We start from the raw sequence: 72089 nt of genomic DNA on the forward strand, positions 1-72089 counted from the left end.
TTTAATTTAGTGTTCTGAATTAATATCTATTCCATTTCTAACCTTTAATCCTATCATTACTATTTCATTTTCCTACTAATTGAATCTGGCAATATATTAGCTTTCATTTTTGAAGAAATTTTGGACCACAGAATGGTTGAACTATGGCAAGAGAGGAACCCTGGTGGGGGATGCTATTGATGGTGGACACATGGTTGGGATGGAGTTCTCCAGGACATGTATATAGGGTATATAAAAATGTTCTGATATTTATTGGTAATTTTCATAGTAGAGTTTACAAATACAACTGAAGAAGTGCTGAGTTTCTAGCTAGGGGAGCTCTGTCACATTCCCCAAAGAAACAGGAACAATGCCCCAAGTGCAAGGGCAAAGACCAGTGAGGGAGGATGGTCCAGTGATGAGCCCTTGATGCTGATGACTGTGCATATGAGCCTGTGTGTCTATAATTCCAACTAGGCCTAGTGGGGCAGTGCACCTATAATTACCTCCTCAGAGCCTCATGTTGCTCAAATATGGCCACTCTCTAAGCAAATTCAGCATGAAATCCATTACCTTCCCCGTAGTGTGAGACATGACTCCCGCAAATCAACCTCCCTGGTGCCGAGGGATTACTACGAATCCCCAGCCAGTGATGCAACTAGAAAAAGATCTTGCATAAAAGGGGAAAATGGTAAAGACAAATGAATTTATATTGTTAAGATACTTCAAAAAGAGTCAGAAGGTCAGCAGAGGAGTCGCACTTATGCATGTCTCAGCAGGATCCCAGAAACAGACAAAGTAGATGCAACACCAGGTACTGGTGCTCCTGAGGGCTACAGAGACACATGGGTTCTACAGTGATGGCAGATGAATCTGGAGTTCAGTGCCTTGTTGGTGGGCTGTACTTTGGAATTTGTGCTCCTGAGTGTGATAAAGTTGGACTCAGATGTGACCTTTCTACACATGTCTCTTCTGTCACTTTTACTGAACTTGTGGTTAGCTCTGGTTTGGTGTATACACAAGAGATTTGAATCTCTGGACTGGCATGTGCCAGCTCTACCCTGAGCCTCAGTGTAGTTGCGACACCTACTCTTGATTTTCTTGGACTTACCCAGACCAGCTAACAGGGAGGTGAAGATGGTTAACCACCACAGCAGGGAACCAAGAGTGCCTACAACTGCAAACAAGAGAATCACATCCATCAGCCTTGTGGGATCTAAGTCCCTCTTGATTTAGAGGTGCAGTGGACATAAACATCCGAGGGTCCACAGGATGGAAGAATAAAATATGGATTAGATTGGACTTACTTGTATTCTACTACAGTACTATTGTTAATGGCAGAAATTGTATCATTGACACGGAAACAGTGGCCACTGTAGTTGCTGAGCACAAGAAGAGGGAAGAAGAGTTGTGAAGTGGGGGCATTTTCTATACTTGACGTTTCGTAAATGAAATTGCATGGTCAGATGCAGGACATTAGACATCCTACCATAATCCACTGACTGAACTAGGGGAGAGCGTATTCTACAGGTAAACTATAATCCAAGTGGTGCAGCAGTGCTCCAAAATGTATTTTCCAAATGCAATGAATGTGCCACAATGATGAAAGAGGTAGTTGATGTGGGGGGAGTGGGCGGTTGAATATATGGGAACCTCATATTTTTTAATTTAAACATTTTTTGTGATCTATAAATTTTTTAAAAATACAATTAAAAATAACTTTTTAAAAAAGCGTCCCATCACAGAAGGAAATGTGACTCAAGTGATTGAGCTCCTGCCTACCTCATGGGAGGTCCTGGGTTCTCTGCCTCCTGCTGCCAAAAGAGAAATGAGTGCCAGAGAGAGCAGACAGAAAATGGGCACAGACAACAGACATCAAAGGTAAGCAGTGAGTGGGGAGAATAAATTAATAAAAGAAATCTTAAAAAAGAAAGCTTTTCATCACAAATGAGAGAACTTTCCCTGGTAGTACAGCCCTCCAAGGCTTCATCCTGTAGACCACAGTTTTGTCACATTCCAGCAGCTGCCTCTATTCTGAAGACACACTCACATGCAGAAATTTGTCACAAAGTCTGAGATACAGAGAGAAAGTTATGGAGACACTTAATGTGCAAATAAACACAGTCATTAATGAAAGATTTCATAGAAATAAAATGTAGATGGAGAGATTGACACAGAAAAGCACACATAGAAAGAGAGAACAACATAGGTACTAGAAAATACATTTTAAAGAGAACAGCTCAACGAGACCTATGTCATTGAGGACTTCTGGTACATTGTTATCCACTGATACAGATAAAAAATATGTTAAAAACAACTATCCCCTGGATTTGGGCCTAAGGGCAAACAGAAAATATAGAAATATCTACTTAAAAACTCTACTAAAATTCTGTAAGACATCTAGCGGTGTGCTTTGTCAAAAATTTTGATTTTAAAGAAACTTCAGATTACATAAATGTTACATAAGAAATATATTACATTCCCATATGCCCCAATTTGTCCCGCTCCCACACTTTACCACATTAACAACATCTTTCATTAGTGTGGTGCACTTGTTACAATTGATGAACACATTTTGAATCATTGCCACTAACCATAGATTAAAGTTAACATTGTAGTTGACACTCTGACCCACGCAATTTTGTAAGTTATGACAAAATACATAAGGGCCTGTATCCATCCTTACAACAGTATACAGGGCAATTCCAATGTCCCAAAAATGCCCCCATATTACACCTACTTTTCCCTTTCCCTCTCCTCAGAACCTCCAGGGGCCACTGCCTCCATATCAGTGACAAAAGCTCTTCCATTGCTAAAATAACAATAAGTTTAGAGTAGAATAATAGTAAGTATACTTTTGACCACTCTTCATTCCCTAATCTTGAGGATTTGGGGATGGTGATGCCCACTGTGCCTCCAGTTGAGAGGTTGTATAAATCCCATGAAACTTTGTTTGCAGTTGCAGCACACAATAACTGAAAGAATATCAAATTTTCATCCTGGGGAATTCTGTTACATTCGCTAATGGGTCTGCAAGAATGCCCCAAGTACAGATGTGGTGTGTAGTGAAGGATTATCTGTTGATAGACCCTTGATATTGTTTACTGTACTTATGAACCTTGTCTTTTGAATTTGAAACTTATGCTAGTATTATGTGTTGCCTAATATTTGCCTCCAGAGGCCCTCCTTTTTGCTCAAATCCGGTCTCTTTTTAAGCCAAACTCAACAGATAAAAACATTACTTTTCTCCAGCATGGGATACGACTTCCAGGTATGAGCCTCCCTCGTCAAAGGGATTATTATCAAGTGCCAACTAGAGAGGTGTTTTTCTTTCCCTTAAGATTTATTTATTATTTCTCTCGACTTCCCTTCCCCGTCCCCCCCAATGGTCTTCCGTCTGTGTCCATTCACTGTGTCTTCTTCTGTGTCTGCTTCTATTCTTGTTAGTGGCACTGGGAATCTGTGTCTCTTTTTATTGCATCATCTTGCTGCATCAGCTCTCTGTGTGTGCAGTACCACTCCTGGGCATTTAAACCAATACCAATACCACTTGTTATCCTTGATTCCTACCTTCCCAACCCAGGTCAGTGAGGCAGTCTCCACTCCAGATTGCAGCTTCCTGTCTGCCCATCTCAGCCAGTGGGCTTTCTTCCAAGAAGGAAAAAAGATTTGAGAATTCCTGATCTTGATCCACTACCACTGAGGCTAAATACTCTCAAATATTGGGGGCACCTTGTCCACCAGTCTCCTATTTGTGGAAAAGAGATTTTCCATTTTAAGTGGTGTGCTGAGATACCCATACCAGATAATTCTCCTAAGCAGAGGTTCTAAACCGAAAGAACTAAGGTGAGAGAACCTCACACTTTTGCCCCTAAGTGCAATTAGTGCTCACCTTGTATACTGCATCACTCAGGAAAAAAGCAGGTCATTGTCCCCATACCAAGCTAAAGGGCCCTGGCTCAGATTTAGCCCTGATTGGAGGGAGGAGGGAAAAAGGGCAGAGGTGAAGAAGCAGGAGAGTGGAAGAATTAAAACAAATAGGAGAAGTCCTACTATGTTACAGTAAATATCTAAACTGGATACCAGAAACTATTTCTTCAAAAGAGACAAATTTGATTGAACTTGCTGATAAGGCAATTTAGGCCTAGAACTTTGTTTAAAAATATTGAGCAAATAGAGTCAGCAGGTGGTAGAGTTTTACAGCTATGTTTGTCAGGGAAAGAGAGAAACAGTATACAAATAATGCAACTATCAACCCACTGTCTATAGTGGGCATGTATAAAGCTGAAGAGTAACATGAATGGGATACTCCTGGGTGGGTGTGATGGGGGACAGAGTTCATTAAATAATACAGCCAGTCAGTATAAATAGGAATATAATCACAATGAACCCCAAATGTAGCAGGGAGACCAGTAACCAGAGTTGTTACAGTTTTTTAATTGGCCAGTATCCAACAGAAATATTACCAGGCATGCAAAAGACAAAAAGCCTTACATATGCAATGGGAAACAATCTGAACCACAAACTCCTCTGATAGTTGTAAGATGTCAGATTTAATGGGAAAAAAATCTAGAAAATAGTCATTGTAAGTATTTTCCTGTTAAAAAGGAGAAGCATGATTAAAGAAATAAAGGGAGACACGATGACACTGTTGCATCAAGTAGAGTCTATTAATGTAGAGATAGATATAATTCTTTAACAAGACTGAATTTAGAAGTACAAAATAGTTAAAAATTCACTAGAGGAAATAAACAGTAGGTTTGAAGAGAAAGAGGAATTAGTGAACTTATAAACAGTTTGACATAGACTTTGCAGTCCAAATGATAAAGGGATGGAGAAAAACAAGAGAACCACAGAGATATGGAAGAATATCAAGCACATGCACACATGCATAATGAGGGGAGTGAGGTGAGAAGAGGCGAAAAAGGAGAAAAAGCATATTAGAAGAAGAAATAATGGCAGCACATTTGCAAATGTTTTGGAAAACAATAAAATAGACACCCAAGAACTCATCAAATTTGAAGCAGAATAAGTGCAAAGAGATACAAAAGAGAAATGTTATTTTAAAAAAAAGCTTCTGAAAGTAAAAGGCAAAAATATAGTTATGATTGCTCCAAGAGGAAAATGTCTCATCACTTACAAAGGAAACCCAATAAGATCAAGAGTTGACTTTTCAGCTTTCCTCTTAAACATATTCAGAGTGCTTTAAGAAAAAGTATCTCTCAACTAGAAATTCTGTATATAAATAAACTCTATCCAAAATGAAGTAAAATAAAGAAATTCCCAAGTAGCCAAATGTGGGAAATTGTTGCTCACAGAAATACATTACAAGAATTTCAGATGAAGTTTTTCAGGTTGAAAGCAAAAGACCCAGACACTAATTAGAATTAGAACACAAAAACAAAGAACACCTGTAAGACTTGTTGGAGTTAGTGCTACAACACCTTCATCTGAAAGGATTCAGACCTAAGAAGCAAAGTAGTAACGGACCTTAGACACTATCTTCAATCAATTACTCAATACACCTTGGCAAACATATTTACAATCCTAAGGATATGCCACTCTTTTTCATTTTATGTAACAAACTGTTCTTTAGATTATTTCATTCCAGATATGGTTTATTTTTTTGTATGGTAAAAACATAAATGAGTGTTCCATAGTAGTTCTGATTTTACTAAGTGTAAATGATTAATACTGTTGGAATTGCCTGAGCTCTGCAGAAGTTGTGGAATTAAGAGGTGGAAATACTAGGGGAAGTTTAAGAAAAGAATTACCCCTAGAGTTCACCTATGAAGTTCACATATCTAAGACCAAACAGAGATATGCAAGACTTTCTGAAAGGGAGGTAGCTAAGGCAAGAAACAGAGGGAAGATAGATTTGTCAGAACTTCCAAGTATTTTCCCCAGTACCATCCTTGAAAACAGTAGCACTTGGGAATCAATGTCCCAATAGGAAGTCCATTACCAGAGTAGAAGTTAGCAGAGGGAGTTATAAACCAAAGAGTTATGTACACTGATAATACACTAAAAATACCATTCTTAAGTGAGATGGCAACATCAGATTATATAGTCTGATTCTCTTAGAAATTAATTCACTGCCTTTCTCTTCACAACTGGAGTGGACCCTCTATGAGATATCCCAGTGTTGCAGTTAAGCACTCAGATTCTGTTTCATACCATCTGATCCAGCTCCTGGCTCTACCTCTCTTTAGGTTTGTGATATTACAATTTACCTAGCCTCTGAGATTCTCCACCTCTTAAGATTTAACTGCTCACCGTATCTAATGTGCTTATTTGAGGATTAAGTGATGTAATCCCTGTGAAATGCTTCATACTGTGCATATCAAAAATTTCTTTTTAGAGGACGCTGACCATTATGAAGAAAAGAGAGAGTGAGATTAATAGCAAGTTCTTGACAGGTGGGGGTGGGAAGGTTTGGGGTGACTCAGCCTGAATTCTTATTAAATGTTCAGGCTATATTTTCTGCATGGAGAGGACACTTAGACTAGGATGGGCAGGTAGTCAATGAAAACAAGGTTACAGAGATTGTGCAGTTGGGCACTCAGACAAATATCTAAACTTTAAGGCTGATGCGAAAGCACTAAATAAGTTGAACTGTAGATCAGTTAAATTTTTATACTCCAGGGAGGAAATAGCTGAGTTTTCTAGGTTGCACATCCTGATCAAATCTATGGCTAATGGCAAGACTGGGTAAAGTCAACAAGAGTACTTTAGAACTTTGTTTCCTGCTGCCATGGTAGTGTTTCCTGCACTTTATGCCAGGACAGACTGGACCAGAAATGAGCCATGGCAGCAAAGTGCTGGCAGAGAATGTTAAGTGATCAGAGGAGTTTGCCCCAACTTTTCCTCTATTCTTTAAATACTGATAAGGGAAGACCTTATCAAGAGAATTGATTAGTGGGAAAGGGCAATGTAATCTTCAGAAATAGCCCCATTTCATACTCATATTTCAAAGCCCAGATTGCTGTCCTATCCTCCACATGCAGAGTTAATGTAATATAGTTTTATTTTCCAATTTCTGGAAAGCAAGATGGCAGGAGGCACAAGAGTTCCTTGAAGTCTAAAAATCATGGATCTGGAAAAGTCCTTCAGTCCTGTGTTTGGTTGAGTGATGGGAATAGCATTTAGACCCTGTCAAGAATTCTCTGCTAGAGCTTCATCTGCCTGCCTCAAGAAAACGAACAGCTCTTCCCTGGAGTTTTAAACCCATGCAGAAAGTGGGCTACATTTGAAGGGGTGTGGGTGATTTGTTAAATTCATTTTTTAAAAAACATTACATTAAAAAAATATGAGGTTCCATTCACCCCACCGCCCCCACCCAACCACTCCTCCCACAGCAACACTCTTCCCCATCATCATGACACATCCATTGTATTTGGTGAGTACATCTCTGGGCATCGCTGCACCCCATGACCAATGGTCCGGTGTGGGTGATTTTGAACTGATGTTAAACTCTCAACCTTGATGATGCTACTGTAGCACAGAACATAGTTTGCCCCTAAAAATGGGAAGGTGGGTTCTATTTAGAGTCAGCAATGTCAGTGTAGGAAAGTCAGTGAGAGAGATGCTCATGTGGACTCCTTCATCTGGGAATGAAAAGGAAGTCCTGTGGTAAACAACCTCCCATTTCCATCTACAGCAGCACCAATTCTTCAGAGTAACCATGGGTTAGAGCTGTTTCTGGGAAGTGACCACATACTCATTATGGAGCAAGTAAGTAATTGTCCCTTCTTATTGAGACTTTCAAGGTGTGGGTCAGTCTGCCATAGTAAATTGTACTAATGAGGATAAGATGACCAAGAAAAGGAAAGAGTCACCAAATGGACATGTCCTGGACTTTGAAAGATGTTGGGTGGGAAACCATTCAGGAAATAGGAATCAACTACCTTCAGTATTTCATGAGGAAGAGATGTTCTTATGTTGAGTCTTAGTTATCCTACACTTTTGAGTGTATCACCTAATGGGAAGCTTGGACCAAAGTTTAATCCTATTCTGTAGGAGAGGGCTGATACAAAAGGTCTACATCTGGGGATGTTCTGTAAAGTGCACACTAGGGTAAATGTATTTGTGACTTTCCCAAATTTATCATCACACAGATCATTCTGCCTGAGTCTATTTTTGTCCCGAAATTAAGTCTGAGAGAAGTACGGGAACTCATCTGGCATACTATCACAAGGAAACTTCTGTAATGCAGTTCCCCATTTCACCTCGTTATTACAGCCAGAAATCCAGTAGTACATTTACCACCTTCTCATGGAAGTGTTCTTTTTTCCACATTCCCTGCCTACAACTTACAGCTATATGCTTGCAGTGCTGGTACTGACAGTGCAATTAGTAGCATGCCAAGAATTCTGCCTCAATATAGATTTGGAAAAATTTTGTTCAAAAGTAAATAAAGTGTTAACATTTTCTCCATCCCCTGTCATCAATCTGTATGAGAAATATCTATATCAGGTAAGCTCTATGCAAGCAACATGGCACAGATTCTAGGTCCTACAAGACTGTGATCCCCTTTCTCAATAAGCTTTTATTTTCACCTTCTCTCAATTTCCATGTGAAAATAATAAGCCCACAATTAATGGGCCTCTCTTTTCTATTCCCTTATTACCTAACATCTGACTTGGTAGGAAAAATTGTTTTTCCAACTGGAGTTCCAAGGTATGTTATATCCTTTCTCTCCACCTTTATAAGTGTGAAAATTCTTAGACTGTTAATTACTAGGTATGAAATAAAAATGCCCAAAGTGAGTAGTGTTTTCTTTTTGCATAGAAACCACCTCTCAAGAAGCACTAATATACATGACACACACTTTGACCTCTTGGTGTTTATTTTTATTCAGCATTATCATTCCACGTTTAAACAAACTCATTCTTTGCATTTTCAACCAACAGTTTCACTCTTGGTTTCTCAGTTTTCCAAGAGAATGGTGTTTAAGTGATCTTCTCCTACTGTGGTAAAATTTGATGGCTTATTGTCTCCAGATCGAAGAGAGGGGGACAATCCTTGGATAACACACACATGCACACACACATGCATAAAAGATATCTAAATCGCTATTTCTCAAAATCAAAATTAAGTAGTTATGTTGAAGTACTTGGCCTTCCTGGACTGTTCATATTTTACTGACTCTGATACCTTTAAATTTTCCTCCACAATCCATGCAATATTGCCTAAATTGTCTGTATGGTTGTGCAATATGAATAGATATGAGTATTTAAAGAACACCATGGCAATCAAAAAAGTAGGATAGTGCTTTGGAGTATCAACTCCTTAAAGACTTGTAAATTTTATAAAGGGGGCAATAAGAGAGCCCCAGAGTGAGCCAACCATATATAGAGGAGCAGAACGTGAGCCCATACCTGTGGAATAATGCTTCAGATAAGTGGCGATGATGATTCATATGTGCATCAAGTGTCCCTTCCAGTCATTCTCCTTTACCTTGTTTAGATTTCACTCCCATAAGCAGTTATGCACTATAATATCACTTATAGGGTAACTACTTATTGACCTGGGGTTACTCTATGACTTAATTTTACTGTCCATTCCTCTACCACAACTCCTTTCCTGTCTGCCTCTCTGTTCCCTCTTCTTGTCTCTTCCAACCTTGGGTAGAATTGCAGGGGATCCAGCCAGAGATCCTCACAGATGATCTGGTAATGGATAAGGACAAATAGGCCAGCATCCCCTAAGCATCCTACAAACCCACCAGGGCCATTTCTGATACTGCCCTTAGGGGATTCACCTCAGCAAGTCTATTAGATCCTGCAAAGTTATGGTCAGAAAACCATTTGAAAAAGTTAAGGCTGGTGTTGGAGTTATAGTAACTGTTGGTCTGGCACTCAGAATCACTCTGGCACTCAGAGCCATTGAATTGGAGTGGAATGAGATGCCTTACATCCTGTAGAAAGAAGAAGATATGGGACAGGGTCTTGGTTTCCCAAAGAAACCAAGTTTCCCAAACTACCCACAGAGTCACATCTTACCAGTGGTGGTAATGTCATCCTCCTCATTCTGGAAGTAAGGGTTTCTCCTAAAGGAAAATATGATCTTGCAACTATTCATGGGATGGATGAGCTCTTCTACCTGAACAGGGAAAGGTAGAGACAGGAGAAATCATTCTAGGCCTTGCCTGATTCTATGCTTAATAATTCCTCCCCTCACTTATTCCTACATTTTAAGCATCTCATCTCTGACCTTCAAACTGATCATATAATTGAGCATATCCTGATCCTGGTCACTGATCATTGCTGACATCAGAGGATGTTCAGGACCTGCACTGGGTTAAGGAGTTAAATACACTAGGATAGCAGGGGTAGAAATAGTCAACATATCTGGAAAGCAATCAGAACTAGGAAGAGTAATTTCCCAGAAAAGTGCTATTGCTAGTTTATCTCAATCAACCTCCATCCTTCTTCAAAAGCTTCCTCATATCCTATTTTCTGAGAGCTCCTGAACTCTCATTTTGAATGCACTCAGGTGTCGTGCCTGAAAATGGACCTTTAGAGGACAATCATTGATTAACCACTGAAAATGTGGGGATGTTTATTTGAGGCAGTGAATTATAGATAAGCATCTCTGGATTTGAAAGTGATACATGGGTATGATAGAGGTCTAAAAGGACTATCTGATGAATGGAAAGGCATCTATAAGTGAAGTATATTGCATGGTGTCAAAATGTGTCCATGAAGACACAATACTTAGTATGAAAAGGAATCTATGTGTTGAGGACCTGTTGTTTGCAAGCAGGTACTGGCAGTAATATGCTAAAACAAACAATAAAGATTGCCATACAGAACCAATCTTTATTTAGATATGATAATAAATCATGATCTTTAAATGTGAAATGTGTTATGGAATTTCTATGCTATTCTTAATTCTATTAAAATATACAAGGAAACATTTCTGTGCTCTGTTTCAAAGTTATGGATTGGAGAAATTGGCCATGGTAGCTGCTGAGGGTAGGGAAAGGGGAGAAGAGATATGATGTGGGGACATTTTCAGGACTTGGAGTTGTCCTGGGTGGTACTGCAGGGACAGATGCTGGACATTTTATGTTCTGCCATGGCCCACTGTGCAGCCAGGGGAGAGTGTAAACTACAGTGTAAACCATTATCCATGTGGAGCATCAGTGCTCCAAAATGTATTCGCCAAATGCAATGTACATCCCATGACGAGGAAAGAGGTTGTCGATGTGAGTGGAGTGGGGTGAGGTGGTTGGGGACTCTCTGGGGACCTCTTATATTTTTTTAATATAACACTGCAAAAGACAGGAATAGAAGGAAACTTCTTGAACATGATAAAGTGTATATATAAAAAACCCACAGCTAACATCATTTAAATGCTGAAATGCCAAAATTTTTCTAAGACCAGGAACAAGACAAGGATGCCACTTTCACTCCTATTTAACACCGTGTTAGAAGCACTTGTTCAAGCACTGAAGCAAAAACCATATATAAAAAGCATCCAAATTGGAAAGGAAGAAATCAGAATTTCACTATTTGCAGATGACATGATCCTATACATAGAAAGTCCTTAGAAGTCTACAACAAGCTTCTAGAACTTGTAAATTATTTCAGTAAAGTCACAGGTTATAAGATTAATGTGCAAAAATCAATAGCATTTATGTACAGCACTACTTAACTATCTGAGGAGGAAATCAAGAAACAAATACCATTTATCACAGTAAATAAAAAAACAAATATGCAGGAATAAATTTAACTAAAGATATAAAAGACATACACAGAAAACTACACAACACCGTTAAAGAAAATCAAAGAACACTTGAATAAATGGTAGAATATTCCCCATTCATGGATAAGAAGACTAAATATCATTAAGAGATCCATTCTACCCCAAATGGATCGACAGATGTAATGCAATCCTGAAAATAATCAACACAACATTTTTTAATGAACTAGATAAACTAACTATGAAGTTTATTAGGAAAGGAAAGAGGCTCCGAATAGACAAAACATATTGAAATGAAAAGTAAAATTGGAGGAATCACAGAACCTGAATTTAATATATATTACAAAGGTACAGAGGTCAAGATGGCAAGGTACTGGCACAAGGAAAGATATAGTGACAAATGGAACCTAATTGAGAGTTCTGACATAGATGCTCACATATAGAGTCACCTGATATTTGACAAGGTCACCAAGCCAATCCAATTGCAAGATAATGACCTCTTCAACAGATGGTGTTTGGAGAACTGGATATCCACATGCAAAAGAATAAAATAGGATTACCACCTCACACCTTATACAAAAACCAGCTCAAGATGGATCAACGATCTAAATGTAAGAGCCAAGACAATAAAGACCTTGTAAAACAATGTAGGGAAGCATGTACAGGACTTTGTAATAGGAAATGACTTCATGAATTTCATGCCCTAAACATGAGCAGCAACAGAAAAAATAGGTAAATGGAACTTCCTCAAAGTGAAAGCCTTTGCATCTCAAAGGAGTTTGTCAAGAAAGTGAAAAGACAGCCTATATAATGGGAGAAAATATTTGGACTCCATATATCTGATAGGAGACAAATATTCTGTATATATAAAGAAATTCTGTATCTTAAAAATAAAAAGACAAACAACCCATTTAAAAATTGAGCAAGAGATTTGAACAGATGCTTCTTGAAAGAAGAAATATAAATGGATAAAAAGGCACATGTAAAGATGCTCAAAATCACCACGTATTAGGGAAATGCAAGTCAAAACTACAATGAAATACCATCTTACTGCCATTAGACTGGTGGTTATTAAATAAAACAGAGTACTACAAGTGTTGGAGAGGATGTGGAGAAATAGGAACACTCATCCACTACTGGTGGGATTGCGGAAGGATCCAGCCATTCTGGAGGACAGTTTGGATTTTCCTCAAAAAAAAAAACAAAAAACAACAGCTATTTCTTCTTCCCTTTCCCTACCTTCAGCAACTACAGGGGCCAGATTCTCCACATCAATGCTAAAATTTCTTCTAATACTTATCACAATAGGCCACTGGGTGGGCTGAGGGAGAGTGTAAACTACAATGTAAATCATTTTCCATGTGGTGGAACAGTGCTCCAAAATGTATTCACCAAATGCAACAAATGTCCCATGATGATGTAAGAAGTTGTTGATTTAGGAGGAGTGGGTGAGGGTTGTGGGGGTATGTGGGGACCTCTTATATTTTTTAATATAACATTAAAAAAAATAAAGAGAGAGAGAGAAAAAAAAGACTCTATAGATTTGTCATATGACCCATCAATTCCACTGCTGGGTATATACCCAGAAGAACTTAAAACAAGGGCACAAACCGATATATGCACACCAATGTTCACAGTGGCAATATTCACTAGGCCAAAAGCTGCCATCAACACAAAAGCCCATCAACAGATGAATGAATAAACAAAATGTGGTATGTACATACAGTGGAATACTACTCAGCTGTAAGAAGGAATACAGTACTAACACATGGGATAACGTGGATGAATCTTGAGGACATTATGTTGAGTGAAGCAACCCAGGATTTGAAGAACGAATACTACATGACCTCTTTGCTATGAATTAGGCAAATCAACTGTTTCAGACAGCTAGAGACTGGATGATAGGCTTACAGGAAATTGAAGGGAGAGGAATGTTGCGAGCTGATACCTACATGGGTGAAATCTATGATAAAGTGGTGGTAAGTAGTTGTAAAGGAAAGGGATAAGAGGGGGCATAGAGGTACTACACAGAGGTACTACATAGAGCTTTGCAGGCTTGAGGGGCATAGGGTTGGGTGGATAAGTCAGATGGGCCAAGGAATTGGGGGAAGGGTTGAGGGAGCAGATGAACATGGGAGATTGTCAGGTATGTGGTTGAAATTATAATGTTGAGAAAACTCTTTAGAAATGTAATAAGGAAGGTTTACCTGTTTAAGGTGCATAATGGGGGCATCTGGCACAGGGGCAGGCTTCTAGGGAGTATGTGAGTACTTATTTATTACCAGTGTGTTATATCATTGTGTGGAGACTCATATGATGTGCAGGAAATTGTACATCCATCCTTGGGAGGTCAGATGTTCTCAAACAGATGGAATTATGTCTTTTGAGAGAATTGGTAGCTCTCAATGTGGAGTGTCAAGCCCTCAGCATTGTTTCAAGTATCTAGGAATCTTATCCTTCAAGCAGTGAAGCTTGGTTGTCATTGTGAACCCTGAGGGGAGGGGGTAAAAGGAATAGAATAGATGGAAGCAGGGTAACTGGCGGGCAATGGAAGTACTCCACATGATCGTGCAATGATGGATAACAGACAAGTTGAATTTCACCAAAAATATGTAACAGTGTACAGTCTAAAATATCAACCATAATGTAAAACAAAATTGAACCATTTTTGGTAGCTATGTTTCAATATCTGTACATCAGTTGCAGCAAATGTAACATGAATATGTAAAGAGATCATTGCTGGAGAAGAGGGAAAAGGGTTTGATGTTGGATATATGGGTTTCTCCGATATAGTATATGTGAATTTATTGTGACCTAAAACTTTTTTAAAGAAAAATTGAAAATAAAAAAGGATGTGGACAAAGGAAGGAATGAATGAATTTGCCTTGCCACTGTACAGGCAGGGCAACACCTATTACAATACTATAGGCAAAATGTCAAAAACAAAGTTTTATGATTTTTTCATTTTTTAATAACCCAATTTTTTTTTACATTTTTTAGTTTTCCTAAATTCATATGTATTCTATTTCTAATCTTTAAGTCTATCATTTCAATTTCATTTTCCTATGAACTGAATTAGGCAATATACTAGGCTTCATTTTTTAAGATGTTTTGGACCACAGAGGGGTTCAAGTATGGCAGGGGAGGAGCCCTGTTGTGGCGTGTTACTGATGGGAGACACATGGTTGGGAGGGAGTTCTCCAGGGTATGAATATAAGTATATAAAAATGTTCAGATATTTGTTGGGTACTTTCACAGTAGTCAGAGTTTCAAACAACAACTGAGGGAGTGCTGAGTTCCTAGCCAGAGGAGTACTGTCACATTCCCCAATGGAACAGCAACAATTCCCCAAATGCAGGGGGAAAGACCAATGAATAAGGATGGTCCAAAAATGAGACCTTGATACTGATGGCTATGCCTAGGAGCTTGTGTTCCTGAAATATCAACTAGACCTAGAGCTGCAAGGTGCCTAAGTGTTACCTCCTGAGAACATCCATGTTGCTCACATGTAGCCACACTCTAAGCCAAATTCAGCATGTAAATGCATTTTACATTTTCCCCAGGTCAGACATGACTCCTGGGGATGAACTTCCCTGGCACCAAGGGATTACTACCAAGCACCAGTTGGTGATGCAACTAGAAAAAGATCTTGACAAAAAGGGGGCAATGGCAAAGACAAATGAATTTTATGGCTAAAAGACTTCAAAATGAGTCAGGAGTTCATCTGAGGGGTCACACTGTGCACGTCTCTGCAGGATCCCACAGACAGCCAAAGTAGTACAACCCCAGGTCCTGTGCTCCTGAGGGCTACAGAGATACACAGGTTCTACTGTCATGGCAGGTAACTCTGAAGTTCAGTTCCTTGTCAGTGGACCCTACTTTGGAATTTGTGCTCCTGAGTGTGATGCAGTTGGACTCAGATGTGACCTTTCTAGAGATGTCTCTTTTGTTACCTTTACTGAATCTCTGGTGTGTGCTGGCATTGGTGTACACCCAGGAGACTTGAATCGCTGGACTGGCCATGTGCCAGCTGGCCCTGAGTCTCAACAGAGTTGCAACTCCTATGCTCTGGTTCATTGGACTTAGCCAGGTCAGCTAACAGGAAGGTAAAAACAGTCAACCACCACACCAAGTAACAGAGAGTTTACAACTGCAAGCAGGAGAATCACATCTATCAAAAGGCACTTCTTAGATCATAATGGAATGAAGCCAAATGTAACATTTAAAATAGTATCTAGAAGAAAAAGAAAAAAGGAATCAATAACAGGCTGAGAGCAGGAAAAAACACAAATATATGGAGATTAGACAATACACTCTTTCACAAACAGTGGGTCATAGAAGAAACTACTAGAGAAATCAGCAAATACATTAAAAAGAATGAAAATGAGACAAGAACATATAAAACTCTATGGAATGCAATGAAAGCAGTACTGAGAAGGAAGCTTAGAGATCTCAATGCTTACATTAAGAAAGAAGAAAGCTGTTATCACAGATCAGACTGCACACATTGGAGGAATGAGAAATAGCAAACAGATGGAAAGATCTAGTAAAGATTAGATCAGAAATAAATGGAATTGTGAACAAGAAAAGGTAATAGGGAGAATGAGGAAAATGAAAGTGTTTTTTTTTTCAAGAAGATCAACAAAATAAAAAAAACATAGAGAGATAAAGAAAAAAGTGAGAAGATTCAAATAAAGAACATCAGAAATAAGGAGGGGATGGGACATTACTACTGAAATAAGAAAGATCATAAGATGATTTGTGATTTCTTTGAATTTATCTCTTTCTTCTTTGTTTAATATAGGTGTTTAGTGCCATCAGTGCCCCTCTCAGTGCTGGCTTCACTGTATCCCATACATTCTGATAAGATGAGAACTCATTTTCATTTGTCTCAATATAGTTACTAATTTCACTTACAATTTCTTGTTTGACCCATTGATTGTTTAGGAATGTATTTTGCCTCCACACATTTGCGAATTTTCTTCTTTCCCATCTTTTTCAGTTTCATTCCATTATGATCTGAGAAGGCGCTTTGTATAATTTCAGTCTTTATATATTTAATGAGATCTGCATTGTGTCCTAACGTGGTCTCACCTGGAGAAAGATTCATTGGCATGTCAGAAGAAGTATAACCTGCTGTGTTTGGATGCAGTGTACTCGACATGTCTGTTAGGTCTAACTCATTTCTCACATTGTTCAAGTTCTCTGTTTCCTTATTGATCTTCTGTCTAGTTGCTCTATCTAATGATACGAATGGGGTGTTGAAGACTCCAGTGATTATTGTAGAGATATCTGTTTCTCTTTTCAGTTTTGCCATAATTTGTCTCACGTATTCTGGGACACCCTGGTTAGATGCGTAGATATTTATGATTGTTATATCTCTCCGGTGGATTTCCCTTTTACTAATATATAATGGCCTTTTGTACATCTTACAACGTTTTTTGCATTTAAAGCCTGTTTTCTCCAAAATTAGTATAGGTGTTATCTTGCTCTTTTTTTTTTTGTTACTTTTGCATGGGGTATCTTTTTCCAATATTTTCCTTTCAGTTTCTATCCCTGGGTCCAAGGCGAGTCTCCTCAAGCTGCACATGATGGCTCACAAGTATTTCTCCATTCTGTCCATCTATAACTTTTGATTGGGGACTTTAATCCATTCATATTCCATGATATTACTGTAAATGCATTATTTACTTCCACCATTTTAGTCTTTGGTTTTCTGCGGTCACCCCTCGGGCTGAAGTGTGGTTTGCTGGCCTGGCAGGGGAGCAGCCACGGCAGGCCAAGCCGCTGCCCCCATAATAGGATGGCTGGTCAGACTCACTGCCACCCCTGAAGGGAGCTCAGCATGGGCGCAGAGTGCCCTCGGGTCTCCCCTTCTCGGCAGCCATGCTTCCGTGGCTGCCCCTCCTCCCGGATGGCGCCACACGATGCCTGTGGGGCAGCACCCTTCTTCTTCTTTCTCCCCTGCGCAGGCTCAGGGCGGAAAATTCCAGTCTGCCCTTTTCCCCTCCCCCGACAGCAGCAACAGCCAGGCATGGGCGGAAAAATCCAGTCTGCCCTTTTCCCTCCCCCCGACAGCAGCAACAGCCAGGCGTGGGCGGGAAACTCCAGTCTGCCCTCTACCCCAGCAACAGCAGCCACCAATCCCTAAACCCTGCCCCTTCCCCCAGCAACAGCGACAGCCAATCCCTAACCACCACCCCTCCCCCATCCAGCACCTCCCACTGACCTTTCTCTGGCAACCAATCAGAGCAGGGCATGGCTTCGACCAATCAGCCTTCCCCAGCCCCTATAAAACTGTTGCCTCTCCCTCAATAAAGTTGGACTTGCATGTTTACCTTGTCTCCACGGTAGTTCTTCTGCTGTGCGCCCTCCAGTCCTGAGAGCCCCCAACAAGGGCCTGGCCTCCCTTGTCCCCAGTTCATCGCCTGCTTCTCCGGGTGACCCCTTCGTCGCCGGCTTCGCCGGGCGACCCCGTCAGCCGAACCGCACAACCCCTGTGAGACCGACCCCTCGTCTGCCGCCAGACCGACCCCTCGTCCCAAGTGGGACCAACCCCTCGTCCAAAGCTGGGCCGACCCCTCGTCCGCAGCCAGACCCCACCTCTACTGACCGTGCAGGCCGCCGCAGCTGGCGCCCAATGTGGGGCTCGAACCCATTACCCTGAGATTAAGAGTCTCATGCTCTACTGACTGAGCTAGCCCCAGATCCCACCTCTACCGACCGAGCAAGCCGCCGCAATTTTCATATGTCATATTATATTTTTGTCAGTCTTTTTACTCTTTTGGTTATCTTTTCTGTTATTCTTTCTTCTATACCCTCCTCCAGGCTCTCTCTCCTTCCTTTTTCTTTCAGGCTCTAATACTTCCTTTAATATTCCTGCTAAGGAAGATTATTTTTTATGAACTATCTTTTCTTTGTTTGTGAATATATTCTATACTCAACTTCATATCTGTAGGACAGTTTTACTGGATAAAAAATTCTTGGCTGACAGTTTTTCTCTTTCAGTATCCTAATTGTATCATACTACTGTCTTCTCATCTCCATGGGCTCTGAAGAGAAACCCATGATAATTCTCTATTGGGCATCACTTGTGATGGTTTCCTTCTTCTAACTAATATCAGGATTTTTTTTTTCTCTTTGACATTTGACATTCTGGGTATTATGTGTCTTGGAGTAGGTCTAATTGGATTTATTCTGATTGGGGTACAGTGTGTTTATTGGAAATGTGCTTTAAAATTTGGGAAATTTCCTGCTATTATTTCCTCAAATACTCCTTCTGCCCCTTTCCCTTCTGATTTCCTTCTGGATCTCTCATGTCATGTATGTTATTTTGTTTCATCTTGTCAACTTGCTGAGCCCCTGCTTAATTTTTTCCACTCTTTTCTCTTTCTGTTCTTTTCTCTCTTCACTTTCAGCTGTTCAGTCTTGGTTTCACATTTTCTTTCTTCTATCATTTCAAGCCTGCTGTTGTATGCCTCTAATGTGTTTTTTATTTCACCTATTGTGACTTCCATGTCCATGAATTCTGTTTATTTTCTCTTCAGGATTTCAAATTTTTTTGTACCACTCAATGGTTCCTTATTGTCACTTATCTCTTTAGTCATATTGTCTTTCAACTCATTACTTTGATTGGGGAAATTTGTGTGCAATTTGTCAATTAGTTTTCTCAAATCTTGCATCTCTTGGGAATTTGATATATTCCTTTTTTGGGGCCGTGTTCTTCCATTTTTTTAGTATGGCTCCTAATTTTTGCTAATGTCTAGCTATCTGATTAGGATGTAGTTTAATCAGATACTCACTTTTTTTCTCCTTTGTGGGCATTTAGTGGAGGAAGGCTGTGTGTTACCACTGCTCTTTGATTCTTGGTTCAGCTTGGATCATTAGAATTGTCCCTGTTAGTTGCTCAAAATTGGGTTCTGGACCCAGTAATTGGTTGCAGTCCTGCTCCTACAGCTTTGGAGAAGTAAGTTATAAAGGCCAGAAAAAGCCTTTCTTACTTATTTTTTATTTTCTTACATGCACTTCCTTGGTCTACCAGTAGATGGTGACCTTGAAACACAGACGGGATTAATGTGACTGAGGCTCCTGCCTGGAAGGTAAGAGCTTCATAATTCAAACTTTCTCAGAGACAGTTCTCCAGCCTTCTCTGCAGCCCCCTCACTTTTCCACGTAGAAAATAATTTCAATCCTCTCTGGGTCCTCAACAATCAGTCCTGGTTAGTAGAGGAGATTGGGAGGGTTGTATATATTTAGCCCCTTGCTGTCTCGCAAGGCAAACAATGGCATGATCTCACCCAGTCCAGAAGAGCTCATGGGAACACAGCAAACCAAATTTACAGGTTAAATGTTGTCAGCCTTTGTCTATGATCCTCTCTCTCCCCTTTTGTGAAGTGGCAGATCCCTGGAGCTCCCTTTGTCTGTAGCCAGAGACCCAATTATTCTAACGTATCTTTAATGTGGTGGGGAGGTGCCAGCAGTAACAGCTGATGTTTTCACCTCTCAGCTCTGCTTTCGTGATTCCCTCGTTTGTTCCTCTCTCCTGGGTGTCCAGCCTTCACTTGGTATCCTAAACTCTAGAAGATCTTTCTCCTGTCTGTTTCAGCCTGTGTCCTACCTATTTTTCTGGAGAAGTGAAGCGCATGTCTTTCTAGTCTGCTGTTTTCCTGGAAGTCCTCTTGTGGACCTTTTCAAACCCACTCCTCTAACACCCCTCCTGGAAAAGGGGAGGCAGATACCCTTGTCAAGAGTTGAAACCAGACCATTGAAACCTGAGAAGCAGCAGAGTAGCTCCACAGGAAAAGCAGGCATCATGGCTACGAGACCATGTGGCAGCAGTTCCAGCTGCCCGTTACTCGCCAGCAGCTCGTGGACATCACCCACGCATGCCTGTCATGCTCACTCCAATGACTGCATGGACTCCAGTAGCACCATGGCAAGTAGATTATATCAGTCCCCAGCCACACTCCAAAGGGGCTCTCACTACCACAGACACTCCCTCAGGCAGGACTCCTGTAACCAGCAAGCCTAGAAAAAAGTAATGCCCTATACAGGGTGCCAGCCCAAACTGACTGTAACCAAGAAACTCCATTTACTGGTCACCACACAGACTTAGGCGATACATCAGAACACTGTTCAAACTTCCCATCTGCCTTATAACCCCATTGGTGCAGGTCTTAGAGAAAGGATGAATAGCTTTTCGGTTTCTAGATGCAAACAAGATTACAGTGAAATGCCCTGATATCATAAAGAAATACAAATTTTTAACTTACCTGGAGTGTTGGACTACATATGGGGAAAAGAAAATGCAGTAGAGAGAATTTTATCAGGATGGTGAGAAGAGAAGATGAGGTAGGGATATTGCACAGGTCTCCTAATCATAAAACAAAGTCATTGATTAAACCATTCTTTTCCCCATCTCTTTCTAATAGGGAAATAAAATGTCAAGTCATTTGTGTTGTGTTACATGGGGCCAAATCCAAAGTATAAATGTGTCAGAGACTGGATGCTTGTCTTCTAGTACCCCAATTCCCCTTTCCTTGTCACCCATGGAATAGGTGTCCCAACCTTCTTACCTTTTTACAGGAATCTACCCGGCTAGTTGTCACCAGAGGTTAGTGGATAAGAATGAGGTTTACCATGTACAACTGGCCTCCTCTAACCTTCTGTCCAATTGCAAGCCCTGAAAGTCCTCTACCAGCTTTGTACCTGGTAATGGCCTTCTCAGTCTAGTACTTTGAAGAACTGATTGGGACAGATGCCTGCTCCTCCCCAGTGCTCAGGAAAACACACATTGCTATCAGAGTTGAGCAGAGAATGACCTTTGTTGGGGGAGACACAAATGAACTCTCCTGACCAATGCAATGATCACACCTGGACTCGTTTCTCAGCTCTCAGATGCTGGGTAAGTCACTGCCAAACTCAGTTGGCTCATTGTTTAGAAATAAGTTGAAGATACCTGTCCTCCCTTCTGTGGTGGAGGGAACCAGAGGCAATCTCTGAAAGTGATTTAAGGACAAACATTACAAAAACCATCAGTTTCTAGGAAATACTTGGTTCTGGTGTGGATATAATTGTTGCTTCCTCTGTAATGTGATCTCGGTTTTGGGGCATCCCTGTCAATGTCAAACTCTGTCTGGTAAATCAATTTTGTCAATGTTTATTTAAAACCCCTTTTTCAGCAGTTGACTATCTCTTGTATGCCTAGAAAGCGACAGTCATAAAATGGTTAAATTCATGTGTTAAGTGACTGTTTCCTCTAATGGAATCATTTTCAGTTATTGAAAATAACTCAAATGAGCTTGCTTATTTTGGTTGCATAAGATTGGTGTTGAATAAAAGCTCAGTTAGATAGATATAGATAGAGATGTTAAAGATATATACAGATAGATGATTGATAGAAACTAGATAGATATTAGAGATAGATGATTGATATGTGAGATAGACCGACAGAGAGATAGAGAGAGAGATAGACAGATAGATAGATAAATGTACAGCTAGCTAGCTAAGTATACAAAGATTACTTTTCTTCCTGTCTTTCCAAACACTTATTTGATTAAATGAAAATAACAACAAACTCACTACTCAACCTTACTTTTCTCTTATAAAATATAACATTTCAGATTATTAGTTCCTAAAGAAAGGTGTAAATTGTGAAATAATACCAACACCGTTTTTGTGCAGTGAAATAACCTTTCTCCATGTATTTGTGTTTTAAACACCACCAGAATGACTTATCATTCTCTTTTTAGCCTGGCAAGTCCACACAGAATTTAAGAGACACCTGCATGATTGGGTCAGCTAGACACAGAACCATGGGACATTATTGGTGTGGCAACTTGTAGCACAACTTTCTTCAAATAAGTTACCTTCTTTTGAGTCTACATCTCTTGCCCCCAGTTGCTATGATTTAAAGTAAACTGAAAGAAGAAACATCAACATGTGAAAGTTCTTATTCTACAGGGATTAAAAAACAAACAAACAAACAAACACAAGCATCATGTGAAGTGAGAATTGAAAATAAGAGATGGCAGGATTAGCTGTGTCAGTTTTCTTACCCTAAGACCTTGACATCTCATGATTGGCAGGCATTGCGGAAACAACTATATCATTTAGTACTGAAGATGATGAAAGTGGAGAGCTGAGTTATGATGTAAAATTGATGCATTAATATGTCTCCCAGCATCACTTGGTTAAGCACTAAGAGCATTTGGGTACAATAATGCCCCAAGAGACTACCCACAACCTAATGGCCTAGAATCTGTGATGATATTTGTCAAATAGCAAAATAAAATTTGCAGATGGGGATAAATGAAGGCTCTTGATATGGTGAGATTATCCTGGAAATACACATTTGCAACCAGTTTTGTCACACGTGTCCTTATAAGACAGAAAAGGCAGCAAGGAACAGAAAGAGATTTAATGAATGGATGTAGAGGAGGGAATGAGGTACTTTGAAGATGGAGGAAGGGACTGTGGGCCAAAGCATGTGAGCAGCTTGTAGAATCTGAAAAGGGCAAGGAAATGGATTCTCCCTCAAAATGCTAGAAGGGATGCAGCCCTGCCAACTCACCTTGTACAGATCATTTCCAGATCAATTAGATAATAAATGTGTTGTCTCAAGCCACCAAATGGTATTAATTTGTTACAGCAGCAATCAGAAACTTGTACAGCACCTCAACAGCTCCTAGGTAGACCTGTTTCTATTCATCCACCTCTTCCTCTCTTCGCCACCTTGTGCAATGCTCCTTATGGGAAAAAGGGCTTAAAACTTGAGTCCATCCTTTTTTACACACTAGCATTCTGTAAGAAAAAATGAAAATTTTGAAGACACATGGCCCAATTAAAAGGGTAAAGAGGATGGTGATAATGTTACCAGATTTTATCTAGGTACTTGGCTATGTTGCAGAAATGAATTTCAAGAGCATACCAGGCATATTAGGTCAGGTAGGGAGGAAAGAGAAATGGGAGAAAATAACAGAACAGGAGACCCTGGTAGAGAGAAAGGGGTTAAAAGGGATAAAGAGTATTGATTTAAAAACTACATTTCCCCGTTATAGATTATAAATCCCCAGGTTTACTTGTGTGGCCACATGGTAGAGGAAAAATGGCTAGGGTGGCGCACAGAGGACAAGAATGGGTCCAGAGGAAAGAGAGCAGGGTGAGAGCACTCAGGACTTGTGGTTTGTTTTATAAACTATTAATTATTCCACCCCTTTGCTAATGGAATGGGAAGGTTCCAGCTGTTTGCTGTTCTGATTGATTACCCTACCCATCAATCCCTTAGGAGGACCCAATGATAAAGTCTAGGGAACATCTGGGGCTTTCCCTGGCTCTCAGAAGAAGAAGTCTTTTTCTGGATAACAGAATCTTGAGGGTGAGCATCTTTCACCAGCCAGCTTGGGGGTTACTGATATCCACTTGGACTCTCTGTCAGGTTCCAGATCCATCTATTAATTCCTGATATACTATTCTGCTTCAGTAAGTGGGCCCAAAAAGGGGTTCAGCCATGACATACAGGACCATAAGAGTGAGAAAAGCCAGGTACCTTCAGAGGCTACTTCCTCCCAAAGTTGATTGGAAACAGAATTTTTCCTTGACTTCTTTTATGTTGCTGGTTAACTCTAGGGAGAGATTGTGGTAGAGCTGCTGGGTTTGGTATAATGTGCCTACCCGACCTCCCACAGCAATAGTTATGCTTTGGACATCTAGGAGAGGAGTGGAAACAGGCACTGCCCTAGACATAAACTCATAAAGACAGTGTAGGCAACAATAAGACAAGCACATGGCAAGCAAAATAAAAATACTTAAGAGAGTTGTTCCTTTATTATACAGGCACATTCCTTAACTACTTAGAAAATGAAGACTTTTAACATGTTCAATATCCCTTTGCATATGATCTAGAATAGAAAAGATATCCTCATAATCATCAGGCATATAGGTACAGTACTTAATACTAATTAATGTGCAAATTCCTCTTTGAGCTGCAGTTAATAGACCTAAGATCTAGGTTTGCATATGTTTTCTCTCCATGGAAGCAGGCCATAATGCCAATTTTGCTTCAGTCCTATTCACAGTACTCTGGTGATCATTGTTGCACTTGGTATGTCCTTCATACAGCCAGCAGGTTGCAGCACTGTTGACCCAAGTGAGAAGCTAGGAAGGTAAGCTCCAGTATTTCACTGCCCTGGTGCATAGTGCCCAGTGACACTAATTATGAAATAGAGCCAGTCTGATTCAGTTCACTCTTAAAGAGAAGAGCCAAGGATTTGACTGTAGATCTTAACCACACTTACAAAGGCCCTTCTCAATAATACCTGGATTCACTTTTGATTCATAACTAGGTCTAAAGGCCTGTCAAGTTGACATGTAAAACTCACCACCTCTTGTCTTTTCCTTCCAACCTGCAGAACTCTTTTTATCATCACTTGTAGGGTCAGTTTACTCTGTTCATCCATGTGCTTTCTGAACATTAGAGAAACAATTGAGTTAGTAGTGGGAATCAGATGAGATAAAAGTGCTCAGACAGAATTTTAGGAATAATGCCTTGATAACTTGTTGGGTTGCCTTTTTAAGTTACCTTGATTTTTAAATTTGAAATAAAGTTTCAATAAAAAAAAAACCCTCACCACCACAGGGTCTTATGATAGAATTACTCTACAAATGAGGCTTATCGTTAACAAACCTACTTTGGGTGACCATTAGGGTAAATTGGAAACTAAGACTTGACAGCACATCTGAAACATTTAACAAAAGTTCTCAGGCAAAAATGGGGACAGATTTTGAGAAGCAAGTTTTAGCATTGGTTTGAGAAACACTGGAGTTTTGTTCCAACACTTGTCTTTCCCTCAGGCCTGAATGGACAAAGCAATGCTGATGCCACTTTTTTTTGGACAAACTCTGGCAGTAAGTCCAAAAACTGGGCTTTCAGATTCTTAATCTTTTGTATCTCTGCACTGATGTTTTTCTAATATTTAACTACAATCCGTAAGTATTTGTTTGGACCATTTTTAAAGAAAATGCTGAAAGTATGGTTAAACACTTTACAATATCCTTCCTTTGGTGCATAATCCCTTTTTGCCATTTGGAAGCAGCTGGGCTACCCATTAAGGCTTCGGTGGGCTTGTCCTCTTCAATGATCACTCCTATGTCTTTGAAAGACCTAAAAGGGAGATGCCTGGTTTTCCCCAGTGCTAGGGAAAACCCAAGTCATTCTCAGAGGTGAGGAGGGAATGAACTTCATTGGGTGGAGACACTGATGACCCTGTTCTCTTATCTCTTTAGGTTTTTTAATTTGTAAAAGGAAGTGAAAGAAAGCTTTTCTTGAAATCCCAACACTGTATAATTCAAGTATTATTCTGAAGTCATTCTTGCTTATTGGTTTACTTTGTACTTTGCTTCCCCGTATGCACGCACTTGTAAAACTGGGAAGCCAAAAATGGAGAATCCAAGTTTCCTGATTGCAGTGTATGGCACATTCCAAAGGGATAAGACTGAATTGTACTATGTCTATGAAGGACCACAGGAGACTTTACTCCCTTAATTATCTCCAACCATGACTAAAAAGCCTTCTTTGCCCTTCATAACAAAGTCTCAAACACAGATCTCTGTTTTACTTTCCACTGCCAGGGCCCAAGATAATGTCTACTCTTCTGGCTGTCAACATTGAAACTGCAAAGAGAAAGGAGCATTAAATGACTTTCTTTCAAAGATTGGGAGTAGGACTTGGAATTAAATTTCTGTTTCGATGTTCCAATTTCATTCAGAGTTTAAGAAGTAAGTGTCCTTGTGGTAGTCAGACTAATGTACACATCCTCATCCTGGAAACTATGTGTTTGGTTTTTTTGTTTTGTTTTGTTTTGTCTTTTTTTTTTTTGTACCTTCCATGGCAAAAGAGACTTTATGAGATGATTAAATGATGGTCTTGAAGCAGGGAGGTTATCTTAGATTATCCAGGTGGACCCAAAGTCACCTCAAGAGTCTTTATAAGATGGAGACAGAAAGGCCTAAGAGAGATTTGGAGACGTTCAACTGTGGGCTTTGAAGGTGGAGGAAGGGACCAAGAGCCAGCAAATGAGGAGAGTATCTAGAAGCTGGAGAAAGCAGGTGTTTTAGTTTCCTGGGCTGCTCAAACAAATACTATGAAATGGATTGGCTTACAAAATGGGAATTTATTAACTAATGCATTTGAGGTTGGAAACATGTCCAAAACAAGGTATCATCAAGGTGATGCTTTCTCTCCAAGACTGTTGTATACTGGGGCTGATTGCTGGTAATGTTTGGTCCTTAACTTGTCACATGGTGAGACACATGGTGACATCTACTGGTCTCTTCCATGTTTTATTCATTTCAGTTTCTGACTGCTCTGTCTGGTGTTTCTCTCTCTCTCTCTCTCTCTCTCTCTCTCTCTCTCTCTCTCTCTCTCTCTCTCTCTCTCTCTTCTCACTCTCACTCCCTCCCTCCTCTTCCATTCAGCTTATAAGGGCCTCCAGTTGGAGGATGAAGATCACCATCATTGAGGTGAGTTATGCTTAAGCTGAAGTAGCTTCATCAAATGACCTCGTTACAATGGGTTCCACACCAACTAGAATGGCTTAACTTTACGAACATGTTTATCTGAGGTACATACAGTCCCAAATCACCGCAACATTTAGAATGATTCTACCTTGCCACCTCCTAAAGGAACACAGCCCTGATACTGTTTGATTTTAACCCAGTGTTACTGACCTCCAGAACTATAAGACAAAAAAAAAAAAAAGGATTGTTTCAAGCCACTAGGTTTGCAGTAATTTCTTACAACAGCAATAGGAAACTAATATACCCATTTTATCAAAACATCATTGAAATGAAAAGGGGAAGACAAACAGCAATCCATCATGTCATTGACAGGTAACCAGAATGGCCTAATTATAGTACCAGGATAAGACATGTGATGCAGTGGGCTATGGGAGAAGGATTTAGATTTGCCACTTAACTTCATCTGAGGTCAGTCTTGAAGGAAGAGCATGAATTATCGGGGGAGATAAATGGACGAAGGGCCGAATGCACAGCTGGAAGTTTCAAAGAATCTGGTGAATAGGAAAATGCCCTGTCAATGTGTGTAGGTGAGATATTGGTGTAAAAGAGTGTATCTTTGCAATGACAAGACACTTACAACTGAAGGACTAACACAAGAGTATGGGTAATGTTTTATCCTCTTGGCATGCATAGCTCATTGAGTTGTTGCATGTGTGTCCCCCTGGATGGAAAAGGCAGAGTGTTTGTTAAGTTTGGTATTGGTTGCTGGAGTTGATTAAGGGTTCTTTCTACTCACAAAGCTCAGCATTCCAGACCCCCACCTCACTGAAGATGAAAGGTGGCCAGTGTGCTAGCCACTGTTACTGTCCTCCAAAAAGCTGAAGAGTCACTCTGAAGAGTGACTTTGATTGACAGAGCCCTTTGGTTCAAGGGGTCTGAGTGCTTGTGGACTACTTCTTTGACATGCATTTCATGAGGTAGGCATGACTGAACCATCTTCCCTGACAGTTTGTCATTTCATTTTGATGTGCTGCAATCCAGGGTGTTGTTGCCTAATGTTCGTTGGGGAAATCACAGGTCTGACTGGCTTAGGCTATTTTAGGGTTCAGGGCAAGTTTCCTTGGTTTCATCAAACCTCTTTCCAGAGAGTTGATAAATGTAGCTCTGAGCCAAGATCCAAAAGCAATCTTAGGGCTATGATGGGAGACCTCTGGCTGCTTGTCAATTCCATTACAGGACTTTCCATTTTGGGTGAAAGGGCCTGGGATTATTGTACTGAATAAAGTCTTTGAATAGTAAATAGGGGAAAATCAGTTAAATGGATTGAATGTATTTTAAAGTGTTGGGTGGTTAGGTGTCTAATTGAAGTGGCTTTTTAAAAAAAATTTTTTGGGTGTGGACAAAAACGTAAAGCTGCAAGTTGGAAAAGAAGAGTGACAAGCTCACTAAATGCAAGGATTTCTGTTTCCTAGAATCAGGTTAATATGAAAAATATTTGATTATGAGAAGCTCCTATTCACTTTGTCACAGCTGAGATTAATATCCCAAATGAGACTTGAACACTAAGGCAGCAGTCTGAGGAAGGTGGCTAGTGGTATGAAATGGTTTCCAAAGAGACGAGGATGCCATTGAATCAAATGTTAGGTTTGAAAAGCCCTGGTAAATTCATCTGTGTGAGGGATTGACTGCTCCTGTGGTTGTGTCCATTATCAGTGACAAGGTGGTCCTCAAAACCAGTCTTAATCATAGGACTCTTCATCCACCCAGCAGCTTCATAACTTGAAGCTTAACTTCAGTTTCAGTGAGCAGCGGATTTACAAATATCTTTCATAAAGTGCCTTTTCTAATCCTGATCATTTATTTCTTAGGGGATTAAGAGCAATCAAAATACTAACATAGGGAAACGGACTTGGCCCAGTGGTTAGGGTGTCCGTCTACCACACGGGAGGTCCTCCTTGACCCGTGTGGAGCTGGCCCATGCACAGTGCTGATGCACACAAGGAGTGCTGTGCCACACAGGGGTGTCCGCCGGGTAGGGGAGCCCCACCCGCAAGGAGTGCGCCCGTAAGGAGAGCCGCCCAGCGTGAAAGAAAGTGCAGCCTGCCCAGGAATGGCACCGCCCACACTTCCCATGCCGCTGATGACAACAGAAGTGGATGAAGAAACAAGACGCAGCAGGTGGACACAGAGAACAGACAACCAGGGGAGAGGGGAGAATTAAATAAATAAATAAATCTTTAAAAAAAAATACTAACATATCTTTGTAGCTATTTGATGTGTAACATTCCACTTTTCTATAAATTTATCTGAACCTTAGAGATGTGAAATGACTTGACTGAAACAAAGAACCTAGATATTAAGAGTAATTTCTCTTTCCCTATGCTGAGTCTCAGGTGTTTGCGGAGTTTTGGCTGCTTGTGCAGATGGTAATTTGTATTTTCCTAAGGTAAGTGGAGTTAAGTGAAAAACCTTTCCTAGTCAAAACTCAACAGCGCCATTTGATACTAGATTGCTCCTTTCTTCTTATGCAGAAGCTCAAGAAAAGGATAAATTCTTCAACATATTTTAAATCACTAATCAGGAAAGTAGATGTTTTAATCATTTAACAGAGGAAAGGGAATTCTATAAGGAGTTTGAGAAATCTCTTCTTACAGCAGATACTTCCCCACTCTACTGCCAAGGAAAGTAGCCATTTAATTTACACATACATGGAATGGCATAATGCAATTTCATTTTATACTCCAAGACACACATGCTACTCAGGACATCCAATGATCTGGTAACCAAAGTTATGAGAATGTTTTTGAGTGACTCCAAATCAGTTCCAAATTGAAACAAAATGATTACCTTTTCCATATGAAGAGTTTTGAGGAGCATTAAAAATAAGTGTTCAACTCACAACCAAACTTTCATTTTGTGAAAAGATCCATCCAAATTCAGTATCAAGCTAAAGGAAGGAAATTGGAACACTTTCCATGCAAATCAGAACAGAATCTCAAAAACTGCTAAAATATCATCTCACTCCCCCTTCCATGGGTATGCCCCACTGCTGGGACTCTGAGTGAAAAAACTTCCATTTAAAGTTTCATTTTCCAATCTCCCAATTGAGATGGAAATGATCTCCCTCTGCAGATTGCTTTGCTAAGCAGAATGAATGGCTTTTCAAGGAAACACATTCACATTTCAACCTGAAAGATTTGCTTTTAAAAGGTATATATTTCTTCTTCACTTTAAAGAAGAAAATTTCCTGTTCAGCATAGAGAATTATGCCATGCTGGGAAAACTGAAAATAAGTTCATTACAAACAACCTCTTACTTTTCCTACATTTTACCACCATTTGAGTGATTGTGCCAATTTCTCGTCACCTGAACGCTTGGAAAGTAATGACAAGATCACATTTGTTTCTATGTTCTGATTAATTTAAAGCTTTGTACACATATTAAAATTTATTTCTAGTGAATATTGACAGAAATGGAAAATTATCTAGGAATTTGACTCCAAGTCTTGAGCCATTCATTAGCACATTTTTCCTTTTTTTAGAGTACATTGGAGTTTGACATATTTTTCTTTAAAAATCTACTAGTTAAAGAATACATAGTCATTTACTACTGAAACAACTAAGCCTTAAGGATGTTTTAAAAGAAGATATCTAACTTTTGATTGATTTTAGGTGTAAAGGGCAGATGCCAATATAAATGAGTTTAAATGTGACAATTTGGAAAAAGAAAGAAAGCACATATCCCATACTCAATCCAGCAAAAATTAAGGATGGACAAATAGTAACAGCAGTGACAACAAAACAATCATATGTCAATTAAGTTATGAAGGGCACGAGACTGAACAGGCAACTTGGGAAATGCAAGTGAGATGAAATATCTTATTATGATAAAGAAATTCTCACACTGGATTAAAAAGGCACCATTAAGCTACATATTGGTGAGAAACTTTATAGGTTGAATCATGTCTCTGAAAGAGATATGCTGGTGTCCTTATTAGAATAGAGAAACCTGGACATAAATCATAGAAGTCCATGTGACAATTGGGAAGAGAACCCCAAGGCTCTCCAGGCCCAGTCAAGTCCAAAAAGACACAAGGGCCAGTTGCTTCCCTACAGAATTTACAGGGCATGACCCTTCCCACACCTTGATTTCCAACGTCCAGCCTCCAGAACCTGTAACTTTATGTGTTTTGAAGTGACCCAATTTATGGTACTAGGCTAGGGCAGCCCCAGGAACCTGAAATAGCACTAAAAAAGAAGAAAGAAAAAGTGGAAAACAAAAAAATAGAAAAACGTATGTCAGGTAAATGTAGGAGAAAAGAAAACAGAATATGAAATTCAGATAAAACTCAAAATGGACTCCTGAGGGAGGAGAGGGGAAATTTATAATTATAAGATGTACAGTTCACTCTGAAGTATAATTACCTAGAATGGGCATGTGATGACCACTTCAAAGAAAGAAGAGAACAAATTGCCAAAATCTTACTTCTATTTTGTGATATTGGAAAATCTACTCAGAAACCAGTAATTCGAGGTCATTTAAAAATAGTTAAATTATGAAGAATTTAAATTACACAATTTTCAAAGATAGTCTAAAACATGGCCCCCAAAATAAAACACAATCCTTGCACACATGCATGGCAAAATTCCAAAAGATTCTCTGTAGCAGGACCTGCAGGAATTCTTTTAATAAATCTTCCAGAAATATGAGTCACATATGGGAATATTCCTGTGGTGGAAGGGAGAGACGGCGATTTTTACTTTTACCCCATGTCTACGTGTATCTTTTAATTTTCTTTGTAAAAGCAGAGATATATCCAGGTATTATTTGTTTGATGAAAATTAACAGTTTCTATTTGTTTATAGGAGATCTTGTGTAAGATTTATTCCGCACAGACGAAAATGATCTAATTGAAATCATCACCCCAAAACTTTGTGCTGGTTGCAAGTACAATTTATTGTGTGTGTGTGGTTTTGTTTTTTGTTTTTTGTTTTTTTGTTTTTATTTTTATTTTTTTCTCTTCATTTATTTCTTTAATGTTACATTAAAAAAATATGAGATCCCCATATATCCCCCCCCTCACCCCACTCCTCCACCCATTAACAACAACCTCCTCCAGCATCATGAGACATTCATTGCATTTGGTGAATACATCTCTGAGCACCACTGCACCTCATGGTCAGTGGTCCACACCATAGCCCACACTCTCCCACAGTCCACCCAGTGGGCCATGGGAGGACATACAATGTCCGGTAACTGTCCCTGTGACACCACCCAGAACAACTCCAACCCCCAAAAATGTCCCCACATCACATCTCTTCCTCCCACTCCCTACCCCCAGCAGCCACCGTGGCCACTTTCTCCACACCAATGCTACATTTTCTTCGATTACTAATCACAATAGTTCATGAAGAGAATATCAATAAGTCCACTCTAATCCATACTCTATTCCTCCATCCTGTGGACCCTAGAATGGCTGTGTCCACTCCACATCTATATCGAGAGGGCTTAGATTCCACATGGATGATGGATGCAATTCTCCTGCTTTCAGTTGTAGGCACTCTAGGCTCCCTGGTGTGGTGGTTGACCTTCTTCACCTCCATGTTAGCTGAATGGGGTAAGTCCAATAAACCAGAGCGTGGGAGCTGCAAGTCTGTTGATGTCCAGGGCCTGGCTATCACATAGTCAGTCCAGACATTCAGGTCCCCTGGGTATACATTAAACTCCAGCACCAACTACAGTTCCAGTAAAAGTAACAGGAGAGGCTTGTGGACAAAGATCATGTCTGAGTCCAGCTCCATCACACAGAAACACAAACTCCAACGTAGGGCCAACTGACATGGCATTGAAGTCCATCTGCCATGACCATAGAACCTGTGGGTCTCTGAAGCCCTCAGAAGAACCAATACCCAGGGCTGCATCTACTTTTATTTGTATCTGGGACTCTGCTCAGGTGTGCATAAGGGCAACCCCTCTGATAACCTCCCAGCTCTTTTTGGAGACTCATAGCCATATAAACTCATTTGTCCTTTCCATTTCCCCCTTTTATTCAGGTCAAAAAGCATTTTTAACTCCTGGTATTATATGTAGACTGAGATATTCTGCTGGTCTGAGTTGACCCTTTTATTCAAGGTCATTTTCTAGTTACATCATCAGCTGGTACTTGGTAGTAACCCCTCAGTGCCAGGGAGACTCATCCCTGGGAGTCAGGTCCCACACTGGGGGAAAGGCAACACATTTACATGCTGAGTTTGGCTTCGAGACTGGCCACATTTGAGCAATACGGAAGCTTTCAGAAAGTAACTCTTAGGTACCCTGCAACTCTAGGCCTTCTTCTTATTTCAGGTGCACAGGCTTACAACATAGTCATTAGTATCAAGGGCTCATTGTTGGACAGTCCTTCTTTTTTAGTCTTTGCCGTTGCTCTTGGAGGATGGTTGCTGTTCCTTTAGGAACTGTGATAGAGCTCCCCTGGCTAGGAACTCAGCTCCCCCTCAGTTGTTGTTTTTAATTGTAACCACTATGAAGATATCCTAACATTGTTATGTACCCTGGATATATGCCCTGCCAACCATATGTCCCCTGTCAATAACAGCATCCTACACCAGTATTCTTCCCCTGCCGTTGTTCAACATCTCTGTGATCCAAAACTTCTTCAAAAATGAAGCCCGTTATATTGCCAGGTTCCACTAATAGTAAAATGGAATATAGTCATGAGTTTAGATGTTAGATATGGAATCTATATTAATTTAGAAAAATTAATCTAAAAATAAATTGGGGTAACAAAAATTTAAAAAATGCAAAAGCTTTGTTCTTGATGTTTTGCCTTCCATCACTGCAATAAGTGTTGCCCTGTATGCAAATTGGCAAGGCAACTTCTTCCATCTTTTCCTCAGTGTCTACGTCCTTTCTTTTTCTTTTTTATCCCTAATTATTAAGCTTATCTTCACAGAAGTTTTAGATCACAGTAATTTATATATACAATGTACAGTACACCCACATATCCAACATAAAACCCTTCCACAGCAATAATCTTTTTACATATTGATACTATATTTACTGAAACTGATGTACAAATATTGAGACAATAGCTTTCAATAACAAGGTAACATTTGGGTTTACATTGTGGTTTATATTTTAGACTATACAATTTTCTAAAGTTTTAGTTATCTTATGTTTTACATTATGATTTACATTTTAGTCTATCAGCCCCTATACATTTTTGGTGTAATTTAACATGTCTTATATCCATCCTTGCATAATCTTGTGAACACTTCTATCGCCCACACAGTCACGCTGGTTCCATCTATTCAATACCTCTTTTCCCCTCCCCTCAGGGCCCACAATGACAGTCAATCTTCATTGCTTGAAGGGCCATGTTCAGAGATACTTGCAACAGTGCTGAGAGCTTGACATGCTCAAATGCCCTAATGCCCTGGGAGCCACCATTTCTCTTGAGAGATACAATTCCCTTTATTTGAGAACATCAGTCCTCCCCAGGATGTGGGTATACCTTCACTCTCATTATATCGGTCTCTGTCCAATGATATAATCCACTATGGCAAAATAAGCATTCACATACTCCCAAGAAGCTTGTCCTGTGTCAGATTACACCCTTTAAGCATCTTAAATAGGAAACTCTCCTTATTATATTTTTGAAAATATTTTTTCAGCATTATACTCTCAACCAACTCCCTGACAATCTCCTATGTTCATATGTTCTCCCCCCCCCCCCCCAGTTTATTGGGCAATATTACCCATCCTCCCATCCCTAGCCACTCTAAAGCCCCCAAAGTCCCACCTAAAGGTAACCCTATTCCCCCATTTTAGACCTTCCTTGTACAAATACTTACCTCCAGCTTATCATAGATTTCACCCTTGTAGGTGTCAGCTTACATCCTTCCTTCATCCCCCATTTTTCTTTAAGCCTATCATCCAGTCTTTAGCTCTCTGAGGCAGTTTGGCTTAATTATTTCAAATCATTGAGGTCATGTATTATTTGTCCTTCAATGCCTGGGTTGCTTCACTCAACATAAGGTTCTCAAGATTCATCCATGTTACCACATGTGTTTGTAGTGTATTCGTTCTTAAAGCCAAGTAGTATTCCATTGTATGTATATACCACATTTTATTTATCCATTCATCTGTTGATGGGAATTTGGGTTGATTCCAACTTTTGGCAAGAGTGAACAATGCTGCTATGAATATTGGTGTGCATATATCGGTTTGTGTCCTTGTTTTCAGTTCTACTGGGTATATAACCAGCAGTGGAATTGCTGGGTCATATTGCAAATCTACAGCTAGTTTTTTGTGAAACCGCCCAACTGTCCTCCAGAGTGGCTGGATCCTTCTGCATTCCCACCAGCAGTGGATGAGAGTTCCCATTCCTCCACATCTCTCCAGCATTTGTAGTTGCTGTTTTTTTCATAGTTGCCAATCTTATGGGAGTAAGATGGTATCTCATTGTAGTTTTGATTAGCATTTCCCTAATAGGTAGAGATTTGGAGCATTTTTTTTCATGTGCTTTTTAGCCATTTTTATTTCTTCTTTGGAGAAGTGTCTGTTTAAATATTTTTCCCATTGTTAAAATGGATTGTTTGTCTTTATGTTTGAGATATAGCAGGTCTTTATATATGCAGGTTATAAGTCTCCTATCAGATATATGGTTACCAAATATTTTCTCCCATCATGTAGGATCTCTTTTCACTTTCTTGACATACTCCATTGAGGTGCAGAAGGCTTTAATGTTGAGGAAGTCCCATTTATCTATTTGTTCTTTTGCTACTCGTTCTTTTAGTGTGAAGTTCATGAAGACATTTCCTATTACAAGTTCCTGTAGATGCTTACATACACTGCTTCACTGCTTTCCAAAGTCGTTATGGATTTGGCTCTTATATTTAAGTCTTTGATCCACCATGAGTTGATTTTTTTATAAGGTGTGAGATGGTAATCCTCTTTCATTCTTTTACATATGGATATCCAGTTCTCCAGGCACGATTTGTTGAATAGGCCATTCTCTCCCAGTTGAGAGGGTTTGGTGGCTTTATCAAATATTATATGACTATATATATGAGGATCTATATCAGAACTCTCAATTCGGTTTCATTGTTCTGTGTGTCTCTCCTTGTGCCAAAACCATGCTGTTTGCACTACTGTAGCTTGAAGAATGTTTTGAAGTCAGGTAGTGTGATTCCTCCAATTTCGTTTTTCTTTTGCAATATGTCTTTGGCTATTCAGGGCCTCTTTCCTTTCCAAATAAATTTCATAGCTAGTTTTTCCAGTTCATTAAAGAATACTGTGTTGATTTTTATTGGGATTGCATTGAATGTGTAGATCAGTTTTGGTAGGATAGACATCTTAATAATATTTAGTCTTCCTATCCATGAACAGGGAATATTCTTCCATTTATTTAGATCTTCTTTGATTTCCTTGAACAGTGTTGTGTAGTTCTCTGTGTATAAGTTTTTTTTTACATCTTTAGTTAAATTTATTCCTATGTATTTGATTTTTAATGACTATTGTAAATGATATTTGTTTCTTGATTTCCTCAGGAGGAAATGCTACTGATTTTTGCACATTAATCTTATAACCTGTGACTTTACTAAACTCATTTATGAGTTCTAAAAGCTTTGTTGTAGACCTCTCAGGGATTTCTATGTATAGGATCATGTCATCTGCAAATGATGAAATTTTGGCTTCACCTTTCCAATTTGAATACCTTTTATATCTGGTTCTTGCCTCAGTGTCCAAGCAAGTACTTCTAAGACAATGTTAAATAGAAGAGGTGATAGTGGGCATCCTTGTCTTGTTCCTGACTTAGGGGGAAGGATTTTAGGATTTCACCATTGTAAATGATGTTGGCTGTGGGTTTTTCATATATACTCTTTATCATGTTCAGAAAATTTGCCTGTATTCCAATCTTTTGCTGTGTTTTTATTGAGAAAGGGTGCTGTATTTTGTCAATTACTTTTTCTGCATCTATAGACATGATCATGTGATCGTTTTCCTTTAATCTGTTTATATGGTGTATTATATTGATTGATTTTCTTATGTTGAACCATCCTTGTATATCCAGAATGAATCCCACTTGCTAACGGGTATAATTCATTTAATGTGTTGTTGAATAACAGTTAGCAAGTATTTTGTTGATGATTATTGCATCTAGGTTCATTAGAGAAATTCGTCTGTAATTTTCCTTTCTTGAGGTGTCTCTTTTGGCTTTGATACTAGGGTAAATTTGGCATCATAGAATGAATTAGGTAATGTTCTTTCTGTTTCGATTTTTTGGAAGAGTTTCAGCTAGATTGGCTTTAGTTCTTTCTGCAATGTTTGTAGAATTCACCTGTGAAGCAGTCTGGCCCTGGACTCTTCTTAGTTGGGAGGTTGTTAATGACAGATTCTATCTCTTTACTTGTGATTGGTTTGTTGAAGTCGTCAATTTCTTCTTTCATCAATATAATCTTATGTGTTTCTAGGAATTTGTTCATCTCCTCTGAATTGTCATTTTTGTTGGAATATAGTTTTTCAAAGTAGCCTCTTGTGATAATCTTTATTTCTATGGAGTCAGTGGTGATATCTCCTTTCTCATTTCTTATTTTGTGTATTTGCATTGTCTCTCTCTCTCCTTTTTTTTTTTTTTTGTTAGTCTAGCTAAGGATTTGTCAATTTTATTGATATTCTCAAAGAACCAGCTCTTGGTTTTGTTTATCTTTTCAAGTACTTTCTTATTTTCTATTTCATTTAGTTCTGCTCTTTGTTATTTCTTTCCTTCTTCTTTCTGTGGGGCTATTTTGTTGTTTTTTTTTACTAATTCCTCCAAACGTGCAGTTAGTTCTTTGATTTTTGCTCTTTCTTCTTTTTTGATGTATGAATCTATGGCTATAAATTTCCCTCTCAGTACTGCTTTTGCTGCATCCCATAAGTTTTGTTATGTTGTGTTAAAATTTTCATTATTTTCAAGGTAGTTATTAATTTCTTTTGAGATTTCCTCTTTGACCCACTGTTTTTTTAAGAGTGTGCTATTTAATGGCCATATCTTGGTGTGAAATCTGGGCCTCTGGCCCTTGCATTTTTACAGCTTCACTCCACTGTGGTCAGAGATATTATTTTGTATGATTTTGATCTTTCTGAATTCATTAGCCTTTTTTTGTGGCCTAGCATTTGGTCTACCTTGGACAATGATCCATGTGCACTTGAGAAAAATGTATATCCTGCTGTATTCGGGTGTACTGAACTGAATATATCTATTAGACCCAGCTCCTCTAATACACTGTTCAAAGTTTCTGTTTCTTTGTTGCTTCTCTTTTGAGATGTTCTGTCCAAAGTTCATAATGGTGTATACTAAAGTCTCCCACTATAATTGTAGAGGCATATATTCTTTCACTTAGTTTTCTCAGTGTTTGCCTCACATATTTGGAGGTGCCCTTTTTAGGAGCATAAATATTTATGATTGTTCGTTCTTCTTGAAAGATTATTCCTTTCACTAATATGTAGTATCCATCTTTAAGTACCTTGACTATATCATACCACTGCCTTCTTGCCTCCATGGTTTAGATGAGAAATCAGCACTTAATCTTATGGAGCCTCCCTTGTATGTGATGATTCTCTTTTCTCTTGCAGCTTTTGGAATTTTCTCTTTGTCTTGAGCATTGGATATTTTGACAAGTATATGTCTTGGGGTGGGGCTGTTGGGATTTATGGTGTTTGGGGTACATTGTGCTTCCTGGACATGTACACCCATCTCCCTCAGTAGATTTGGGAAGTTTTCAGCCATTATTTCCTCCAACACCCCATCTCTCCCGTTTCCCTTCTCTTCTCCTTTGGAAGGCCTATAATACATATGTGTGTGTGTTTTGCATTGTCATTCAGGTCCCTAAGTCTCAGCTGGATTTTTTCTATCTTTTTATCGATCAGTTCCACTATCTGTTTGATTTCAGATGTACTGTCTTCCACGTCACTAATTCTCTCCTCTGCCTCTTCTAATCTACTGCTATTTGCTGAGAGTGTATTTTTAATTTCTTGAACTGTGGTGTCCATCAGCATCATATCTGTTATCTTCTTGAGTATGTCTGTCATTTCCTTTCCAAGTGTTTTCTTCATATTGTCAATCTCTTCCTTTACTTCTTAAGTTGGTCTCTAATATGTGTTTTGAAATCTTTAATTACTTGTCCAATGTTTTGCTCCTCTTCCTGGTTTTTTAGTTTGTTCTTTGGATTTGGCCATGTTTTCCTGATTATTGGTTTGGTTTTTAGGTTTTTGTTGCTGTCTGTTCATCATTTTAGCTTGATGGGTTTAATCTGTTCCTTAGGTTCTTTGTCTAGTCTTGCGGGTTAATTAGTTGCTGTTCATGTGTAAGTGTCATGTCTTTTCTTTGTCCCTTTTTTCTTCTCACTCTAATTTCTTGTTGTTTGATAAGTTCACTTGGAAGGAAAATATTAGGGCCAGGGAAATGAGTGAAAAAAGAAAATGTATAAAGTAGTACTGGTAATAAATGTTAACAGAGCAACAATGTGAGATCTAGGAGAATGTATATTAGACTCATGTAAGTTGTGTAGAGTTATAGCAGTAAGTAGAGTACCTATAATGAGACAGTCAACTGAATATGGGGAGGAATATAGTATGAATTAAAAGGCCAGTGTTTCATGAGAGAGGGAAAGAGAAATGGAAGACAATAAAATCAAGAGTGGATAAAGGACAGAAAACAGAAGAAAGGTGTTAGAAATAAATAGTCAGGCAATTTGGGGGCCAAAGAAAGGGAGGTGGAATGTAAGAGAAACAGTAGATGATGGAGGATAGAAAGATGTGGGGGAAAGGGGATAGTGTAGGTGGCCAAAATCAATAACACAGAAAAGAGGAAATGGAGGATGAGGAAACACAACAAATGTGAAGTGCTCCCTGCAGCACCTATTATATAAAGAAAATAAAATAAAAAAGAGGAGAAAGAGAGAAATGGGAAAAAAAGAGGAAAAGGCGGCAAAGAAAAGGTAGGGGAGGGGGGTGAACAAGCAAGAAAAAGAAAATGTAAAAAAAAAAAAAACCTAAATAAATGAAAAAGAAACTTGGGGGATAAAACAGGAGAAAAGTCCAAGAGACAATGCAATATTAGGAACCACAACAAGAACAGACAAACAAACAAACAAACAAAAAACCCAACTTTTCAATCTAGGAATACTCCTTGCAGTTAAAAAACATGCTTCTGGATCTGACCTTCCCCCTCACTCCCTTACTCCCTCTGTCTCTCCCAAGGCAGCTGGAAAGCTGCCTGAAAGGTATGGTAGGAGATTCAAGTAGGTCCTTGTTGAAGAAACTCAACACCAAAGACTATGACTCTTTATTTCCAGTGTGAGAGCACCTACACCTCACCAGAAACCCCAAATATGCTATTGGAAGCTTGGATAGCACCTCCTACAGTCCCTCCCCCTCAGGTTTTCTAGGGGAGGTCTAACTGATTTTCTGACTCCACCTTCCCCTAGGCCAACTTTCCTATCCCAGGACATTCAGGTAAATAGGGCTTTCTCAGAAGAGTCACCTCTCCTTTCTTCCCAGACTCTCCCCAAGTAAGCTGGTACAATCCTCCAAGCTCAAGGAGGGGGGGGGGGGGGAAGCAACAACAACACTAAATTCAGAGGGCTAAGGTAATCAAGGACCTCAGATGGACTCCTGGGCACAGTGGATTCGGGAATGGGAAGCCTGATATATTGCAGACTCAAGGTGTGTGAGTCTCTGGAGCATGGGCCACCTGCGAACCACGCATCCAGTTAACATGGGACTTGGGAACTGCAGCACAACAAAGCCTTCAGGGATTGCCATAGCTGGGCCACCAGCCCTAAGGGGAGGGATTCTGTCCACAACTTCTGACCTCCATGTCAGAAACCCCAATTCCACCTCTCTTAAGAATCTCTTCTGTCACTGTCTCACCAAATCGACATGTAGACACCTCCTGCCCTGGAAGCCCCTGAAACAGCCTGCTCAGGGTTTGGGAACACCACAGCACAACAGAGATTTCAGGGATCACTGCAGCTGGGCCACCAACCCTAGGGGGAGGGGCTCCACCCATAACCTCTGACCTCCGTGTCAGAAACCCAATATTCCACCTCTCACAAAAATCTCCTCTGTCACTGTCTCACCAAATTGACATCCAGACACCTCCCACCCTGCAAGCCCCTGAAACAGCTTGCTTAGGGCTTGGGAACACCCCAACCAACAAAGCTTTCAGGAATCACCACCGCGGGGCCACCAGGCCCAGGGGGAAGTGTCCCGCCCATAACCTCCAACCTCTGTGCTAGAGACCCAAAATTCTACCTCTTGCAAGAATCTCCTCTGTCACTGTCCCATCAAATCAACGTCCAGACACCTTCTGCCCTGCAAACACCCAAAACAGTCTGGTTAAGCAGGACTCTGATCCTACTCAGCTGCTTCTTTGTAGAAGAGATTATGAGGTACACTCAGATGCCATCTTGCCCTGCCTCCCAATATATTGTTTTTAAAAAGCCAATAGGTGTGTAAGTGACATACACTGCTAGTGAAAGTGTGACCACATTGTCTCCACCTTGATACTCCATTTTCTGTTGATTCTCATCTCCTGCAAAGCTTCAGTGTGCTCAGTTGGCTCTAGTCCTGCTGGATTCCTGGATGTTCTTGAAAATCTCCAGGCCCATTGGCTCCAGCTGTTTTCTCTGCCTGGAGCAATTTTCCTTGGAGATCCATTTTGCTGACGCTCTCACCACCTCCTTTCAATCAGCACTCAGATACTCCCTCCCTGAGCTGGTGTACCCTGCCCTCTCTGTAATATAGCTGTTGATGCCCTCTCCAGCACATCCTACCTCTTTTCTTGCTCTGTTTTTCCTTCCTTCAGTATCAAGTATGAACTTCTGAAAGATCATATCACTCATCAGTGCAGCACTTTGGATTTTTTTTTGAGGTACCAGGGCTGGGGATTGAACCTGGGACCTTGAATGTGGGAAGCTGGTGCTTAATCACTGTGCCACATTGGCTTCCCTGAGGTGGCTTTTTCGTTTGTTTTGCTTGTTGTCTGACTTTTTTTTTCAGGAGTCACCAGGAACCGGACCTGGGTCCTCCCATATGGGAGGCAGCCACTCAACCACTTGAGCCACATCTTCTCCCCTGGATGGTTATCTTTGTCTTCAGGTAGAACACAAACTCTATGAAGGCAAGGGTGTCATTGATCTATCCCAACTCCAAACAATGAAAGTTTTGAATGCATCAAAGAAGAGGTAAGAAACACAAAGAGAACAATAATCATTAAGAAAATTCAATTTATGGTCAAATGCTCTCCCTCATCTAAAACTCAGAAATGTTTTTTACCAAACCTTCAAAAATGTGGTAATCCTACTTATAGCTAACAAAAATTTAAACAAATAGGCACCCACACATACTAAGAGTGAAAAACAATTTAAAAATTTCTTATTATTACCCTTGTTACTCAATATTTAGAGTCCTGATTTATTAAAAAAACATATATGTGTGCGTGTTTGTGTTTATAAAGGACAAGACACTATCATTATTTTCAAGTGGAAGAACTGCATAATACTCTGAAAGAATCTAAAAGGGATTAGAATATATATAAGGTTTCATGTAGTTTGTTGATTAGTAGATTTATTTATAAATCTAATAAAAGGGACAGAAAATTTTATCATAAAAATAGAAATACACAATATTTTAGAAATAATTCTTTCTTTATTCCAAATCTCAAAATATAATGCAATTCCAGTGGAATCTCCAATAGAATGGTTTCAGTTATCAAAACTATATACAATGATATTATTTGCTCTCAATTCTGAGGGTTAGGGATTTGAGGTACAAAGGCTGGGGAGTTCTTTTACTCTGAAAGTCGATGGATTGGGACATTCACTTGCTGCATCAGCTGGTGGTTTACCTGGAATACAAAATGCAAGGAAGCTTCACTCACAAATCCAGCAGAGATTTCCAAGAGGGAATGCAAGGGGGAATGTTGGACAGAAACTGTAGTTCTCCTTCACATGGCGACTTGAGCTTCCTCACAGTATGGCCCCACATGATGACTTCAGCTTACACACTGTATGGCCCCATGTGATGGCTTGAGCTTCCCTACAGTATGGCTCCACATGATGGCTTGATCTTCCACACAGTATGGCTCTACATGACAGCTTGAGCTTCCCGACAGTACAGCTACATGTGATAGATTGAGCTTCCCCACATTATGGCTCCATGTGATGATTTGAACTTCTGCACAGCATGGCTGCACAGCATGGCTGTTCAGAGCAACAAAAAAGCTGCTGATTAAGGTGCCATTGGACCAGAATTTCCATATCCAGCTGTCAGCCCTGGAAGAATTATTTTCCTGTGTTCAGAAAGACTTGCAGATAATTCAAACAGTGGCACTCCTTGTAATTCTCCCCCTTACATTGAGTGAAGCAAGTCAGGCATTGAAGGACAAATACTACCTGACCTGTCTCATATGAAATAAGCAAACTAAGCTGTCTCGGAGTGCTAGGGACTAGATAATAGCCTTACAGGGAGAGGAAAAAAAATGAAGTTTTATAAATTACAAAGACTTACAAATTAAAAACAAGAAAGAAAAAAAACCAGCAAAAGCCATGTGAAATAAAGAATATAAAATATTAACACTTTTTTTTTAAGGAGGTACCAGGAATTAAACAGGGGATCTCATACGTGGGAAGCAGGTGCTCAAAGATTGAGCGCCATCTGCTTCTCTGTTTATTCTTAAAAATGGGTTCATGTGTTTGTTTTATTACTTCACACTCTGTGTACTTTTCAAATTTTCTTAACATATACAATAAACAAGATGGAAATGGCTGTGGAATGATTATTTGAAACAAATCATAATATTAAAACACAAAGAGAACTGGTGCTTTTCATTTTGTGGTTTGTACTTCTTCATAAAGCTAAGGGGTGCTTGCTAATTTAAATTCTAATGGAATATCACAAACCAGTGTAATCTTAAATTTAGTGTATTTTTGTAAACGATTCTGCTTACAAAGTACTTATCGTCCCCTTACTTTCCACTTCTGGTAATAACCATGGATTTGGAGAAGTCTAATTTTTGTTTTGTATACCTTTCAACCATCATACCAAGCTGTAATTCATGTGTGTGTAAATGAGTGAGGAATCTGACTACTTGCTTTAGAGACATGCTATAAATCTTTAATATGTCCCAGGAACCTACTATTTAAGACTTCATATTTTTAAGTAGGCATTTGATTTAAAACCACAGTGAAAAATTTTAACTTTAGGTAAAATTAAGTCTAGTAAGATAGCAGAAGAACATTCCTAAAGTACATGGTGTTTTTAAACTCCAGGCACTTTGCAGAATTAGAATTTGATGTAGTGTCTGTTATCTGAAGTCAATCCAAAGTATTTCCCCCTCTCCTCCCCCTCATAGTGGCAAGGCCAAAGTTTACATTTAAAGTTTCTTTTGCTGAAGTTGTCTCCAAGTTCCCACTCAGCATCTGCTTAGAAAGGTGGCAAGCACACCCTCAAATTGCATTTAACAGAACATGATGGGGTTCACTGCCATGTCAGTTCACCCTTCTTTGGAGATGGTGTTTCTGCGTCATGGAGCTGGTGTTTCTGCGTCATGGAGCTAGACTCAGATGGGAGCTCTTTTCACAAGCCTTTCATGCTACTTTACTGGAATTGTAGTTGGTGCTGGGGCTCAAGATATATCTAGGGGATTTGAATCTCTGGACTGACAATATGATAGCCAGACCCTGAGCCTTAACAGACGTCAGCTCCTACACTCTGATTTATTGGACTTACCCCACTCAGCTAACATGGAGTTGAAGAATGTCAAGCACCACACCATGGAGCCTAGAGTGCCTACAACTGAAAGCAGGAGGATTGCATCCAGTATCCATGTGGAATCGAAGCCCCCTCTTGACACAGATGTGGAATGGACACAACCAAGCCAAGGTCCACAGGAAGGAGGAATACAGTAAGGATTAGAGTGGACTTACTGATATTCTATTCATGAACTATTGTGGTTAATAATCGAGAAAATGTGGCATTGGTGTGGAAAAAGTGGCCATGGTGGCTGCTGGGTGCGGGGAATGGGAGGAAGAGATGAGATGTGGAGGCATTTTCGGGACTTGGAGTTGTCCTGGGTGGTGCTCCAGGGACAATTGCCGGACATTGTATGTCCTCCCATGGCCCACTGGATGGAACGTGGGAGAGTGTGGGCTATGGTGTGGACCACAGGCCATGGGGTGCAGCGATGCCCAGAGATGTACTCACCAGATGCAATGGATGTGTCATGATGATGGGGGAGAGTGTTACTGTGGGGGGAGTGGTGGGGAATGGGGACCTCATATTTTTTGAAGTAATAATTTTTAAAAACTGAATTAAAAAAAAAAAAGAACATGATATTCCAAAAGGAATTGACTCTGCTGTGCTTAGAATGGTGTGTTTGGCAGAGTTGACTCTATCCAACTATGGGGCTAGAGCCAAGAGAAGAACTTCTGAGATAAAAGACTCCTTTAAAGGCCAATATTAAACAGGTCAGTCATGGGTAGAAACCAACCCACTGTAAAATTGGAAGGCTAGGGTTGTCTGCTTCTTGACAGTGGTGTAGAAATCATCTCTCCCCTTTGTATGGCCAGAGAAACTTGAGTCATTAAGTAATGACATCAGAAAATAACCACTTGCAGCTTGGAAGTTGCTATCCACACAAACATGCTATTTTTTCTGCCATTTACATGTTCCTTGCTTCTCCCCTGGACAGTGTTCCTTTCTTTGCCATGTTGGGTGATTTCAGGGGAGCACATGGTCCTTTTTTCCATAAGAGATAGCATCACGGTCCTGCAAGGTTAGGTTCTAAGTAAGCAGCATGGAATTGGCATAGGTAAGCTGTTTTCCATCAGCCACATCCCTGAATTACTCTGTCCCAGCTTCTTTCTATAAACCACCTAAGGAAAGAGATGCACAAAGACTCAGAGTACAGGTCAATGGAGATTCAACTGGAGTATCAGCAAAAATGTCCACAAGGGCAATTCTTATACTCAAGATAACAATTTATCAATACTCAACACCATAGAAGGGTACAACATTCCAAGATTCAAACTGGTGTTCAGGATCCCTCTCACCTTGCCACCCAGGTTTTCCAAATCCTTATATTTCCATCCTAGGATTTGCATAAACCTACAAGATGGTCTATGTTGTTTTATTCCATTTAGTCTTATTTTTACATATCAGTTATTAGACTATATGCAGCTTTAGCATATTGCTTTTGTCACACACCAAAACATTCTGGAAACTGCATTACATTCTCTTTTGCTACTTGCATAGTGCAATATCTACTTGATTGGAGCAATGAGGCCATTTACTGATCAGACACAAAGTGAATTCTCTAAGCCGAGCCTCTCAAAGGCAAATCATTCCTAAATTATCGCATTATCAACCCAGCAGGATCAAAACACACAAGCCTAGTCTGAGGTTGTAAATTTCAATTAATGTCAAGTTCATCTTGATTCCCAGCTCAGAGATCTTCACACCATTCAAGATTTCCCCTTCAGCTCACCTTTCATGGTACATGAATTAACACCTTCTGTGGATTGGGCCTCCATTGGCCTTCTTTTCCACCTCTCAAGTACTGCAGAGGTTCAGAGGTTAAAGATTTCTCACCAATATTGTGGGAAGATATGTGCTCAGGCACCAATTCATGCCACCAGGAATGTGTTCCTAAAATACGTATAAGTATGTATTTCTCCCCTGAAATTACTTGGGTGACTCCATAGTGACCTGTGAGATTGGATCAAGCCCCTCATCTCTTCAAGCCTTGATTAATGAATTGATGATTAATTGATTGAGAGAACATTCTCTGTGTGTCTGCCACATGCCAGGTATTGCCTCGGGGAAACTGCCCCCAAATTGCCTTTCTAGCCGTGTCTCAGGATATTTTACCGATTCTCTATTCAAGAATACAAATTCCCGCTCTCCCCACTAATCCATTCCTTCATTCCTTGCAGCTTCCTCTGCTTGAAATTCGTGCCGTTTTTAGTCACCAGCAAGCTTAAACCAAGTCGGGTCTTCTCTGTGAAAACTTTCATTCCTCAAGGACTGAACAAACGAGCTCCTGTTACATCATTTCATCCTCACAACAATTCTATAATGGGGTTTCACTCGTGATTTTAACAAAGACCTTAAGAAAATTAGATGGTATCCCAGAGCCAGGAAATTGAGAACATGTTTAATCGTGGTTTGTGCTTCTAAAACGCTTTATTTGGTACTGTCCATAGACCTGGAAATAAGGGGCCCCTATCCCTAATTATTTATATTCTACAGGATTACATATTCCAAAAGCAAACACTTGGGAAAAATCGCTGACACTGGAGAACCTCTGTCTGAAGTAACATACTTGAGACCCATGGCTGAATTCTAGTGCAGGGTAAGTCTCACCCTAAATATATGTTTCCATGGCTAACACTTTCATATCCTCCAAATCTTCACACAGCTGACCCAATATCCCTGAAACCAGTAGTTACAGTGACCCAATGTCTGGAAGGTCCATGAATAGGTTGGAAATGGTCATTATGTCAGAGTATGGGAGGATTTTAGCTGCAGACGTGTTTGGTAAGTGGGAAAAAAAATGCATTCAGGTCTCAAACCTTTACTCTCAGAATAAATAAAGAAGAAGTTTGGGCAAGCTGTGGTTTAAGTTTCAAATGGCTGGGCTATCAGCAGCTATATATGTCTCTCCATAATACCTAGATTTTTACCTCTTAACCAGAGAAGCCAAAATATTCACAAATGAGAAATTTGCAGAAAAAGTTTGCCAACTCCTGATGCAGAGGACTACAGAATAAAAGGCACCATTTCCCAGCAATGCCAAGGATCCATTTAGTCTTTAATTTTCCAATTGTGGTTCCAAGTGTCCTACAAGTCAGGTTCAGTTGCTGAAGAATGTGTGACAATGTTACAAAAATCATGTTACTCTTTAATAGGTATATATGTATGTGTATGTAGTATATATACATACGTAGTTTTATACAGTACATGGGATGTAATGTACAGTAACATAGTAGTCTTCATTTTTGTTACTAGATGAATGTTAAAAGCTAGCTCAAATTTCATTTTAAAAGTGTAAATTTAGGGGAGCAAATGTAGCTTAAGTGGTTGAGCACCTGTTCTGAAGGCAAGCTGCAGAGAGAAAAATAAGAGTTCATTCTGAAACAGAACTTGTGTTTTCTTTACTAGAGATCTGTAAATTCCATCCCTGTTTTCAAGTTGGAGACTATTTGATGTATCTCATCTGCTTTTATATGCATAAAGGAGTAATGAAAATGTCTAAAATTTGAAGATAATGAATTAATACATGTATTATTTCTATGACTATTGACTTTTAACCTCTAAATGCTGATTTCAGACAATTGCATATTCACTATTTCCAATTTAATAAAAGCCTTTCAACATAAACTATATATTTCATTTTGAACAAAAGGTTATTTTGCAAATAGAAAAAAATCTGCCATGAAGAATATGGAAAACTAATATTTTTCCAAAACTGAAAGTTAACTCACATGATATACTGGTAATTTTTTTGAAATCTCAATCTTCATCTTTTCAGAAGTGGTCTTTGGTATATATTTGAATTTGAATAACTTTAAGGTATTCATTTACTTTTCCAGAAAATAATTTAACCTCCAAATATGCAGGATTGAAATGAAAAGCATATTTCAACTGGTAGTGTTCAAGAATAATTTTAAAAGATGCATTAACATTTCTACTTCTTGATTGTGACATTGTTCAAAAGGTGGATATGAAAGGCAGTTTTACAGATGGAGCTAAGAAAGTATTCATTTTGGAGGAGAAATTAGAAGTTCAAGGTATGTAATACTTTTTAAGTATAACCTGGATATATTCTAGTTAATGGGCAGAATCAAATTTTGTGGCAAACCACTTGAAATTCAAATTGCACAAATCCAGAGCATACTTTAAAAAAAAATCATTTTATCACTCACCCTTTTCATAACTGTCTAAAATTTCATTCAGTGGATAACCAATTCCATTGATTGCTAAAACCTATTGGGATCCCACTATATGCCAGACACTTTGAAGTATTAATTTCTTAAGTTATAAGTTCTTAATTTATAATTTATAAATTTAGTTTATAAGTATAATATTATTGTGTTATTTATTATTACAATAATAATTACTTATTAATTATTCACATCAAGTCTATGGCTGAGGTCCTATTTGGTAGATAGAAAAGGAAGCAGAGACAAGTCACGGAATTAAGCCAAGGTCACACAAGTAGCAATGGGGAGAACTGATAAGGGAAAGTGTACAGTTATTGCAGGGGCTCCCTTTTTTTTGCAATATACATGGGAAAAGAGCCTGTGAGGGTGATTGAATGAGACCCTCTGAGTTTCAATGGTTCAGTGCAGAATTGGTTCTCTCTTTCCAAGCAGTCATTAAGAGATGGGCACAGTGCACCCCTTGGTAAGAAGAAAAAGGAATGAGATCATAAAATCAAATTGCTATTGATAGTTCTCTGCCGCATTTCCAGCCAGCCGTCTGCTGTCTGCCTCATTGCAAACTTGAGGATGTTGGTCGAAACTATTCTAACCAACTTCCTGCCAGACTGATTGATTTTTCTCTTCTTTATTTTTTTAAAATGTTACATTAAAAAATATGAGGTCCCCATATTCCACCCACCCCCCTCACCCCACTCCTCCCACATCAACCAACTCTTTCATCATTGTGGCACATTCATTGCATTTGGTGACTACTTTTCGGAGCATTGCTGCACTGCATGAATTATAGTTTACATTTTAGTTTACACTCACCACCGTCTACCCCTTGGGCCATGGCAGGACATACAATGTCCAGCATCTGTCCCTGCAGTACCACCCAGGACAACTCCAAATCCTGAAAATGCCCCCACATCATATCTCTTCTTCTTTCTCCTTACCCTCAGCAGCTCACGTGGCCACTTTCTCCACATCACTGCTACAATTTCTTCCATTACTAGTCACAATAGTTCCACAGTAGAATATCAGTAAGTCCACGCTAATCCATACTCTATTCCTCCATCCTGTGGACCCTGGGATGATTACCTCCACATTATCTCTTATCGAGAGGGGGCTTAGATTCCACATGGATGATGGCTTCAATTCTCCTCCTTGCAGTTGTAGGCACTTTTGGACATATAATGGTAGTAGTGGAAATTTATTTTATTTTATTTTATGCATAAACATGCAAGTCCCTTTATTAAAAAACAGATATAGATTGGTGAATTGGTCACATCTATGGTGGAATTCTTGAAAATTTTTACCAATAATTAGGATAAATTACGTGCTGTCATTTATCGTGGTTAATCTTGTGTAATCTTATATGATTGTTGAAACAATAGCTGGTCTACTTTTCAAGACATGGAAGGAACACACAGAAATTCTTTTTGATAAAATCTGGCAAATATACTAAAAGCAAGGTGTGCATCTTGCATTTAGGAGCACTACATACTTATAAATGGGACTTCATTTTAATTAAAAAGATCAGGTTTTACTCTGGCATCTTGATAAATCTGACAAGTCTTCTCTCCCAGTCCATACCCTTCAATCTATGCTATGTTCATTCATAACAATTAACAAATTCCTGGTTCATGCATACGAACCAGCCTAGATGGAGACCTTGATTTATTTCAGAGGACGCACATTTAGCTCAGAGAGTAGGCACCGTTGTCATGAAAACACACACTTAACGCCCATCTACCCACATGTGGCATTTAAAGATCCTGCTTGCATTATGTCCATGGAGAGATTACTATGTATGCCCCACCATAAAAACAGCTCCTTTATGGGGACAAAGTTTGGTTGTTGTCATTTTATGTTGAGGCTTTCCCAACTAAATTCACAAGCATGCCACCTCTTTACTCCTGATCAGTAGTCACATCCAGCTTTCTGGGGAGCTAGTTTTTCTCATCCCAGTCATGATAGCGAGTTTCCAAGGTTCCTTACAAGTGTTATCTTTCTAATTTCCCCTTCAGCCATCATGGGGCTACTTAGAAATTTGATCCTATTCTCTTTCTCAGGCTTCCCAGCCCAGTATCCCAAGCTGAATTTAAACTCTGGTAGTTGAGTATTTTCAAGGATCTCAGGAGAAGATTCTGCCCAGAAATGTCTTTGGAGGATTTGACTTTGGGTGATACAAAGGAAATTGCAAAATGTCAGATAAATGATTACGACTCTCAAATGGTGTTAGCGATATGTGTTTTCTGAAAAGGTCACTTGAGAGACAAGGGAAAACAGCAAGAGAAAGTATACCTTTTTCAGAGCGTAGGTGACAAGCTTGTCATTTTAGTACCCGTTTTACCTTAAACAAAAGGTGACTCCACTCCCTCCCTTGTTCAAAAAGCTTCTAGTGATAGGTCTGTAAATTTTGTAGCTTGATTCTGACAAACAAATGGGAACAAGATGGAATAGTGAACACATTATGTATTTTAAATTATTATTAAAGTATCTAGGCAAAACACAACAGAAGTCCCTCAAATGTGCAAGGATCTACAAAGCTTACACATATTTTAAAATGAAGAGAAACTGCCTACTTTATTTCCAAAAAAAAGGACTATGGTCAAACTCATGATGAACATCCTTTCTATTTGGAATAAATTTTTTGATCAATTGAGAACTTAAGACTTTAATATAGAAAATTAAACAGCAGTGTAGTTGTATATTTAATGGTATAATTAGTGATTAATAATATATCATAATTATATAGTTAGTTGATATATTAATATATATCAACTATATAATATATTATATATAATTATATATATATATTATATATATAATATATTAATATATAATATATAATATAAGTGATATATTAATAATATATCATAATTATATAGTTATAATTAAATGATTATAATGGATATGATTTACTTATTAAATAATCCTGTTGAAAATGTAAACACTAATTTTTCACTACTTCAGATTAACATGATTATACTTAAGAATACAATAATACCAGGATGCATTCTACATACTTTTAGTTTGCTTCTGCAGGTCTCCTTTCTGGGAAAAGTTGGCCAATAAATGCAGACACACATCACAGCCTAGGGCATAATTTCCTGAAAATGTCTCCACCTGCTTAATCGACACAGCATTTACATTTTGGCTGACTGTACATATAACAGATAATAATCAGTTTGCTTTGCCTGACGTTCAACATGCCTAGGTCAATTAAAATGACAATATCTCCAGTATATGTGGGTAAATTGATTAAACAGTCAAGAAAATGGGCTCATCAAAAATAGGTATATTAAAAGGAAAGAATGACTACCTCCCTCACGCCAGCTTTCTTAAAGGTAACTTAAAGCTAGAATACTGATTCTGAAATTTGATGAAGAGTGTTTTCATCCTGAGGTGCAGTTTTGAAAGGTGCTAGTTTTAAGCTGTAATTTAATACATCGGAAAAGAGATCAAGCCCTTTTTGGGTGTTTGCTTTTCTGCCCAGTCACTGGGGAGGGTCCATGTGAAGAGCTACAGTGTGTCCGTTTTCCATTCCCCCTTCTTTGTCCAAAAAGGTTTCCTAGATTTCGTTCATGTGTGTGTGGACATCAGGCTATCCAGCTGAGATTTCTTCAGCCTGGTGTGGGCACAGTGTGAGCCTTGTCGCTCACTTTTGGCCAAAGCGGTGTGAGCAGAGATATTGGGGTATGCTGCCTCTGACCATTAGCCAGTTACTTTCCCATTTTCAGTCCCCCCATTTAAACAAAGAACCCTTTCAACCAGCCAACAGGGAAAACCTTTTCTCAGCATCTTTTTAATAGTGATTTGGCTTGTGACAGTCAAAACAGGTAAGATAAAATTCACAGTTTACAATCAGAAACGTTTTAGTACAACAACTGCATTTTCCAGATGAGAAACCTGAGGTCTAACGAAATTGAAGAACTTTCTTTGGGGGGTCAATGTTTCTTGTGCATTCCTGGGTTTTTTGCTCAGAAGGAAAAAAATATATATCATCTTGGCTTATCACTGTACTGAAATGGATAATCACTGAAAATACCTAAGTCATCCCCAATGTACCTGTGTTGGCACAAGAGAGGGAAAAAAAATGGGAACTGCAGTGTCACATCCTCAGACAGTGTGTTCCAGACAAGCTTCTCCAATAAGTGATACAAGGAATCCTCCCCAGGCTCTCACAGAAGCAGGGCCGTCTCTGTTTCCAGCTGCAGAAGGTGAGTTTAAAGAAGGAAATTCCCCACCCACCACTCACACACTGCTAGTGGCAGGACTGACACTTAAGGTGGGGTTGTCTGCCTACCTTGCCAGCCTTCCTAACCCTTAAGGAATGTGGACTCCCCCCACCTCCACCCCTTAGAGCCACTCCTTTCCTGCAATCCCTGTCAACTCAAGAACTTCTTGTGCAAAAGGGATGAGGAGGTTTTCATTGGAGCACTGTTATAGGCAGATAAATACACTGTCCCCCAAAATGCCCTAAGAATCTCTTAATATGTTACCTTGAATGACAAAGGGGGACAAAGGGGAAGTCATCTGACCATAAAAAAAAAGTGGGGAGCTACTTTTAGAAGATCCTGGTGGGTACATTGTCATCACAACAGACTCTTAAAGTGAAAGAGGGAGGCAGAAGAGGAGGTCAAAATCAAAGAGAAATCTGAAGTTTCTAAACTGCTCTCTCTGAATTAGAGGGGACTAAGGAATGTGGGCAGCCTCAAAAAACTGGAAAAGGCCAGGGTCTCCACAATGAAGTAAGCCCTGCCAGCACCTTGATTTGGGATTCGTTTTGACTTCTGACATCCCAGAATGGTAAGGTAATAAATGTGTGGACATTTGTCAGAGAAGCAAGGGGAAATTAATGCAAGCATCCATTACCTACCTAGATTGTGGAGGAAATATGTGCTTGGTTCCTTGTTTGTCGAGAGCCAAAGATGTAAAACCTGAATAAACTACGTCCCAGTCATTTGTTCCTAGGACCATCCTACTGGACTTCCGGGAGTGTTGGGAATGTTCTGTCTCTTGTCCATCCTTGTAGACAGTAACCACAGGTGATAGTGGCCATTGCAATGTGACTAGTGCCCATGAGATCCTGAATTTTATATTCCACTGAATTTCACATAACTTATATGCCAATTTCAGGGTTATTGTTTCTGTCTTATTTTGTTGCTGCAGAACAAATGGTCACAAACTAGGGGGTTTTAAAACAACCGCCTTTCATTAGCTCACACTTTTCATAGGTAAATAGACTGGAGCATTTTCCTCTTGGAATCCCACAAGGCTGAAAGCAGGGTGTTTGCTGGGTTGAGCTCTTCTCTGAGATTCTTGGAAGAATCTGCATCCTTGCGGTATAGAACAGAGGACCCTGTGTCCTTGCTGGACTTCAGTAGGACTAGTCTAGGCTCCTGCATTTCATGTGTCTTTCCTCCCACCTGGCCCTCTTCCATTCTCAAACCAGCAATGGATGGCAGAGTCCTGAGATTTCACCTCAAATCTCTCCAAATTCCTCAGCTACCAGCTGGAGTAAACGCTCTGCTTTTCAAGGGCTCTAGAGATTAGGCCAGACATCCCCCTGGGATGAATTAAAACTACCTGTTAGTTGCCTCAATCATATCTGCAGGATTCCTTTCACTGTGGAACGCAACCATGGGCATGGAAGCTCATTGTAGGCTTAGTCCCAGGGGTCCTGGGTGGGGAATGGAGCAAGGCAGCCGTGGTCTGCTCCCCCACTAGTTTGGAAGGGCTTCTGCTCTACCTGAGGCTGCAGTGCCAATCCCTTAGGACAAGGCTGTGGCTACCCCTCCCTCACGACCCCTCCTCAGGCTTTGGGGTGATGTCTTCTTCTTGCTGATGCTACCACCACATGCCTGTCAGACTTATCAATGTTGCTCTGAAGATAAGGTGGTCATGAGGCATTACCCAAGCATATGACACTGAATGAAATTCCTTTTCATTCACACAAAAAGGTAGAGCCAAGAATGTCTTTTTGCTGCCTGCATGATTTGTAAGAGTCAACTTCAAAGTTCATTGACAGAAAAATGGTAAACACACTCTTGTTTATTCATAAAATAAAATACCATGAATTCATTAAAATTGTACGCATGGCACTCATACCTATTTCTATACATATATACAGATTGCAGAATGAGTTTATTAAAATTCTTGTTTAAAGTTGTTTTTGGGTTCAGTGCACATATGAATTCACGGTGGGAAGGAGACAAGCCAATTTCAACCTAGTGATTATCTGTGTAGGCAGAGTGGACTGTGGTGCAGAGAAGACTGGCATAGGGTCATGAAACTTGCTCTGTAATGTTTTATTTTTAAAATGAAGGCAACAGTTACAAACTCTCCTCCAGCCAGTCAGGCCTTTGAAAGCTATGTGGAAGGTTTATGAGGTGTACATTCCATGCAACATTGTATTACTCCCTGTCCAGTTTTGTACATTTTTTATTATTTCATAATAAACACATCTTCAAGAGGAGAATGTCCAATCATCCCAGTAAACTCTAACAATCCCTTCTCCATTCTTAGTTACTGTGAAGGATGTGGGATTCTGGGACCCTGGAAACCCAGAATTCTTTCCCCCCAAATCAAGAAGTATTTCCCCTAAATGCAGATGCATCACAATAAACTTCTGAGTGCATGTCCATAAGAGGGAAACTGGCTCTCAATCCCAGCTCTTTCCAGAGCAGGCCCTTAGGAAACCACAAACCGTGTGAATTTAAAGTCCATTTTATTAAGAGTCATTAGAAACAGCTACCCTTTCCTTTAAATTTGCCATTTTCGGGTTGCTCTGAAGACTTTGCCTCTTGAATTGCTGTGTGACTGATCTATTTAGTCACATAATCTTTTGTCTGACCCCAAGTCCAAACCTTATCATTTGTTTGACCTTAATTTTTTTTTTAAAGAAAGATTCCCTTGCTTGTAACAAAGGAAAGGTGATAAGCAGGAAAATAATGAGCTGGACTGTCATTCTGCAAAGTGAAAAGAAAGAGAAATTGGATGAAAAGCCACGCAGTTGTGAATGGTCCTAAAGCTTTCCTCGTCATTTCATTTAGTTCATAACAAACAATTTAATGGAGCTCATTCCCTGCAAAACCTCAGCATTTTAATGAGATTTGTTTACAAGCCTGGGTGACTGCACAGGACCATTTTCTTTGGCTGGAAAAAAAAATGGAAATATTTAGCATTACAATTTTAATTTAGTCTTAACTCAGATTTGCTCATTTTTTGCTCCTTCATATCCAAGATGTGCCAAAGCTACAACAACAGACTGGGCTCAGGTAAATGGAGATGCAGCAAGAAATGTGACTTTACAAGGATGACCAATCTTTATAATAATGTATCTAATTTTAGACCTTCTAATCTATTAGATCCTTGCAAGAATTGTACCCAAGTCCAGTCTGTGCTTTTAGGAAAAATCATGGAAATCAACAGAAAAACTGGTCAATGTTATTTGCAATGTTTTTCACTATGAAAATGCATCTGTTGTTTCAAACAAATGAATGTAAATTAATCAATAGACAAGGCACACATGCTTTCTATATTTGAAGTAGCGTGCAAGTCAACAATTTGCTACTGCTGTGATGGATTACAAAATGTATTCATAATTTTTCCAAGACCCTCACCAAAAATATTTATATTCACTCCTTCATTTTCCATGTCATATTTAAAGTACATTATTTAAAACATTTACAAATCAAAGCATTGTCTTATGTCCTTCTTGAATTGGCAGGGTTTATATCTCAACTCTCCAGTGTCAATTTCCCCTTTTCTCTGAGAATATCTAAGGGCCCATTATTGCTAATTTTTGGACTGGGTTGAACTTGTTCATTTCTATTTTTCAATATCTTGACATCAATTCCCAGTTCTGTCTCTTGTTATATCTAAAGTTATCTCTAGTGTGAAGCCTTAAATTTCTTCACGCACTGTGACAAAATACCTTTATTTCCCTATAATGTCATAAACAACACTTTTTTCCTCTTCCTTCAACAATGTTTTCCTGCAAAAAAAAATTGTCAGTTTCTCAGTCTAGAATCTGCATTGCTTGTTCCTTTCTCTGTGACCTTCATCTCAGTTACTTCAAAGCAATGTCTACACCCTTTGAAATAACTTTATTCTTATATGCATAACACAATGTGCTTTATATCACATGCATTCAGGAACAGATCATGACTAACTGAACAGTCATTTAACAGCATACAATGCATAGCATATACAACATGTTTTTGATGCACACATAGCACAACATATATTCCATTAGACCATTTAACATGGAATACATCAATTACCTCCATTTCTTTTTCAACAAATTGCCTTTTTTCCCTTTTACTTCTTTTTGTAACCATTTTGACTCTGTTCCAGTAAATCCTGAGGGGCGGGGCTGAATTGATGACAAGAGAGAACTTAGGCTCAGGAGGCTGAGAACTGGAAAATGGCTAAAACAGACCTGTCCTTCACTATGGCAAGACTCAGGGCAACAGCTCAAAAGGAGACCAGCTAGCAGATGTGTTCTTATATTAGGGTTATAATGAAGCAAATGGGTGTAGTCGCCTAAGTTCTGTATTCCTATTTTTTCAAGACCTGGGATGCCAGCTGAAATTCAGCAGTAGAAAGAAGGGAGAGGAATGGGGGTATGGTGATTGCCTGAGGATAGTCCCTGTCTCTTCTCACCTTCAGTTCTACATCATATGTGCTTTGACACTCTTCATCCCAGGCAGTCTGTACCTCCACATTCCATGTGTGCCCTAGGACACATGAGCCATTGGGGATGACTCAGGGGAATAAGCTACACACCCCCTGAATGTAGATGTAGAGCCATTTGCATGCTTCTCAATAACCAGGACTGGGACCTGAAGTTGGGGACAGAATCTGGACTGGAGAGAGGACCCAACTCCAGACATTCAACCCGATACCCCCGCAATGGTGTCAGTGGCCCTTGTGGATGCCAGGTTCTGCCAGGTACTCTTGCGCTTGGAGAGCACTGGGCAGCCATGAGTGCAGTGTCTATCGGAAATCAAAGGAGATTAGGAAATCAAATCTCCTGCCCATCTTACTGGTATCTTCATGCTTAGCTCATAACTCTATGCAGCCTGACTGGTGATTCCTAGAAAGAAGAGCCTTTGCTTTCAGCATCAATTCACTGAGCTGGTCAATTGAAATGCAGCTTCTTTTCTGTAAGAATGTTAAATTCCAATTCTTCCTTTCAAGGTGGCTTGAGTACATGTTCTTATCATGTCTGCAAAGATGAGTTCCCTTCTGAATTCTAGTTCCCATTTCACTGATCCCTGCATCCCTGTCCCTCCCGTTTTCAATATAGGCTTTTCTATAGGAAAGATTACTCACTTGACATGCCTCGTCTGTCCCCCTTCTTCAGCAAAAACTCTCTGGCATTTGACTTGTATTAAGAGGGAAAAAGCGCTTATCTTCACTTTATCCCATGTGGTAGACAGACGCCCTAACCACTGGGCCAAGTCCACTGCCTCATCCAAGTTGTATATCAAACATAGAGCCAAAACACAGTTTCTGACTTGCTCAACTCACCCTCATCCTCTGCTGCTGGAGAAAACACCTAGAGTCTTTACAACAATCACCTTCCTTGTACTCTCCACCTTCACACCGTCTCTGCTCTCCTTCCCTCCCAGCACCCTCCAGGCAAGGTCCAGATACAGAGTGTGAAAAGTGCTGTTAACAGTCACAGCGGTTAGATGCGTTCAGTGTCTAGACCCCTCTACGACTTAGTGGAGAATGGGGAAATCATGTTAAACCCAATGTCAGTTAGGTACTTTTTAGAGACCACCAGAAATTAATGCCTATTGCAGTGTAGTCTTAGTATATGCTAAGTTTGTAATAAAAAGTAACTGCATGCAAGATCATATACCTTTATTTCTTCTGGTCTACTGGGTGGTCTTGATTATATCAGGACAGGCAATAGTTACTGTGGTGATTTCTGACGATCTTTCTTAGTCACTTTTCTAAGGTCAGACATTCTTTGTTGAAAAACATCAAGAGTTAAGGGAAATTAATTTTGTGATTCTTTATTTTTAAAAACTTATTTCTGGAAATTGAATGGAAAATCTTTTCATTTTTGTTGAAGTTTTCACTTAGGTTTACCTGCTGAGAAAATAAAAAAGCAATGAATTCCCTTTCTTTCAAAAATACACAGTAGGAATTTGAACATTCCTAAAATATGAGTTGCCATATGGGGTGTATTAGTCAGCTAAAGGGGTGCTGATGCAAAATATCAGAAATTGGTTGGTTTTAATAAAGTGTGTTTATTTGGGGTAGGAGCTGACAGGTACCAGGCCATACATACAATGTAAGTTACTTCCCTCACCAAGGTCTGTTTTGGTGTGTTGAAGCAAGATGGCTGCTGACATCTGCAGAGGTTCAGGCTTCCTGGGTTCCTCCCTTCCAGGGTTTTGCTTCTCTCTGGATTCAGGGTTCCTTTCTTCCCATGGCATGCTTCTTCCTAGGCTCAGATTTCCTCTCTCCTTGGCTCTTGCTTCTTTTCCTCTGTGTGCTTATTTCATGGGGCTCCAGTTTAAGGCTTCAACATTAAACTCCAATATCAAACTCCAAAAGTAAGAACCCTGAACTCTGTCCTATGCCATGTCTTTTATCTGTGAGTCTCCTCCCCTTGGTGGGTGAGGTCTCAACACCCTAATGACGTGGCCCAATCAAAGTCCTAGTCATAACTTAATCATGGCCAGGTTCATACCAGATTACAAACATAATCCAATATCTGTTTTTGGAATTCATAAGCATATCAAACTGCTACAAGATTTGTTTATTGAAAAGCCCACAAATCAAGTTAACTTTATGGTAGGTGCTGAGTATGAGCAAAAGAAACTGGAAAGGGTAAGATGCATTAGTACTCATCAAGTAAGCTTAGGAATCAATATATCCTTAAACTGCTATCCAGGATGTTCTAGGCTGGGGCAAATCCTTCACCTGGGTTACTCAAAACAGGAAAAACTCACAAGTATGCAGCCTAGGACTTTGAAGCAACTTTGAGAATTTTAAGATTTTGAATTTCATCAGCCAAACTCTAGGAACACCCCTTAAGGTAGTGTTTATTTTCATATAGTAGTCGGTTACTGCCTTTGGAAATAGATTTTTTTTTCTTTCCCCTTGGAAAGACACTTATATTGAGTTTTGGAAGGAATTAACCCTATCAACCTTTCCCATTAAACTGACAGTAACTTATCTAGATAGGTAGAGGGTGTTTCAAAAGATGCTACCTACCATGTGTCCATTCTCCATGAGTCTTACTAAGTGGGGTCACAGCTCATTCCTTGACTTTTAAAGTCATCCAATCCACATGTTTAAAAATAAAATTTAAAAAATGCACATTCTATAAGCAAGATGCATTTTCTATAGATTTCTTTGAATTTAGTACTTTAATATGAATTTGAGAAAATCAGAAGGAAGTGATTTATTTTATATTTAGAGAATTGCAGCTGTTAAAATACATGTAAAATTTATTTTATGTTTGGAGAACTACAGCTATTAAGATTTCAAGTCCCTTCCCTGAGCTAGTATTTTCCTATCCAAGTCTTGATACTATCTGCTTTTTATTTTTTTACACTTTTTAAATTAAAAGTAATAGATCATAGAGAATGTTACATGAAAAAAATTTTTAAAAACATAAAAAACCTAAGAGGTTCCCATAAACTCCACTCTCCACCCCCACCCCATCATTTTGTAAATTGTAGTTTTTTGAAGATGTATATACATCACAATGAAAATGTTACATTAAAAAATATGAGGTTCCTGTGTACCCCCCACCCCTACCCCATTCCTCCCACACCAACAACCTCCTCCATCATTTTGATACACTCATTAGACTTGATGAACACATTTTGGAGCACTGCTGCACCACATAGATAATAGTTTACCCTGTAGTTCACACTCCCCCAGTACATTCAGTGGGTTATGGCAGGATATACAAAGCCCAGCATCTGAAATACCATTTAGGACAACTCAAAGTCCACAAAATGCCCCCACATCACATCTCTTCTTCCCTCTCGGTGCTCTCAGTAGTTACCGTGACCTTTCTCTGCTTCACTGCTACAATTTCTTCTATTACTAGTCACAACAGTTTTAATAGAATATCTGTAAATTGACTCTAATCCACATTTTATTCCTCCATTCTATCAGCCTTTTAATTTGGATTTGCTTCATGCTATTACCTTTCCATTGAAAAGTTGCTCTAATTTCCAAGCCCACCCCCCACCATTGCCCCTCTCCTGTGGGAGGTGGGCACTTAGGTGCTTGGACCACATTCTCCCTGCTCTTTTTATTTACTTGTTGTCTGCTCAGTTTTTTGTTTCATTTTGTTTTGTTTTTTCTGCTCATCGTCTGCTTGTTGCTTGTTTGTTTATAGGAGGCACCCAGGACCAAATCTGGGACCTCTTATGTGGCAGGCAGTTGTGCATTTGCATCTGCTCCCCTCTTCTCTATGGAAAGGAAGAAATTAGTTATGTTTTTCAGAGCCTGTTAGAGTGATAGTCATCAGTTGACTATTTTCTCCCCACAACTTCAGCTTCTTAGGTAACAGTAAATAATTATAGTCTAAGATTGAACCTCTATAGTTTATCAGTGGTAAAATTTATGGTATGTAGAAAATGTCCTTGGTTCTACAGGTCAGGAAAACTAGTGTCTTAAAAGCAGGTAATATTTTCATAAAAACAGCTGAATATTCCATTATGTGTAAGAGAAATAAACAATTCAGATTGGTGACACTGCAGTCTGAGTATATTTTGAAACATTATTCCTTGCTGAAGAGAGATGACATAAGAATTAAAAAAAGAATGGAGTGGCTGCAATCTTATATTTTAAATTTAATGTATAATATTTTAATATATTTGTCAATTTTCAGTAAATGCAGAAATCAGGTTAAACATAATTATGCACCTTTTAGTTTGTTTTATAAACTTTTTTAAGCACACACAAAAAATCATATCCAGGTATAGGGGGCAAGATGGTGGCTGAGTGAGCTTACCTGATAATATCTCCTACAAAGAAGTGGCTGGGCAGCCTTGGAGGTTCTTTGGGACCAGGCTGTTTCAGGATTTTTGCAGGACAGGAGGTGTCTGGACATCGATTTGGTGGGAAGGTAACAGAGAAAATAGGTCTGTAAAATATAATTGAGACTCTTTACACTGAGGTCCAGGCTGTGCACAGAACGCTCCCTCCTAGGGTGGGCGGAGCCGTGGCACAGGGCACTGCCAAGGCGTTTTCTTTTTTTTTTTTTTTTTGGAGGCTCTGCAGTACTGGGGAATTCATAAGCCCTGAGCGGCCTATTGGGGGGTTAATAGGACAGGAGGCGCTTGCAGACCGATTTGGGGAGAGAAACGGGAGTTTTATTGCAAGTGGGGGAATTTTTGATTGCAGACACAAACAATAGCGCTTCTGCCTAGAGCCCCGCCCCACCCCTAGCCCGGCTGCCAATCTACAGTGGACTTAAACTGATAGCAATAAAGAGACGCCACCAGGGTCGGGCAGGGTGGGAGATGTTTGGAAGCTGATTAGGGAATATTTTGCGAAGCGTGGGAATTTCAGGTTTGGACTCTGTTATTAGCGTTTCTGGCTGGAGCCCCACCCCCAGGCCTGGCTATTGATCTGCATCATTAAATTGGCTGCAGTGTAGAGGCGCCCCCAGGTGTAAGTTTCGGGGTATCACAGGGTCGGAGGGGTCCTGAACTCAAATTGGTGATACATCCACAGAATAGACCCCAGTGAGTGAGTGAATTGTGGGGTACAGACACACAGGATAGAGCTTGCGGATGTGACCTCACCCATAGGGCTCCACCCAGCTGCGGGGATCCCTGAAGGATGTGATGCACTGCGGTGCTCCCAGGCTCCCTGTTAATCGGACTTGAGGTTGCCAGGTCTGAGTCCCCTAAACCCTGGTGGACCACACCCCAGAGACTCACACCTCTTGAGTCTTCAATATCTCAGACTTTCCATCCCTGAATCCATCATGCCCTGAGTTCCATCTGAGGTCCTTGAATATCCTAGCCCTCAATGATTGCTTTTTCTTTTTTGTTTTGTTTTGTTTTTATTTTTATTCTATTTTATTTTATTTTTTAATGTCCTGATTGCTAACATTGCATTATCCCCTAGTCTTTTCTCCCAGCGTGTCACCCAATGTCTTTTTTTTCAGTTATTTAGGGTTTTTTTTTTAATTGTTATTGTGGCTGTTGTGGTTGGTGTATATCTTTTTTTTCTTTTCCCTAACTGTTCCCTGCCCTTTACCCACCCCTTTTTTCTTTCTTCCTTTCTTCTCTCTTTTTTTTTTTCTCTCTTTCTCTCTTGTGCCTCATTATCTTCTTATTTTATTTTATCTTAACTATACAAAAGCTGCTGCAGGGAACACCTCACATTTACTGGGTTTCCTCATCCTCCACTGCCTCATTTCTGTGTGAATAGATTTTGGCTGCCTACACTATCCCCCTTCCCCTACATCTTTGTATCCTCCAACATCTAATGTCTCTCCTATATTCCACCTCCCTTTCTTTGATCCACAAAGTGTCTAACTCTTAATTTCTAATATCTTTGTTTTGTTTTCTGTCTGTTATCCACTCTTGAAACTATTGCTTTCCTTTTCTCTTTCCCTCTCTCATGAAAAAAATAGCTTCTTAATTCATACCATATTCCTCCCATATTCAGTCGACTACCTCATAATAGGTACTCTACCTACTGCTATAACTCTACACAACTTACATGAATCTAACATCCATCCTTCCAGATCTCATATCGTTGCTCTGTTAACATATATCACCAATACTACTTTACACTTTTTCCTTGCTTACACAATTGCCTTTCCCCGGCCCTAATACTTTCCTTTAAAGTGAACTCAACCAGCAATAAGAAATTAGAATAAGAACAACAAAGTGACAAAAAGAAGATATAACACTTATGCAAAAAATAAACAGCTAATTAATCTCCAAGGCTGAAAAAAGAAGCTAATGAACTGATTAAACCCATCAAGATAAAATGATGACCAGACAGCAAAAAAAAGCTACAAACCAAATGAGTAATCAGGAAAACATGGCTGAATCCAATGAACAAACTAAAAATCAGGAAGGGGAGCAGAACTTCACACAAGTAATGAAAGATCTCAGAACATTTATCACCACAAATTTAATGAAGTAAAGGAAGAGGTTAACAACATGAAGAGAAGACTTGGAGGGGAAATTGCAGACTTACACAAAAAGATAACAGATATGATGGGAATGAGCACCACAGTTCAAGAAATCAAAAATACACTTCCAGCAAATATCAACAGACTAGAAGAGGCAGAGCAGAGAATTAGTGATGTGGAAGACAGTACATCGGAAAACAAACAGATAGAAGAATTGGTCGATAAAAAGATAGAAAAAATCCAGCTAGGACTTAGAGACCTGAATGATAATGCAAAACGCTCAAACATACATATTATAGGAATTCCAGAAGGAGAAGAGAAGGGAAAGGGGTCAGAAGGAGTGTTGCAGGAAATAATGGCTGAAAACTTCCCAAATCTACTGAAAGAGACAGATGTACATATCTAAGAAGCACAGCACACTCCACTGGTCATAAACCCTAACAGGCCCACCCCAAGACATACACATGTCAAATTATCTAATGCTCAAGACAAAGAGAAAATTCTAAAAGCAGCAAGAGGAAAGAAAATATCACATACAAGGGAAGCTCCATAAGATTAAGTGCTGATTTCTCATCTGAAACCATGGAGGCAAGAAGGCAGTGGTATGATATAGTCAAGGCACTAAAGGAAAAAAATTTCCAACCAAGAATCCTCTATCCAGTTAAACTAGCATACAAAAATGATGGAGAGTTCAAAATATTTGCAGATAAACAGAAACTGAAAGAGTATACCAACAAGAAACCTCCCCTTCAAGAAATTCTAAAGGGACTTCTGCAGGAAGAAAGGAAAAAACAGGACAGGCAGACTTGGAGGACAGTGTAAGAGCAACAAAAAAGAGAAAAATAGAAGGAAAAAATGCAAACAAAATATGACAAACACAAATCCAATCAAAATATGGCTAACACAAATATTCCTTGAAAGTAATAACACTGAATTTCAACGGATTAAACTCACCTATCAAAAGATTCAGACTGGGACATTGGATAAGGAAATATGACCCATCTAAATGCTGTCTACAAAAGTTTATATGGCTACGAGTTTCTAAAAAAGAGTCTGGAGGCTGGCAGAAGGTTTGCCCTCGTGCACAACTGAGCAGAGTCAGAGAGACAGATAAAGCAGATACAACCCCCAGATATTGGTTCCTTTGAGGGCTAAAGAGACCCATGGGAGTTATGGTCATGGCCGATGGGGTTAACTACCAGGGCAGATGGCCCCTCTTTGGAAATGGTGTTTATGTGTGATGAATCTGGACTCAGATGGGATCTCCCTTCATAAGACTTTCATGCTAATGTGCTGAAGGTGCAGTTAATGTTGGGGTTTAAGATATATTTAGGGGATTTGAATCTCTGGACTGACAATGTGATAGCCAGATCCTGAGCCTCAACAGACTCCAGCACCTACAATCTGATTTATTGGACTTACCACACTCAGCTAAGATGGAGTTGAAGAAGGACAACCACCACACCATGGAGCCTAGAGTGATTACAACTGAAAATGGGAGGATTGCATCCAGCATCCAGGTGGAATCTGACCCTCCTCTTGACATAGAGGTGCAATGGACACAACCAATCCAATGTCCACATAGAAGAGGTGGCATTGGATTGGGAAAAGTGGACATAATGGACAAAGGGTATGGGGAAAGGCAGGAAGAGATGAGAGGTGGAGGCGTCTTTGGGACATGGAGCTGCCCTGGATGGTGCTTCAGAGGTAATCACCGGACATTGTAAATCCTCACAGGGCCCACTTGATGGAATAGAGGAGAGTATGGGCCATGATGTGAACCAATGTATATGAGGTGCAGAGGTGCCCAAAGATGTACTTACCAAATCCAATGGATGTGTCATGATGATGGGAACGAGTGTTGTTGGGGGGGGGGGGAGAGAGGGGTGGGGGGGTGGGGTTGAATGGGGCCTCACATATATATTTTTAATGTAATATTATTACAAAGTCAATAAAAAATAAAAAATTAAAAAAAAAAAAAAAAAAAAAGACACATCTTAGACCCAGAGACTCATGGAGGTTCAAAGTGAATGGCTGGAAAACAATCATACAAGCAACCAATAACCAAAAAAAGGCCGGAGTACCTATATTAATATCAGACAAAAATAGACTTTAAATGTGAAACACTTGTGAGAGACAAAGAAAGATACTACATTTTAGTGAAAGGGACAATCTGTCAAGAAGATCGAACAATTATAAATATTTATGCTCCTAACAAGGACGCCTCTAAATACGTGAGACCAACGCTGGAAAAACTAAGTGAAAAAATAGATGCATCTACAAATATAGTGGGGGATTTTAATACACCACTATCAATTCTTGACAGAACGTCTCAAAGAGAATCATGAAAGAAACAAAATATATGAACAGTATATTAGAGGAGCTGGTTCTAATAGACATATATAGATCATTACACCCAAACACAGCAGGATATACATTTTTCTCAAGCACACATGGATCATTCTTTAAGATAGACCATATGCTAGGCCACAAAGAAAGGCTTAATGAATTCAGAAAGTTTGAAATCATACAAAACAATATCTCAGACCACAGTGGAGTGAAGCTGGATATTTTCAAGGGATAGAGGCCCAGATTTCACACCACAAATTGGAAATTAAACAGCACACTCTTAGAAAAACAGTGGGTCAAAGAGGAAATCTCAAAAGAAATCAATGATTACCTTGAAACAAATGAAAATGATAACACAACATATCATAATTTATGGGATGCAGCAAAAGCAGTACTGAGAGGGAAATTTATAGCCTTAAATTCATATATCAAAAAAAAAAGAGCAAAAATTGAAGAATAACTGCACATTTGAAGGAATTAGAAAAACAACAACAAAGTAACCCAACAGGAAGAGGAACGAAGGAAATAACAAAGATAAGAGCAAAACTAAATGAAATAGAAAATAAGAAAGCACCTGAAAAGATAAACAAGACCAAGAGCTGGTTTTTTGAGAAGATCAACAAAATTGACAAACCTTGAGCAAGACTAGCAAAGAAAAAAGAGAGAAGATGCAAATACACAAAATAAGAAATGAGAAAGGCGATATCACCACTGACCCCACAGAAATAAAGACTATCGTAAGAGGATACTTAGAAAAACTGTATTCCAACAAAAATGAGAATTCAGAGGAAATGGACAAATTCCTAGAAACACATAAGCAGCCCATATTGATGAAAGAAGAAATTGATGATCTTAACAAACCAATCACAAACAAAGAGATAGAATCAGTCATTAAAAACCTCCCAACTAAGAAGAACCCAGGGCCAGACGGGTTCACAGGTGAATTCTACAAAATATTCCGGAAAGAACTAACACCAAATCTTACTGAAACTATTCCAAAAAATCGAAAAAGAAGGAACATTGCCTAACTCCTTCTATGATGCCAACATTACCCTAGTACCAAAGCCAAACAAAGACACCACAAGAAAGGAAAATTACAGACCAATTTCTCTAATGAACCTAGATGCAAAAATACTTAACAAAATACTTGCTAATCATATTCAACAACACATTAAAAGAATTATACACCATGACCAAGTGGGATTCATTCCAGTTATGCAAGGATGGTTCAACATAAGAAAATCAATCAATGTAATACACCCTATAAACAGATTGAAGGAAAAAAATCACATGATTATATCCATAGATGCAGAAAAAGCATTTGACAAAATACTGCACACTTTCTTGAGAAAAACACTCCAAAAGATCAGAATACAAGGAAATTTTTTGAACATGTTAAAGAGTATATATGAAAAACCTACAGCCAACATCGTTTACAATGGAGAAATCCTCAAATCCTTCCCTCTAAAGTCAGGAACAAGACAAGGATGCCCACTGTCTCCCCTTCTATTTAACATTGTCTTAGAAATACTTGCTCGAGCACTGAGGCAAGAACCAGATATAAAAGGCATTAAAATTGGAAAGGAAGAAGTCAAAATTTCATTATTTGCAGATGACATGATCCTATACATAGAAAACACTGAGAGGTCTATAACAAAACTTCTAGATCTCATAAATGAGTTCAGTAAAGTCGCAGGTTATAAGATCAATGCACAAAAATCAATATCATTTCTGTACACCAATAATGAGCAAGACCAGGAGGAAATCAAGAAACAAATACCATTCACAATAGTAAATAAAAAAATCACATATTTAGGAATAAATTTAACTAACGATGTAAAAACCATATACACTGAGAACTATACAAGACTGTTCAAGGAAATCAAAGAAGACCTAAATAAATGGAAGAATATTCCCTGTTCATGGATAGGAAGACTAAATATTATTAAGATGTCTTTCCTACCAAAACTGATCTACACATTCAATGCAATCCCAATAAAAACCAGCATGTCCTTCTTTAAGGAACTAGAAAAACTATCTATGAAATTCAATTGGAAAGGAAAGAGACCCTGAATAGCCAAGGACATATTGAAAAAGAAAAACAAAATTGGAGGAATCACACTACTGGACTTCAAAACATACCACAAAGCTACAGTAGTGAAAACAGCATGGTATTGGCATAAGGAGAGACACACAGACCAATGGAATCGAATTAAAGTTCAGATATAGAACCTCAAGTATATAGCCATATAATATTCGATAAAGCCACCAAACCCTCTCAACTGGGAGAGAATGGCCTATTCAGCAAATGGTGTCTGGAGAACTGGATATCCAGATGTAGAAGAATGAAAGAGGATTACCATCTCACACCTTATACAAAGATCAACTCAAGATGGATCAAAGACCTAAATATAAGAGCCAAGACCATAAAGATCTTGGAAAGCAGTGTAGGGGAACATCTACAGGACCTTGTAATAGGAAATGGCTTCATGAATATCACACCAACAGCACAAGCAGAAAGAGAACAAATAGACAAATGGGACTTCCTCAAAATTGAAGCCTTCTGCACCTCAAAGGAATTTGTCAAGAAAGTAAAAAGGGAACCCACACAATGGGAGAAAATATTTGGCAACCATATATCTGATAAGAGACTTATAACTTGCATATATAAAGAACTCCTATATCTTGAAAATAAAAAGATAAACAACCCATTTAAAAAATGGAAAAACGATTTAAACAGACACTTCTCCAAAGAAGAAATACAAATGGCTAAAAGGCACATGAAAAAAATGCTCCAGGTCTCTAGCTATCAGGGAAATGCAAATCAAAACTACAATGAGATAGCATCTTACTCCCATAAGATTGGCAGCTATTAAAAAAAACAGAAGGCCGTAAATGCTGGAGAGGATGTGAAGAAAGGGGAACACTCATCCACTGCTGGTGGGAATGGAGGAGGCTCCAGCCATTCTGGAGGACAGTTTTGGGGTTTCTCCAAAAACTAGCCATAGATTTGCCATATGACCCAGCAATACCACTGCTGGATATACCCAGCACAACTGAAAACAAGTACACTAACTGATATATGTACACCAATGTTCATAGCAGCATTGTTCACTATCGCCAAAAGTTGGAATCAACCCAAATGCCCATCAACAGATGAGTGGATCAATAAAAGGTGGTATATACACACAATGGAATACTATTCGGCTGTAAGAACAAATGCACTACAAACACACGTGATAACATGGATGAATCTTGAGAACCTTATGTTGAGTGAAGCAACCCAGGCATTGAAGGACAAATACTACATGACCTTAATGATGTGAAAAAATCAAGCTGCCTCAGAAAGCTAGAGACTGGAAAATAGACTTACAGGAAATCGGGGCATGGAGGAAGGATGTGAGTCGACGTCTGCAGGGTGGAATCTATGATGAGCTGGTGGTAAGTATGAGGACAAAGAAGAGATAAAATGGGGGCAAGGGGTTGCCATTGGGTGGGGCTTTGAGGGTTTGAGGGGGGCTGGGGATGGGCCGATGGGTAATATTGCCCAAAAAATTGGGGGGAGGGAGGGGCAACATACCAAAATAGGAGAGTGTGAGGTGTTGGTTGAGAGTAAAATGCTGAGAAAATCATATCAAAATATAATTAGGAGGGTTACCTGTTTAGGATGCTCAGAGGGGATGGTCTGATGAGGGACGGACTCCTGGGGAATGTCTGAATGCTCATTTGCCAGGGTGGGTTGTACCATTGGGTAGAGACCCAAGTAGTGAGAGTTGGGGTGGACCCACATCCTGGGGAGGACTAATGCCATCAAATAGAGGGAACTGTATCTCTCGAGAGAAAGGGTGGCTCCCAGGGCATTAGGGCAGTTGAGCAAGTCAGGCCCTGAACACTGTTGCAAGTATCTCTGCATGTAGCTCCTCAGGAAATGGAGATTGGCTGTCACTGTGGGCCCCAAGGGGAGGGGAAATTGGATGTTGAATGGATTGAACCAAGGTAAATGTGGGGGCAAGAGAGGAGTTTCACGAGAGTACACAAAGATGGATACAAAATATGTAATATTACACCAAATACATATAGGGGATGATAGACTAATAATGTAAACCATAATGTAAAATATAGGATAACTTAAATATTTAGAAAACTGTATATCCTAAAGTATGGAACACAATATAAGCACACATGTCACCTTGTTTGAAAGCTATTATCTCGGAGTCTGTACATCAGTTTCAGTAAATATGATATGAATAAGTTAAAAGATTATTGCTGTGGAAGGGAAAAGTTTTTATGGAGGATGTATGGGAGTATTGTATATTGTATATATGAAATACTGTGATCTAAGGCTCTTCTGAAGAGAAGCTCAATAATTAGGAAAAAAGAAAAGAAAAAGATAGGATGTAGAATTTTTCCAAATCAATATGTATTCTAGATTTAACCTTTAAACACATTGCTATATTCCATTTTACTAGTAAGGGAACCTGACATTATATTGGGCTTCACTTTTCAGGAAGTTTTGGATCACAGAGTGGTTCAACAATGGTGGCAGAGGAATACTGGTATGGGATGTTATTGACAGGCGATATATGGTTGACAGGGAGTTAGTTATGCAGGGCATATGTCCATGGCACATGGTAATGTTTGGATATACTCATAGTGGAAACAATTAAAAACAACAGCTGGGGGGGTACTGGGTTCCTGGGCCGGGGTGCTCTGTCGTGGTCCCTAGGGGAGCAGTGGCAGTCCCCCAGGTGCAACGGTAAGAACCAGGAAGAAATGAGGGTCCAACAGTGGGCCCCTGATACTAATGACTATGCTTGTGAGCCTATACACCTGAAATAAGAACAAGGCCTAGAGCAGCACTGTGCCTGGGACTTTCCTCCTGATAGCCTTCATATTACTCAAATGTGGCCAGTCTCTAAGCCAAAATCAGCATGTAGATGCAGTGCATTCCCCCAGCGTGGGACATGACACCCAGGGATGAGCCTCCCTGGCACCGAGGGATCAGTACCAAATACCAGCTGATGATGCAACTAGAAAATGACCTTGAATGAAAGGTTCAACGTGGATCAGCAGAATATCCCTGTCTACATATAATAACAGGAGTTTAAAATGTTGTTTGACCTAATGTAAGGGGGAAATGGAAAGGAAAAATGAGTTCATATGGCTATGAGTCTCTAAAAAAAGAGTCTGAAGGTTGTCAGAAGGATTGCCCTTATGCACACCTGAGCAGAGTCTCAGAGACAAATAAAGTAGATACAGTCCCAGGTATTGGTTCTTTTGAGGGCTAAACAGACCCACGGTCTCTTAATGCAAATGGGGTTCACTGCCATGTCAGTTGGCCCTTCTTTGGAGCTGGTGTTTCTGCATCATGGAGCTGGACTCAGATGGGAGCTCTTTTCACAAGACTTTCA

The sequence above is a fragment of the Dasypus novemcinctus genome, chromosome Y, assembly GCF_030445035.2.
Source record: "Dasypus novemcinctus isolate mDasNov1 chromosome Y, mDasNov1.1.hap2, whole genome shotgun sequence".
Taxonomy (NCBI): Eukaryota; Metazoa; Chordata; class Mammalia; order Cingulata; family Dasypodidae; genus Dasypus; species Dasypus novemcinctus.